Consider the following 60948-nt stretch of genomic DNA (forward strand, 5'->3'; position numbering starts at 1 on the left):
TAGGATAGACTTTGGATTTAGGCAAACCCTGCTAAACAGACCTGTAACAAATTGTATTGAAGAAAATATGGCAGACAAAAGCCTTGATGTGCTCTATCAACTTGTCTAATCTAGCGACTAGATGTGGTAAATACTAAAAAGGAGCGTTTGCCAAACCAGAGGAACCCCGTGGGGAATGAGTCCTCTTCCACGCATGACAGTCCCCTTCCTACTCCTTATGGGATGTAATAGTGAATATTTAATATGCTTCATTAATCAGGCAAAAGAACGGAATATTGATTACAAATGTTATTACTAATGACGGTCGCAGATCCGAGTATCTGTCATGCCAATGCCATGTCTACCTTCCCTACAGGGAGAGGAGATGTTGGCACACAGGTGCGTGTCATTACGTGCGTGTGTATGTGAGCAGGTGTGTGTTTTTCTTGGTGGGAGATCTCAATTACTTTCTTACCTCCTGCTCTAAAGGATATTATTAAATCCTGCTGTGTCACCAGCGGACTCATAAATCACGAAGCGTGAGAAAAGTCATCATAAATTCTGATCAATTACAGGCCTGTCAGCAGCTGGTGGGGGGGGGAGCTTTCTTCGCCCATTTGGTTTCATTAGGAAAAAAATATGTAACTGAAATAGGGCTATAAAACTTAAACCCAGATCTATCCCACAGTCACTCCTAACTATTCTAATGTGTTGTTGATTTTTTTTCCCACCTCCGCTATGTTTTGCTGAAAATTAAGGAGGCCTGAAATCTAGTCTTCACAATATTCAAATAACAAAGAAAAGGGAAATCTTAAAGTGGAATTGTTACATTTGAGGTTATCCCGGATCCTAATATATAAATCTGTATAAATATTTATGAATCTCATTTCACTTCGCTTTTCTCACAATATAAAAACTGTCTATTATGTTATTTTCGCGTGTGCGAGCTGCCATCTTGAATTTAGAACTGCACAATTATACACACCCGACATTCTCAGTAATCTTCATTAATAATGATGTAGCTCACAGCCTAATTGTACATCAATCATGCAGGAAACATTTCGGCTGAACAGAAGTCAGAGGTATATAATAATAATGCTCGATTATCATACCTGCATGTGGGAGGTTCATATGATAATTGATTACAAATTGCAAAGAAGATGCTTTCTTGGTACCGCTTTCAATGGGACACCCATGAATATTTGGTGTGTTTTTTATGTTGTTCTGTAAGGTCAAAATGTATCTCCGTGTTTACAACACCTACATCTTCAATACAAATTTCAAAAACGTGTCGGCAAACCCTAGTAGATTTGGACACCCAGCTGTGCGCTCTAATCAGAGACTTCATTTATTATACAAGTTGGGAGTATCTCATTTTGTACAGGTTTGCGATAGATATTTGAGTTTCTTCTTCTAGTGCACAATTGGATTTTGAATCAATCTATTGATTTCTATTTGTCTTTCTGCAGATTATTTTAGAAATAATTGTTAGATATTATCATCTCTTCACCACAAACCTTACTAACGTCGCTAATGTATTGGTGAATAAAAAACATTTTATTTAATAAAGCTACGTAAAATGGATTTTAATTACTGATACGTTACTATGAATTTACTTTACTGAACCAGCAGTTAATAATCTCCAGCAGACTTTGTCCTTCTGGTTCTATGTGGTGACCTTTTGCCTATTGAGAAGGTCTTGCATGCCAACTATATGAGCTAGAACTGGCCCTGGTGTAGCCTCATATGGCTCTCTTTTATGGCGTGTCCACATCTACATCTGCTGTAGCACTGCTTAGTTTATAAGCTGCATGTTCATATATATCCCTGGGGCTCTATTCAGTGACCCAGTCCAAATTCAAATATGTTTGATATTAACAGTGCATGTAAAAGCATGGTTTGAAATTCAACTCCCTGAATAAGCCCCAGATAGTGACTGTGGATTACAAGATCGAAAAAAAAATCTGCTTTGGAATCAATAGAACTTCTACTACGTGTTTCAAAAGGTATGACCTAAATGGTCTTTTACACATACATTCCTGGCCAGAATTTTATTAAATTATGAGTGTATACCCTCACATGCTCTCGCAAACAACTCGCATATCACAGACTATGCAACTTGGTCTACGAGTCAAGTGTGGTCAGTCAGGTTAACTCAACTGACCACTTCTAAGTGAACAGACCCAATGCTTGTGTCAGGTTACGAGGATGGTGTATCTTTCTCTATGAGCAGAGAGGAGAAGGCATACTTAACATACTTGTACCAGAAGCCACACAATGGCCAAAAATTAGGTTATTGAATAAAGATATATTAATGATGGTGTTATCTTCAACAAAGAGTTAAAGCATTTCCTCCTTATTGCTTTAGAGATTTATAATATTGTTTGCTATTTGTGACCCTCTAGAGACGTACTAGACACTATGTTGTCCCTTTCTATCCAGTCTATTGTCCACCTGTAAATAACTACAAATGTTGTGTATTCCAGGTTATAATATATAACCTTGTTTTAAATATTACATTTTTTATTAGCTATTTCTATGTTATTAATGGGCCCTCGTATTTAGCATGCCCTGAGCAAACTTAACGTCCCATGGAAGAAATTATTCTCATTAAAATAGTGTTTTATTTTACAGATAAAGTAAATTTATGAACTACAAAGCAAATACGGCGTGTAATCTTTTTAAAATCCCTTAATTTATTATGAGTAATTTCCATGTAAAAACAACCTTGCAATTAATTATCATATGATACAAAAGGTCTCTTCAAGTACCAAAGTTGTTGTTCCCTTAATTAAATATCTTAAATTCAGCAATTGCTCCAGCTATGGCATCTCCAGAACCTCTCATCGTATAACAACATTGGGGGGGGATACTTTCTGGTTACCGGTCAATAACAATACCACACAGGGAATTAATTAAAATCTTTAAAGGGACAGTTTAATGTCCATGACACCCCCGCAATAGAAGAATGCATTTTAATGTACTATGGGAGTACTTTAATATGCGTGCTTCCAGAATGGAAAAATAAAGCACTTACCTGACACAGACGAGGCTGCCCTGCTGCAACAGCGGCCCTCCTCCTGAATGGTCTGCCTTGAAGCAGTCAATCAGTGGCAGGAAAATACTCCCATTGAAGTCAAAGAGAGCATTTTCACACCTGTGCACATAAACTTCCTCCAGCCAGCCCTGGAGCTAACTAGAGATGAGTATGAGCATATCTAGTAGAGGGCCAAACAAAAGAGAGAAATACATTTGGGGAAATTCTACAGGAAAATACATCTATTATATGCATTAAAGTGCATAAAATGGCTGGAGTGTCCCATAAAACGTTATTTCATAAGCAAAGCAAAGTGGATGAATAGACAATTATTGCATTTCTAGTGATAGGTAAATAAATTATAAAATGCATCAAATCAAAAATATTGCTATGGAGTCCTTGTGCAGAAGCCATGGTAATCTTCTCTGTATTATTACAATTTTAGAACATGTGTTGCTGAAATGAGAATAAGTATTGGCTTTCTTTCACTGGAATGGAAAATGAAAGCCCTTATTAAAGGGGGTCCTGCAACCCTAGGATACTAAATCATAGCAGTGATTGTTAGAAAAAAGCATATTTGCTACTGTTATATGCTTTACCTTCTGTGGCTCTGCTCATTGTTTTGGTGACATGGTTATTTGGCTCTACCCATTTCAAGGTGGTGGCATGTTTGATTGTCTAGTGGGCTAGCAGGACCAGGACCAGAGGGTAATTGTAATCACTGTGCCATGAACCCTAACATTAAACCTAGTGCAGACTGTCAAAAGATGTGCACGTCATAGGATACACTTTTACGTCAACCAGCTACCCTTTCATAGCAGTGGGTGCTATCAGACATGGCAAGATCAGGCTACCTGGAGGCCTCCCTCCTCATGGAGTGGCTTGTCAAAGGCAGGGGTAGTCATGCAAAGAGCGAGAGTACCAAAGTACCACTTGGAGACGGAGCATTGTGCTCAGAGAACTGGAAAAGCACTGGTTTACCCAGAGACTCCTGGAGAGTTCCCAGCCATGGGCATGGCCCCATTGCCTCACTAGACCTGAGAGTGCCATTGACATGGACAGCCGCATAGGTGAGAATTCACTGTGAAAGAATGTAGCCATTATGGCAACAGGCAGCAGCTACAGAAAAACTAAACAAGGGGTGTCTGAACCAAACACTTCTCAAGTCAAAGAGGGATCTGTGAAGAAATAGTGGCCATTACTTACTACATTACTAACAAACACAGCACACGGGCTTGTGTAAATGCAAAGACAAGCCAGGCGAAGAAAACTATACCTTCAAGTGGGTTAGAGCTCAAAAGATTCAATATTCAACAGCAAAGAACTATGTCTTCAAGTAGCTCTTATAATGTATGTTCAATTATAAAAAAAACACACACAAAAAGCACAAAAGACAAGCAAGGTCACGAAACTATAAGCCATACACTATAAACTGCATAGCCTAAATGGTAGTGGGCGACATATTCTCGGGGTTTATCCTGGTCTGCATTCGTCTGTACATATTGTCCTCCATAACCATTATTCACCGTCATAGTATTGCAAATAGATATCCTAAATAAACAATATTTGTTAGACTATCTCCAGTAATACAATGGGAACCTTTCTTGACTCTAAATTCCCAAAAAGAAACAGCTCAATATTTCTCATTCGCATTTCTCATTTCATTTGATTTAGTTTATGTTAGGAACGTATCTTATTGTTGGAACAGCATCATCTATCTGAATTACAATCTTGGATGGATTCTGATACCGCATTTTAAGATTCAGGTTTGTTACTCTTTCATAGAGCTGTGTGCTCTACCCAGTAAACATTCATGAACATACATATAATTCTATATTATAAAGTGTTAGTGCGAATGAATTCAATCAATGCATACCGTGGCATGATGCACCATGATAGCACATTGTATAGCATTTATGCTGTGTTCATAAATCAAATTATTTCACCTCCCAGTTGAGATTCTTTGTAATCCATTTTTTTTTGTACTTGTACTTGTAATATGGTTTAAGGTTTACTGGGATGCTACTCATTTGCTTTCTGCACTTCAATTTGTATCTCATATATGGTTAGATAAAACTAAAACATACCCTCTGTGCCTTAGTATTAAATGGATTCAGTAGCATTTCTACAAATCTAAAGTCATGTTTGATTCTAAAAAATACACAGGGACAAACAAATGAGATTTGTAGGCTCATTTGATGCTGTCTGGGTTTCAGCGTCATAGTACAGAAGGAAGAATACTTTGATTGTGAAAACTTCTCCTTATAAACAAAAGTAAATCCAAAATTTCTTAATAAAATGAAAAAACTACCCTCCTTCCTCTAAGTACACAGGTAGGTGAGGATACCTTTAGGTACCGGGAAGGTGGACACTGAAGGTAATAGATGAAACGCTTGGGGCTGCTGGTGCATGGAGGATATAATAGGATTTAATATATTTGCAGATAATTGCTGTAAGGCACTGAAGTTGTAGGGTGGTTTTGACCGTCCAATCTCCTCAAACCCAAAGGGTGCATTGGATGGACCTTACTTTCATCCCACCTAGGGTATTTGGTGACAGGGCATATATGGTTTTCAATGTTCCTTTATTATTATTTTACATTGAATTTTTTTATATGTGAATCCCTAGGTTCCCGGCTTTGGGGATGGAGGAAGGAGTAGGTGCATGATTGTGCATTATATCACCTAAAAGGGTCAGTCAGTATTTAAACCCAATTTTTGCCCCCATTAGAGTAAATTAGAAGCCACCCACTCTACCATACACAGACCGTGGGAAGAGGGGTCGCCTTTGATTAGTCACACGATCCACTGTCACTAGGAGGACAGACAGCCACCAGGAGTTCTTAACCCAAGACAACTCCTCGAGAACATGTCTCAGGAGTCCTTAAAAACTGCTGAAACCCCGAACCATGGCATGGACAGCGGCACATGTAACTAATCGAAGCAGGAGCTCAACATTTTAGAACAAAGAAACTCATACAGACATTCCTCCCTGGTTTTTGGGGACAGTAGGGACGGCTAATGACTCTAACGTTGCTTTGAGTTACTTTTGTTTTTCAACTTGTGCCAACTAGACTGTGATGTAACCAAGTTGTTATCGGTCAAGTGTAATTGTCCGATGTAATTGTAGATGTTTTATTTTCCTAATTGCCAGTTGGATTCAAAATTGGTGAAAAAAATGATACAAAAGTAGAATGTATGTCTGTTGTTTTAAATAAGATTGACAGCGGAGTCTTTATTGCTCTATGTAGATGATAAATGCCACAGTAGATTTTGATGTTCAGTTTTTGCTGATAGAGCATTTCAGTTTACCCACCTTGTGTGGTCCACAATTAAAACTCCTTGTTCTGCTGTTATTAGTAAATTAGTAGTAAACGCACACAACCTGTGAATATATTCTTGTTTCATAGGGCAAATTGTCCATCAGGGCATTTATTCAAATCCCAGTGGGCTGCATTACTACTAGGCTTGTGTACTAAGCACCGGCACAATATAGGATGAATGAACCGATGGATGCCTCTGAGGTTGTACCTGATGCATTTTACATGCATCCCTATTGCTGCTTGGGTGACAGAACCATCCTTTAGTTTGCAGCTTGATGCCCACCACCATATGCTGCAAAAGTGTATGAGAATGGAGTATCATTCAGGTGGCTGCAGGTAGGTAATTTAACGGCTCTTGGCCTTAAAGTGCCAGGTCCAATTTTAGTCCCCAGTCTGTCCCTGCCTGGGTTGGTCATAATGTAAAACATTATTCATTCCCTCACTCAGTTTTGTGTTATTATGCAGTGCTGTTAGTATAGGGCTAAGTATATGCAAATCCGATTCTAAGAAAACATAGTAACACTCTGGTCATTTACCGCATCTTAAAACCTTATAGAAGCCCAAGGGTTTAACTATGAATACATGATTAAAATTGATATGGCTGCTTTGGAGAGGTGATGGTTTAAAGGACTAGGCACATTCTTGTTCTATGCTCAATTTCAGAAAATCTGCAACACAAGTGCGCCACCTACTGGCATTCATTAGTTTTTCTGCGTAAATATCATCGTAATAAGGAAAAGGGTTTAGTAGATCGCGTTTGGTGGATACAAACGAAATAAACCTGAATACATTTCAGATAAATCACCAAGTTAGATTGAAAGAAATAGATCCATAAAGGCTATTACACAAAGTAAGCTTGAACTATATGTATCTTTTTTTTTTGGCGTGAAGATAACATTGTAGCTATTACTGTACAGTTTATGTGCATTAAATGAGAACACATGAACAGTGTTTGATTGCATACTTAAGGGAAGCCGTAGCTATCCATGAAAATTGATTTTTATTCAATAAAGGAGTAACAAATTAGGTTTGTACAGAGCTGCGGAATATAATTTGTGCTTATTAAATAAAAGGTATATATATATGTATATATATATATATATATATATATATATATATATATAAATATTTCCAATCTGATGTTTCTTATGATCAGAGTGTCCATGGCTGGTTATGTCACATGCCATATAACATGTATGGTTGGGTAGTCAGACATTGACATGGCTAAATTAACCCCCAATGGGCGGTCCCTAAACACATTGAAAGGGGTCATTAAGGGGTTAATGCTTTAATTTACATTTGATGCAGTATTTTTAAAGACTAAGCTACAGCTTGTAGAAATCAGATGTGTCCATTTTAGAAAAATGGTTGATATGGCTTGAGTTTGAGGGCTTTCACTTAGCGCATGAATGACATATATTGTCTGGTTTTGTTTTTGTGAAAGGGGAGTCACATTGATTCACTTGCAGCTGGTGTGGTGTTAAGCGCCAAGTATTTTTATTTTGCTGATATGGCATGCTGATATGGAAGAGAGTAGAAGGAAAATAATACATTTCAGTTCATATGGTTAAAATCTTACTGTCCAACTGAGAAATAGCTCTGTACTTCATCCATCTACGTCTGATGTTCACAATGCGCTGGTGTTAGCGTACTTCATAGTGCGGAACGTCACGTTCTATACTACATGTTTTTATACCCAGTGAATCAGAATGCCACTACATGTGCCCAGCAATGACAATTGTGACGTCCTATTGTAAGCCTCTAAGGTCACATTGACCACATAGTTCAGTTCTGCGGCTGCTGTAGGCCCAAGTCATGGTCTAAAACCTCGTATATTTGCTGAGGTCTGGAGAAACCTCACATATGCGCTAGCACACCGATAAAGCAGCGATGTACTCAATCTTTTTTAACAGAGATATTTAATGTCAAACCTTCACTGTTATGTCCCTTGTAAGAGGTGCTTTAATGTAATACAATCCAGTAGGGACCAAGACAAAATGGCAGCAGTGTTGTGGTCATTCTACACACCTTCTTCAGTCTGATGCGGTTGGCTCCAAAGTATTCAAACCTGACTTGATGAATGTGAAAAGCATTGAAACATGATGGTATATATCTAACAGCTTGTTCCCTGATCAGATTTCTGAGCTCTTGTGATCTCTGTCATTATAATGAAAATTACAGGTACTGATCAGTCAATTCTCTCGTGATCTACCAGCTTTTATAATAAGAATTGGAAATGCGGGAATTGGACAATCAGGGGATGTAATTGCGTTGTAAGGGAAGAATGATCACAAGGGGAACAATATGATTAGTGCTTATATTTTTATTTTAACTAGAGAGACGTCTCAGGTGGAGATTCAGTTTGATTGGGATTCATATCTTTTAGTCTGTGCTGTCTTTTGTGTACATGTTAAATTAAAGTTCTACCTGTGTGATTTATCATTTTGATGGCTTTTGCGAAGTACAGGAGGTTAGTTACTGACAAGGTTGACAGCCTATTGTCTAAAAGAGAAGAGTGTCCCCCTCTGGACCAGTAAAGAAGGGGATATGACTCCTGGCCTAGGTACGTGATTCTAGCCCCATCAGTATGACCCTTCCCTATTGGCAGACTAACCGTTATAGGAATGAGTTCCCACCAGGACAACAGGTGAGCTATTCCCACCTATCTATCCCATATGTTGGTTGTTGCCGATGTTGTATATATACATCACATGTAATCCTATATATAATTTATATTTACAGTTGTAACACAAGTAAGATGGTAATGGGGAAGAAAATTGGCCATCGGTTGCTAAATGACGTATGCTCTTACTTAGACAACGTGCGACCACCCGCTTCCGCACATTAAGCATTGGATCTTCTGAGCCCATTTGCCCAGTTTGCCAGACCTGGTACATTGGGCCTGGTTGGAGGGAGGGTGAAAGCGGAAGGTTCGGTGGAAGTAGGTTCCAGAGGTTTGGGGCAGCCCAAGTGAAATCTTGTAGATGGGTAAAGGAAGAGGTGATAAGTGAGGAGGAGAGCCTTAGCCCATGGGAAGAACGTAAGGATCGAGTAGGAGAGTATTTGCTTATGAGGGCAGAAATGTATGGAGGAGCAGGGTTATGGAGGGCCTTATGAGAGATGTTAGTACCAGGATTTTAAATTTAATTCTAAAGGTAATAGGCAGCCAGTGGAGGGTTTCACGGAGCGGGGAAGCAGAAGAAGGTAGGCCTAGCAGCAGCATTTAGGACGGACTGTAGAGGAGAGTAGGGGCTTTGCTCGACAGATGGAATTTTGGATAAAGACTAATTCCTTCTATTTTCTTTTACATTAAAAGTAAACATTGCATTTTAAAACAATTACATATTATTCATTTTCATTAGTCATTTGACTCCTGTACATGCTTGGCCTTTCCAGTGGAAAAACTGGGCCTATTTTTGAGCTAATAAGATAACTAAAATCTAAATATGTTTAAATATATATAAATATTATATATAATATAAATTCAATATATATAATACATATCTTTACAGTTCTAAATATGTTTTTATTTCTAAAATGTTGTATAAGCACATTCCTTGTCACTTTGGTTTGTGATAATAACATGAAATTTAAGATCCTTTTTGAGCAAGTAAGTTAATAAGAAGAAAAACGGCAATCTGAAGGATCATGCGAGAGTTTAATTAGAATCCTAATATAACTTTCGCTATCTTTCAAGGGCATCTGTGAGCAATTACACCCTCTCCTGAGAGGTCAGTATTTGCATTGACAGTACTAAAAAGTTCCCAATCTCATTTGCTTAGCGGAAATATTTTAAGAAAAACAATAATTATTTTTTAGTAGCCCTATTTATAGAGTGAGAGAAATAAAAAAACACAGCTGCTAAGTGTGTGAACCCTGCAGTATGTTACCAATGTTTAGATACTTTAATATTTTAATGCGTGGAAGTTTAATTAAGAAAGAGTAATGAGAGAGGTCTGTATGGAGGCCCATCCAGCCCATGAGTGGCCCAGACTCCTATGGTTCCTGGGCCATAGGCAGTTGCCTCTGTTGCCTAATAAGTCATTTAGCCCAGGATGGAAATTCCCCAGGTTCTTCTCAAGAAATGTGGCTTTGTTAACATGATTTCAGGTTTAGAGACCAAAATATGTCCCTAATTACACTGATCAAGACCAAACCCGTCTTACGATCATGCCAATTTAGCCCAAAAATAGCAGAAAGTCCCATAACTTCCTAAATTAGAATTATTCCAAGGGAAATACCTATGGCTGCCTAAAATGAATTGGCTGATCCTTGAAATGCAATACGTTCTACGGTACTTTAAATTCAATTCAAGTCAGAATTCAATTCATGCAAGCGTAATAAAACAGTAATATAACGGAATGGTTTTGGAAGCCTGTGTTAAGCCAGAAATCAATATTAGCATTTTGAACACCACCTCCGATCATTTGACTGCTAAATTTTGACCGAATTCCTAATTTGTTTTTCTCTTTGTAACCTGACCTTAGAGCAGGAACCAGACTTTTAATAGAAAAAAATCCAATTTTTATTCATATCAGAACTCAATGGTAGCCTCTTCATAAACCATACCGAATTCTGAATGGTAATTTTATCTGTAATTTAATTGTGAAATAGCATGGAACTTGGGTATGGAATCATATGGCATTATGCCTAATTCTAATCTATATTTTCTACAATACTAGGTTTGAGCACAAAGTGTTCTTCATTAAGTGTCAATGAGAAGACCTGTTAGGGAAGCATGCTATCTACGGAATATGATGGCACTATATAAAACAATAAATAAAAATTCCTAGGTATGTATATGACATTTTCTTAAGAATAGCGAGGCTTTCTTTTTGCTTGAGTAACAAATTGAAACAGGTTTTCAGAACCAGTTCTAGTAGAGAGTAGAAAGTAGGCTGAAGCCCTGGAGCTCTCCCTCTCCTTATAGGATTCAGAAGGCTCCACAGCTGGGATAAGGGGATGGTCCTAGTTATGCGTAGAGGAAAGGGATGTTCTCAAATCGCCTTGAATGAGATAGGATATGGGCAAAACATGGATGGAGAGTGGCTAATATTTCTGTCCAGTTTGGAATATTTCACACTGGTCTGGAGGCCCGGTAACCAGTACTGATTTCTGGAGCCCCTAGGTGAGTGGTCCTTACATTACAAAAGGAATTGGTGTCCTTCAGGATGATTAGAAGATATATCTCCCTCATATCTTCCTTACTGGTCCCTAGACAGTAAAATGGTCAGACTCGATGGGCCAAATGGTTCTTATCTGCTTTCAAATTCTATGTTTCTATGGCATAGTGACTGCACCACGCCAGGCTCTGCTTTCTCTGATCCCATTTCCCCAGGTATGTGACCAATCACTGAGAATAATACGAAAATAAATAAGTAGTAGGGTTCGTAAAATATTATGCATCACCACCTCTGCCAGTTTGGTTTCATTACATACTATTATGCCAAATCAATAACATATGGCTTCATTCAGCATCAACCTGGTATTAAGATATTGATTGAGGCCATCTGACCCATTATGACATTTCTAACTTGAGTAATGATTTATTTGGAACAGCCTAAAGTGATAAGAAATGTTCTGATGGGAAACTATTCTTCTATAAGTTATCTCAGGCTTCCTCCTGGGCTTCTCATTCTCGGCCCCAATGCTAGAATGCCTTTAATTCCAGCAGAGCCAATGTGTGCTTTTTTGTATGCTATAAAATAAGTGCAGGGACAGTGATGGATGGAGCCAGCTTCAGCTAAATTTTTTCGACATCCCTGAGTCCCCATTTAGTAATCCTAACCTCTCGTAAATGTCATTTTAGTATAAAAAAAAAATGAACAGCTCTGTCTGCTCCTTGATAAATGGATTTTGCTCTCCAGATTAATTTAACTCCGGGAAAGATACACTGTTTGTATTGAGTGTGTACGGCTCAAATATATTTCTGAAAGCTTTTCATCTCCTTCCACTTTTTCCTCCTCATTCTCCATTACGGTAATAATAAAATTAAAACTTGCAATTGCTTAAGATGTATTTATGCAGTCGGGTCTGGGATGAAGCTCTGGTGCTGCATGTCTAATGCTCTGTTCTGCATGACGGCACCGTCGAATTTTAAAAAATCCACTTATAAGAAATGCGGTTCCTCTAAAAGAAAAGAAGGAAAAAATTTCAAATATAGCAAGCGATTTTACAGATTGTATTAAGTTGTCCCTGCAAAGCCTTCTCTGACAACAGTTTCAATGCTCCTTGTTTGTTCTTGTTAAATAGAATTATTAATTGAATCTAATTATATTCATAATTATTGGACAAAGTTCAAATTACTAGGGATAGGCAGGTTTTTCCCCAGCGCTTCCTTCCTGAAGAAGCATAACTTTTTGAGGGCAATTCTTGATATTTGAATGTTGTGTATTCTTTCCTATCTTAATATAATGGAATGACCAAAGACTGTATTGGGAAAGATCCTTTTGAAGAATTATCATATTTCAAGGGATTTTTGTATGTATTATGTATGTATGTGAGCATGAATTTGTATGTATAAGTGTTTATGAGCATGAATGTCTACGTATGAATGTGTGTTAACCTGAATGTGTATGTGAAAGTGTTTGTATGCACGAGCATGAACGTGTAAGTATTTGTGTGTGAGCATAGATGTGTAATTGTGTGTGAGCATGTGTGTGAGCAAGTGGTGTGAGATGGAGTTTGTGTTAGCATGAGTGTAAATTTAAGTCTTTGTGTGTTAGCATGGATGTGGATGTGCATGTGTTTGTGTGTGAGCATGAATGTGTGTATATATATATATATATATATACATGGGGTGAGCCAGGGAGTGTGTGTGTTAGAATGCGTGTATAAGTGAGTATGAGTAAGTGTATGTGTAAGCTTGTGTATGTGTATTAGTATGTGTTAATTTGTGTAAATGTGTTTACATACAGTTTGTGTGCCAAAGTGTATGTTGGGGGAGGAGCAAGGGGCAAAGACAAGCCATTTGGGGGCACAGATAAGCTGTTTGGGACACTAAAACACTGAGGGGCAAAGATGGCACAGGCAGGCTGTTTGGGGGTTAGGGATTAGCTGCTTGAGGGCAAAGGTGGCACTCACAAGCTGTCTGGGGGCAAAAATTGCCCTGGAGGTCTGATATTTCTTCAAATGATTTAGGTTTCTAATGTTTAATCCTCCTACCAATAGATGATTATTTTTGATACTCAGCCTAATATTTTGTTCTTCCCTGTTTTACATGTTAAAGTAAAAGTTATGTTTTACTATCTATTATTTTGTGGTGTTTTGTGGTGCTATCTTCCACCATATCCTTAATCCAATTATAAATATATCAATGAATCACATGCCAATGTACGAGTAATGCATTACACGTACACGTCATCCAACATTATCAACATACAAAACATTCCAGTACATACATACCAACAAGTACAAAATACCCAAAGCATCGGACAAGAAGACGGGACCCCCGTGTGATTCCTACTTTCTTACTTGCTTGAAAGTAGCACCAGGAGCCATAGAAATCACTGGTGACTTGCAGTTGCATTAAACCCTCCCCAAAGCCAGATATTCGAGAAAACCCAGAGAAAGTCTACATGAATCTGGCTCTAAGTGCCACGCAAGTTCTGCTCTAGAAAGAGTTAATGTCAGACTACTGAACACATGACTGAATGGTTAATGGATCTTCTGAGGGGGAATTGTCCACTGGGTCCAACCGCATAACATTGCTTTTTTATCTTTCTAATTCAACAGGGCATGATTATCCTTTATACATTCAATGTACATGTTTTTTTTATTGACAAACACATCATTTATGTAATAACATCCTTGCAGTTATCCGGTTTCTCATTACATCCTCCGATGACCAGATTTTTTAATTGATCTCATTAATTTCAGTGTCACGCATTAACTATTGATCTATTTCTTTTGCGTACGTTATATAATACATCTTCTTATTTTAATCTATAACTCCCGTGTTTACAATATATAGTCATTTATAAAATAATAATTAAAAACCCTTATACTTAAAAAATTTATTTGCTTGCCTTATACACGGAATGGATGCGATAACCCCATTTTAGGAAGATTAATGGGACTGCAATTTTACATTCATTTAAAGGGCTTAAATTGTAACTCTTGTTTCCATTTGTATGTGTATTAATAATGTCTGTCTAGTCTAAAGTTATTATTATTTTATTTTTTTGTTATTTTTTTGTTTTATATAGCACCATCATATTCTGTAGTGCTGTACAATGGGTAGTCTGCTGATTCCTTTACCTATGTGTGATGGGATTAGTTATATTGTGTTATTTGTTAATTATGTTAATCTGTTCCTGTTTCTTGTTGTTATGTCAGCCCCCCCCCCCGGTAACATGGCTATATAAAATATGCCTTTTCCCAATAAAATATGTTCCCTTGCATCCAGACCGGTATGTCATGACTAGCGGTATGGTTCTTTGAGATACTTTTTTCCATAGAGGAGCAGTCTGAGAACCGGAGTGGACTGTTGTATTAAACATTTGGTTTAGAAGAGAGAAAGGAGAGGAGAGAGAAAAAAAGAAAAGGGAGAAAAAAGAGGGGAGAGGGGAGTTATGGGGAAGAGGAGTGACTAGAGAAAGGAAATGTAAGAGGGGATACAATAGGTAAATGAGATAAGATAGGGTTAGGGTTAAGAAAGGAGAGAAGAGGAAAAAGGGAGAGAGAGAGGAGAAGAGAGAAAGGAAGGAAATAGGATAGAGGAACAAAAAGCATAGGAGATAAGTGAAAAATGTAAACGGTGAAGGTAGCTAAACATTTAGTAATTTTACTCTTCGATAAAACATGCACATTACCAAAAGGTAATCGGCACAGATGCTTAATGCAAGAATGGCGGGTAGAATTAAGAACACCGCAAATGTAACATTTTATTACTTTTCTGGAGACATGAAAAGTGTTTCATTCCTGGGGTTAAACCAAGCAGTTCATTAAATCTGAAACAAACCAATGCATCTCTTCGTTTTGTTATTAATGATTTCCTTGTTGAAATCATTTCCGGAAACAGAAGCAATTTTCTTGTATCTTGAATGTTCCTATTCTCTCGCATGTCATTACTCTTCTTCATTTATATAGAGAGGAAACCAAGGTTAATTTAGGAGGCTTTAGAGATACATAAAAATACTTTCTGCTTGTTTTTATTCCCATAGTTCTGAACAGGGGTACATCTAAGCCTAGGAGGGGTAGGGAGTCCACAGGTACTAAACCTGAGCCAACTGATGTGAATCTATCATAGGGTGACCAGTTTCAATTTTATATTGTCTAAAAAAAATCCTTTTAATGTAAAGCTCAGCATTATCACATAGGGTAACAACATTCAGTCACAGAGAGCCACAGAGATCTCCCCTCCAATGCTGCATGAATCAATATCCAACTATCCCTCAAGCTCTTCAGTTTCTGGTCCTGTCGTATGAGACCAGCATCGACTATGATGTCATTGTGTACAGAGACCACAATGGAGGTGTTGTGAGAGCTGCCTGTCAGCCACCCCACCTTTCCTTGAACAATGAGCACAATACAGTGGGATACTAAAATATAGTGGATGGGAGGATGATGGTTGGGGGGGCATGAAGTTGATGGGGTCCTTGAGGGAGCATGACAATGATGATCTTATGTCTACGTGGATGATCCTGGGGGCAATAATGGTGGTGGTGGGTATTTAGGAAACTTTTATTTCATTTTTACTTATATGAAGATGATGATGATGGGGCAAAATTGGTGGTGGGACATGAAACTGATGGGGACCATAAATGACCTGAGGCAAATTATAACATTTTTATATAGATTGTTAAAATTCTGGTGAAAGGTTTTTAACGACTAGTGTGTGTCATGTTCAAAATAATGGCACTGAGAAGTATGGCCATCCCTGTCCCTTTTTTTAGGGAGTGCCTTAGTGAGGGGTGTGGCTATCTATGCATAAGGCGGTCCTAGCTGCTCTAGGGGCGTCACTAGCCATGGGAGGGGTGGGAATAGCCCCAAGTACCATTAAATGTGTTGGATTAGAATAGGGCGGGGAGTGGGAGTAACTTCTCAGCGTCATAGAATGAAGAGAGTGACCCGCAGACCCAGGACAGCAGAGCTTCACTCAGAGCCTCGGGGTGAAACCCATAATATGGGGCTGGTCTTCAACTACCGTCAGGCTGTTTTTTCCTAGTCCAGGCCTGCATGGAAACATCACATAAAGCTTCTTAATGCCCACCCACAATGGGGGATAAGTGTAAGAAGTGTTTCTGATGCAAAGCTCCAAAACTGGTGGTCTTATCATCATAGCAACGAATCATTCCTTCGGTTGCTATGGTGATAAGCGTACCCTTTCAAACTTTGCACAAGAAGCACTTTTTCTACAGAACCCAATACTGCAGCTTGGTCATCATGATCATTATACGCTAAGATTTCTATGTAATTAAAATAAATTTAAAAAAAACACAACCCCTTATTTAATGTTCACTGTCTACCAACACTGATTTTGCAAACACAATAGTGAATCGGCGCCTAAGAACGCGTTGAGCTGTCAAACTGTCTCTCTATAAATACATTTGCAGATGTCTCTGTATTGTATCCGTCCGTAATACCTTAGCCTTGCACTTTGCTAAAATAAACCGCTATCACTTTGGAATTAGAAGTTCTAAACAGATGTCGCCGGTTTGAACATGTTTATTCTTCAATGAAGAAGATGATAAAAAAAAGAGCAATTTTACATTTAGCAAATGTGGCAAAACAGATTAATAGATCACATTTTTGTACTTTTCTGTTTTTCTATCTGTAATTATTCGGCTATGAGTAATACCGAGAACTTAAAGGTAAATTTGATTTAGTATGAAGACAAGATGAGAGAAACACATTGTGAATTGATAGATTGTATTTATAGCTTTATTTTGGCTTCGCTGTAAGATACGTTTGTTTCTTATACATTAAAACCATACAGCAATCTATCACGCCGTGCAGGCGCGTAATCTTTATAATCTACATCTTCACAGTGGTTTAAATGCTTGTAGCATTTCTTATTCGTTTTGAAACCGTGATATTATGGAGTGTATTGCAAATTGTCTTACCGACTCGTGCACCTGACCCGCATGATATCTGACTATTACACCATTTATTCACAAAGTAGACTTTTGGCATAGGTGACTAAATGGGCCGAATGGTTCTTATGTAAGTTTCCTTTAGCTTGTAGGATCCGACTCTTCTAAGGAGCAAAGCAATAATGTTAACGCAAGAGGAGTAAACATCTCCACTCCATCACGGGGAGCACTTGTGATGGTGTTGTCTTTGATGTCTACTCAGAGTCTCATCCAAATCTCAATTATGTTTTATTTATTGATCATTCATATCTGCCTCATTTTTACATTTCTCTTAAATCAGTAAGATAAGAAGATAGAATCTCTCTTTTATTCATCTTCTTACCTCTATTTGCACAGTATATATCCGGCCTCTCCCTCTTCCATAGTATAAATTGGCAGGTTGGGGAGATTTCCCTTGTGGCCAGTCCACTGAGCAGTTGCCAACCAAGTTGCCAATAGGACTATCTGCCCCTGGTTTTGCAGCAGAGGGGCTACCTTCCCCCTTAAGCTGCTGCCTAGTCAGCCTAGGCCAGAATACAGCACTGACTCGACCTCCATTCTGTTAAACCACCTTTATAACCTACTTTGTTCCTTCCCAGTCCTACGTGAGTCCTACAGTTCTCTTCAGTCTCCTGAGACGTCATGATAAAGCCATAAAAGCAACCTCCTTCCCGATCAATTATCCCATTTACAATCGTTGCTGCCTTACGTATAGTGCTTGTCTGAGGCCGTCCAATATTGTTCCTCCAAAATGTGATCCTGTTTTCTCCCCTGGTCATCACATTTTAGTCTGTTACACATGATTAGCCGTCTGCTCCATAATCATGTCCCAACACCATTTTAATATGAGACATTGCCCATGTAAGTATAAACATAAGTTACATCTAATGAAGTAATGTTATTCGGGTAATATTGGATCGCTAAGCATCACTTTTCACTTAGCAGACATTAGGATGCACGCGGGTTCCTCTGGTCCATACTAATGATCTGCAGAATGGTTATGCCCTGCCAGCTGTGCCCAGACTTAAAAACCAATTCAGCTTGCCAACTTCATTACCGTCAGTAAGTGAGGAAATGTCACTGCACTAAGGCTTTGTGTTTCTGGGGTGCCCTTTTCATTCCTTTCTGAGACGTTGGCAACGAAATCCTTTTAATCAACAAAGCTAACAATAGAAACTCAGATACACGAGGATGTGCTATGATTTTAAGCTTCTCCTTTGTAATTCTGATATGATGCCAATATTTACTAAGAATACAAACTAAAGCTATGATTCTGTGTTAAGATCTCCACTTAATCGGGCTTTTCCAGGCCTTTACTTGTTTCTTAAAATCAAGTAGTAGCAGTTGCACATTTATTTAACAAAACTAGCATCTACAGAGTTAACGGAGAGGAAACCAAATCAGATGATGGTAAATTACTGGCAGATTACTATGTTAAATTGTATCCAATATAATCAATTGAATGGAAAAAAATAAGTGTCACGCTATCAATCAAAATTAATTGTCTTGTTTAGACCTGGGACCAGGGTGGCGTAATCTATTCTTCATGGTGTGTCGTATCCCCTGCTAATTAATCATGCAGATATTTGGATATATGGACGTTATTAGAACCTTTATTTTATGAAGCATTTGCCCATATTGGCTCCTGTACACGAGGTTTAGATGAGATGGAGGGGTATGGCACTTATCCAAATTCACATTGTAATGGATATAATAATAAAAAGGTTGGCCCTGATGAAATCGAATAGATTCGTGAAACAAGTGCCTAATGAACAAGGGAGGCTTGCTCTGGAGGAGGTAAGATGGCTGCCAGTCAGCTCAGGAGCCAATTGGCAGCCTTCCCTACAGCAGAAAAATGGTTCTTCAGCAAACCAGTGGAGGGGAGACCCTAGAGTGCCACCACATATGAAACCCATGGGGTCTACTTTGCCAACCATGTATCACATACATTGCTGGCACTGAAATATTTAAATTATAACGGCGTAGAAGTGTGTCTCGTAGTATCAACAAATGCCAAAGGAAATCACCTAGAACAGAGGTTTCCAAAAGGTACCTTGTAAGCTACAGCTAGCTCACTGCCTGCCTCTGAGTAGCCTTCAAGAGGGCAATACACTGGGAGAGTGGGTGATGTATTTATTCTACAAAAAAAACACTAAATGGACAAGTACGATTTTTTAATTAATTAACTTTTAATTAATTTAATTAATTTTTAATTAATTTAACATGTTGAATTCCCAAAATAAATGTTTTCATGGTAACTCTCAAGGTTCTTGGTAAGTGGAAGCAGTTCACGCCCACAAGAAGAATACTCAAGATAAGACCCCCCTAATGTCCTTTTAAACACATTTCCATATTCCTTAGTTACTGAGAAAAATGCTGAATGTCGCACTGGACAAGATAATGTTGTAGCTCTAAGAAATCATGTGAAAGTGATAATTTTGTTCCAACATACTTGTGTCTTTATCAGATTTATACAAAAAAGGCCTATTTTGCAGGTAGACACTGATATGTCTTCATGACAAATGTAATTTACTTTCACATTCAAGGGCATTGGATATGAGAAGAAACACTATACATCTATACAGATTATGTAAAGTATAAAATGATGAATGGAGACATGTAAAGATAAGCAAAAAGTTTAATCCGTACAGAAAGAAGTTCTCCATAACATGGATGACATTTGTCACTGGAGTCAACATTAATAGAGCTTGTCATAAATACCAAATCTGATATAGTTTTCTGTGTTTTAGTTGTTTGTCTTTGTTAAACTGGTTAACTATTTCGGTGATAAGTTGTACAGTAGCTGTACAACTCTGAAAAATACCCCTCGTCAAATAGGTCTGACTATGAGACTAAGATCCAGATCCCCCGCAGCGCTGCAGAGGACCTGGATCCTCCTCTCTGGTAACCCCCACCCAAAACTTACCGGTGCTTCTGACTCCCTGGTGTGTAGTCAGGCAGTGGGTAGACGTCTACGCGATTCGCTGCAGCCGGAAGGAGGTGCTGTTAGCAGCGGGGGTTGTCTGCGTCCATCGCACAGACCTTCTCCGGCTGTGAGAGAGAAGAGTTCCCTGCACCGCTGCAGACCAGACTTACCATTGCACCCCTAGACTCCTTGGTGTCTAGTGGGGCCGGCCGGTGGTCGTCTGTGCGATGCGTGTAGACAACCTCCACTGCTGGCGGAAGAGCCAGGTACCCTGCTGCGCCGCGGGGGATCTGGATCCTAACCCTGCTGCTTGCCCGCAGCTAAAAGAAAAACACCGGCCTGATGCGAATTGCGATTAACCCCAAATATCGGCCGCACCCCCACGTTAAAGACTTAAAGTGGGGGGAAACAAGTGCAGCCTATTTTTGGGGCAAATACAGTATATATATACGTACACACTGCAGTTCAAAAGTTTAGGGTCACTTAGAAATGTCCTTGTGTTTGAAAGAAACGTAAATGTCTTCCATTAAAATGACATGAAATGGCTCAAAAATCCAGCGCAGACGGGGTTAATGTTGTAAATGACCGTTGTAACGGGAAGCAGCTGATTTTTAACAAGATGTCTTCATAGGTGTAGAGAGGCCCTTTATCACTCCCATCATTCCTGTGTTCCTATGGCACGTTGTGTTCACTAATCCAAGCTTAACCTCTTAAGGACAATGGGCGGCCCCAAAACCCATTGAAAACAATGCATTTTGAGCCCGTACATGTACGGGCTTTGTCATTGAGTATTATGCCTATGAGGCTAATTATGTCACAGCGAGAAAAGTCCTTGTTTTCCATGAAAATAGCTAAGTGATCGATCGATAGATAGATACATAGATAGATAGATAGCAATAACTCACCCACTCGCCTGTAAAATGACATCATAGGATTTTATTTCAGGTGAAACCAAATTGATAAGGAAGGAAGAAAAAGAAGATGAGAAAAAACAAGGTGGTTGAGTGTGTGACTGTGTGTGTCATCTTTAAATTTAACCAGTATGAGAACATCAAGCATCCCGCTGAGTAAAATGTTTCATCAGTATGAACATATGATTCTTTAGAATAAGAATAGAATAAGACAGAGAAAAACTCACTGCAGGTTGGGCTGAGCATAGAAGAATTTATACAACAAATGAACTACTCATTCCCACGCAAGACTGCCAAAGGGCAAGCTCTTTACGCAGATAGTGTAAGAATTCGATCCAGGGAACTGTGATTCAACTGTCGCAAAAGCAGGTCTCGAAACTGAAATGTCCAGACCAAGGTCCAGACTTTTTGGTAGTTTCATCTATTTTTGGAATAAAACCCAAGCATTATTGAAAATAGTACAGAAATAAATAGTCTTATTTCTTACTATGTATTTTAGAAAAGATTGGCAGGGAAATGGCTGCATGAAGAATGGTGGAATTACTCTTGTAGATTTGGTTGCCTGATTTTAATGGATATATTAAAACCCAGGACAATGCATTTTCCTGGAATGAGAATTCTGAGTGAAGGAGGTCTCAGCCAATCAACTTCTGATTGGCTGAGAGTTCATGAGCCCCTCCTTCGTACCTTCGCTCAGTGTAAGCTGCAGCCAACACCAGGTATGTATGAGTGTGTGTATGTGAGGGGCGGTGTATGTGTATACATGTGTTTATGGGCAAGTGTGTGTAAGGACAGTGTATGTGTATATGTGTGTAAGGGCAATGTGTGTATATGTGTGTTTATGGGCAGTCATGTGTAAGGGCAGTGCAAGTGTATATGTGTGTGTAAGGGCAGTGTATGTGGATATGTGTGTGTAAAGGCATTGTACGTGTATATGTAAACTGAAAACAAGAGACAGCACTTGGATAAATGTAAAAACAATATGTTTAATACAAAGACAAAAAAATATACAATACATTAAATAAAAGGAATACAGAGACAAAAAAAAAATATATATAAAAGACCTCAATAATTTGATACAAATATATAAATAAAACAAGAGCAGTGGAGTGATGTTCAGCCTGCCCCACTAGGGGTTAAAACAATGAATATACAGGGAGAACCAAAAAAGAAATAAATATACTATATATCCAAAAGAAAAACACTTACCACTGGTAATGACTGTGCCTGGCCAGGCTTGCGCCAAAAAAACAAGCAGACGTGTTTCGTTTGCACTTCCTCAGCTGCAATGGGCACACACAGATGTGTGTAAGGGCAGTGTATGTGTGTGTTTATGGGCAGATGTGTGTAAAGGTAGGTGTTTGTAACGGCAGTATACGTGTATATGTGTGTGTGTGTAAGGGCAGTGCACTTGTATATGTGTTTGTGTAAGGGCAGTGTATGTGTATATGTGTCTTTATGGGCAGATGTGTGTGAGGGCAGTGTATGTGTATATGTGTTTTTATGGGCAGGTGTGTGTAAAGGTGCCTTGAAATGTTGGGAGGTATGCTATACACTTACACATACTTACATTTTTTATTATTTACATTTAATTTAAATTTTTTTTTACAGGTATTTGTTAATCTGTGTCTCATTTAATCTACACACACAATGCAAGGTTTGCATGTGTTACTCAGTTGATCTCTGTGCTGCCAAGTGGTTTTTATTTGATCTATACCTACAATGGAGGGTTTGCATTTGTTACAGAGTTGACCTCTGTGTTTCTATGTGGTTCGTATTTGATCTATACCTGCTATTCGGGCTTTGCATTTGTTACTCAGTTGACCTCTGTGTTTCTGTGTGGTTCGTATTTGATCTATACCTGCTATGTGGGCTTTGCATTTGTTACTCAGTTGATCTCTGTGCAGCCATGTGGTTCTTATTTCCTCTACACACACAATGTAGGGCTTTTAATATTTTTTTTAATATTTTGACCTATAAATGTTTTCAAAAATGAAACTAAATCACCAAATTTGCATTAGCTTTGTATAATTTAGAATGAGGAAAACGGCGTCTTGTTTAGTGTGTGCCCCCCCCCCATATTTTTAATGCAAAATCATTTATATATATATATATATATATATATATATATATATATATATATTTATATATAGTCTTGCTGTTGTGAAAATTAACATAGTCGAAATTAACCACAGCAAGGACATAAGCCTGATAATGGGGACTGTAGTGGCAAAGTCAGGACTGTTGGCAGCTATGTACCATGTCACTAATACAGTACCACGCCAACAATGGGGGGACGCGGAATGGATGCAGTTCTAATTCTTTACAAGTGCGTTTGGATTGTCTTTTAATAAATAATTAATTATTAATCATGTTTGTCCCGATTTGATCATTGCAGCGGTTTTTTCATGTGTTGTGCGCGTTAGTTCTGTAACATGTACTGATAAAGTTTATTTAAAAAAAATAAAAAGACGCCGGAAAGTGCATGCGAGATACTTGAGTTGAAGTCAGCGGAAATTACGTCTTTTGCATTTGCAACATGGCAGGCACAGGGGATCCCACATGGAAAGCGGCAGGAGAGGGTGAAGATGAAGGCATGGAGGGCACAGACAGCGAAGAAGGAGACGAGGATGATATTATGGAAGCGAACGAGGAGGAGGAAACGGAAAAAGGTCCGCAAAGGGTATATTTGCCCGGCGTTCAGCCTCTGCAGGAGGGTGAAGAGCTTGTGATGGATCAGGACGCCTATGTTCTGTATCACCAGGCTCAGACAGGTAATGTATTTATTTTTATTCATTTGGATTAACATATTCTGGATTCCAGATGTAGTTGTTTTGGAACTCACATCACTGAGAGGCAGCAGCATATCTAATTGATGGCTTAATGCCCCTGACAGCCCACTAAAGAATGATCATTACAGTAATTTATGAATACTTTAATAAGCGTTCTTCAAAATTTGAAAAAAAGGGCATATACCCCGAGGTAGAAGCTGCAGCTCTGCGGCTGCTCCTCTCATCTGTGGAATGTTGTCACTGATTGGCTGATGGAAGCTGCCAATCAATGGGAGCATTTTCCATGCAGGCGCACAGGTTTCTGAACAGACCCTTGCCCACAGCATTTTCTGAGCTGGCTCAAGAGCTGCTGGTTGGTGTATCATGGACCATCAAAGGGACCATGCAGCAGTCATGAATTACAGTGCGTATAATGACTGAAGTCTCAGCATATTCCGTATCTTTGTCTGTTCGCAGGCGCTCCATGTCTAAGTTTTGATGTAATTTCGGATAACCTCGGAGAAACCCGTTCGGATTACCCAATGACTATGTTTCTTTGTGCTGGGACTCAGGCTGACACCGCTCAAGGCAACAGGTAAGACAACTAATTTGGAGCGATATTTCCATGCAGTGTTATTGGAAAGACATTTATAATTGGATTGGTTTCTAATACGAATTACAGTTGATGGATTTTGATTTATTTTTCTCCTGTAGGATGTTGGTAATGAAGATGCACAATTTGCATCGGACAGGCAAAGAGAAGAAAGACGATTCGGATTCTGAAAGCAGTGACAGCAGTGAGGATGAAGATGAAGAAGAGAAAAAGCCACAGCTGGAGCTGGCGATGGTTCCTCACTATGGTGGTGTAAACAGAGTTCGGGTAAGTGCAGATAGGGTAACTTAAAACTTGGGCGTTTAATATAAATGAACATTTTATTACAAAGATGGAAACTGGCAGATACAAGATAGACAGCAGATAGGAACCATTCAGCCATCTAGTCCGTGTTCCCTGCTGTAAGGTCTCAGACCTTAATAAGCAATTAATGTCGTCTCAGATTCAGGAGCAACATGCTTATCCAATGTGTGTATAAATTCCCTCGCTGTATTAGCCTCTACCACTTCTGCTGTTTGGCTGTTCTATTTATCTGTCACCCTCTCGGTAAAAAAGAAACAACAAAACAAATCAACCACTAAAAAAACATCTAGTGTTATTTGTGTGTTAATAATAATAATAATAATAATAATGAGATTATTCATACGCTTTTCTAGGTATGCCCTACGGCTTATGGTTGTAGATAATTTACAGCCAAGCAGTTCCTCAGTAAAGGAGCTATTTGATTTTTTATATGAATACTAAAGTTAAATAATAAAAAAAAATATTAATATGTGGTTTGAAGAAATGAGATTCCTGAACATCTGGAATCTGTCATACTTGGGAGTGAGATTCCAGATGTTCCAGAATCGCTTTTTTTTTTCTCCATGCCCTGTTGTCAAACCAGAAAAGATCTAGAAAAGATACTTCCAACAAGGGAACGGAAATATTCCTCTTTGTGTGTTGTAGCCCCAGTATGAGCTTTAATATAGTGAGAATAAGAAACGATATCCTGTATAGTTTAATGTATGGAGGAATTTGTTGCTCTAGTTCTGTATCCGGCTGATTTTTCTTTCTCAGGTTTCTACATTCGGTGAAACTCCAGTGGCTGCTCTTTGGTCAGAAAAGGGCCAGGTAGAGATTTATGATCTGCGAAAACAGATCGCAGCTGTGTCAGACTCACAGACGCTGGCTGCTTTTATCAAAGAAGAACAATCCAAGATCAAGCCGGTGTTTTCTTTCTCGGGTCACATGACTGAGGGTTTTGCAATGGATTGGTCACCAAAGACCCCAGGTATGGTTGAATGAGTAAATGCTTCTTATGGGTTTTATGCTTTTTCTGTATTTGCAGTTGAAACATGCTTTATGCTTCTTAAAGGGATTAAAGCAGGGGCTATGTTTTCCACGTCCGTGTTATTCATGTAGATGGTTCCACTGTGCAAAGGCAAATCAGAAACTAAGGTATTGGGACACCTGACCATTACACCAACAGGACTTTTATGACATTGCATTCCAAATACATAGACATTAATAAGTTGGTGGTTCTGTGGGAATTTTTGCCCAATTATCCAGTAAAGCTTTTGTGAGGTCAGGCACTGATGTTGGATGAGAAGGTCTGGCTTGCAATCTCTGTTTCAGCTAAAAGGGACATACCAAGACATTTTGGAGAATGCTATGCTTCCAACATTTTAGGAACACTTTATGGAGGTCCCCGCTATTCCAGTATTGTACCCCAGCGCACAAAGCAAGATCCATAAAGACATGGTTGGGATGAGTTTGATGCAGAAGAACTTGAGTGGCTGCACAGAGCCCTGACCTTAACCACATCGAGCGCCTTTATGATGAACTGGAATGGAGATTGTGAGCTGGACCTTCTCCTCCAACATCAATGCCTGACCTCACAAATGCTCTACTGGATAATTGGACAAATATTCCCACAGAAACTCTCCAAAATCTTATGGAAAGTCTTCCCAGAAGAGCGGCAGCTGCTATAGCTGCATATTACTGTCTGTGTTTAGAATGCAATGTCATCGAAGTCCCTGTTGGTGTAATGGTCAGGTGTCCCGATACTGTGTGTGTGTTTTGTACAGTTATGTGATTTCCTTCAGGATCCTAGCGTTATTACAGTTATAATTTTTTTAACCAAAATTTACAGGACAGTTGGTCACTGGAGACTGCAACAAAAACATTCACTTGTGGAATCCCAGGGAAGGAGGAACGTGGCACGTTGACCAGAGGCCTTTCACAGGTCATACGAAGTCTGTTGAAGATCTGCAGTGGTCTCCCACTGAAGCCACGGTAAATAACATGGCTAAAACTGTGCAGTCAGCATATACCATGTTCCAAACATAGCTAAACTCCTCTGCATAACTTGTTGTGTGCCATTATTAAGCAACCGCATACTAAAAGAATACGTTTTCTATTCAGGTGATTTTTCTAACAGTGGTTAAAACTTAAGGTGAACCCGTTCTCACTTTCTGGATGAGTCTGATTAGTGAATGCAGTCCTGAATCAGAGCAGCTACACATCCCTTCGAGTCTTTAATTAACCAGTATCATACAGCAAGAGATGTTTTAAGTGTCCATGTTTTCCCATCTCTGCTCACACAGGTATTTGCCTCCTGTTCGGTTGATACCTCTATTCGTATTTGGGACACTCGAGCAGCCCCCAATAAGGCATGCATGCTGACGACCAACCAGGCCCACGATAGTGATGTGAATGTTATCAGCTGGAACCGCCACGAACCGTTTATTGTCAGCGGAGGAGATGATGGTCTTCTTAAGATCTGGGATTTGCGACAGTTTCAAGTGAGTGTCATATTTGGTCTTGTTGCTGCACCCAGGTGCGTGTGATACCATCCTCTAAGATCATCACTGGAGTAGTATGAGTAGTTGTGGTAGTGCGGTGACATTGTGACAGTGGCTATGTAATATATCTGCTGAATTAAAGCCTCTGCATATAATAATTCAGGCTTAATGTTTAATGAGCCCGGTACGTTATAAACATTATACTCGTTACTTGCAGGCTGTGAAATAGAAACTCTTGGGCTAATCAATGCTGTAGATAAGCAAAATGCATTTTGTGTATTTGGCCATGGGTTGGGCCTGTTGGGATCTACCACCTGCTTCATGTCCCATTTTCTTTGCAGAAGGGAGTAAGCGTAGCCAAATTCAAGCAGCACACGGCCCCCATCACATCGGTTGAGTGGCACCCTACGGACAGTGGCGTGTTTGCAGCGGCCGGTGCTGATGACCAGATAACACAGTGGGATCTTGCTGTTGAAAGAGATCAAGACCAAGAAGGAGAAACGGATGACCCTACGTTGGCAACTATTCCTCCTCAGCTACTTTTTGTCCATCAAGGAGAAAAAGACATTAAGGAACTGCACTGGCACCCGCAATGCCCAGGAATAGTTATCAGTACGGCATTGTCTGGCTTCAATGTTTTCCGTACTATAAGTGTGTGAGGCTGTGCTGTACGCTTTGTATTTTGTTGCCAAACATCATACTTTGTTGGACTGCTTAAGCTCTGTGTGAGGTCACCTTACTTAAAATATATTAAATCCTACCCTGCCAGTTTTATGGTACTGCTTGGCGGTTGTCATTTTTCTTAAGGCTGTGGAATTCAAGTGTAATTTACTCTACTCTACCACATATTTGCTGTGTAGAAGATACATATATGTGTTCCAGCCCTTTTTGTCCTCCATAGCCATCTGGCCTTAAGCGTCCTTAATTAGAAAAGTCTTATTTGCGAAAAGGCCCTAAAGAAATCGCTACTGGTCTTTTTGATCAATTATAAAGTTGATAAAGAATATTTTTCTATTTTAGTGTAGATAAGTTCAATACCATTTTATCTTTGTGTTGGTGGTTGGAAGGCCCAGGCTATTGAGGTGTTCCACTGGCTGGGCAAGCCATAATTCCTGCACTGATTGTTACATCAGCAGTAAAGACTATTATGGAAGTATTTATAGGCGGTTGGGTAACATCTATGTTTTAAATAAAGGATTTGTATAGCAAAGAGGTTTTATCGTGCTGAATGGATGCATCTCCAAGTGATGGCAGAAAATGAAATCATACTTCTCACTCTGTTCTTGACTTGTAGCTTTAATGATGAACAATCCTGCACAATTTTAAATCTTCAGGATAGAAAACATGATGTCTCACTGCTAATTATTAACATCCATAGGAAGCAGTTGAAAATCGTGCTAAAAAAAGGAAGCTTTCTTTTTACATGATATCTTTGCGTTTGCCGCTACGTTTTAGTCTGCATGGTGCAGGTTCGATATACTCTAGCAGCGACAGGAGCCAAAACATCCTAGAAGCATCTGCACAGATGTTCTGTAATGTAGTCACTGCATCCCTGACCACTGCAAAGATGTATAAGTCACTGTACCCTCTTGATTTGGTGAACAAAGAAGCACTGTCTTCTTCACGTTGGTTCCCAGGCGTCCAGCAGTGATGATGTCACTCATTGGGATCTTTTTATTTTGTGGGAAGCAGAGAGCGATGAAATGTGCATGAAACCGCATCGGATCACCTGTATGAAAAGGAACGAAAAAGGAAATCTAGCATTTCATCGTTTCATTCTTATTCCTCACTATGTTGATGTAGGAAGCCACTCTGTTTATTACCCATACCTTCTTAAAGGAGGAAAACCTCCTCATACTCCCAATGTAGACAACGTATATCTGTTTAATAAAAAGGCAGACTGTTGAATGCTATGGCACTAGTGATAAAAGGCAAATTAAAACATTTAGCGTGTATCTTAAACTGTAGCAGTCCTTCTGTGTCGGTTACTTTATGCATGTTGCTTACAAGTTAGGTTAATTTTTATTTTTAACTCATACAAGACCAGTATACATAGATTGTTTTCAGAATCAGTATGCACCCTGGACCCCCCCCCTTTACCAATTATAAAACAGAGCTAAAATATGGCGCTAAATGATTTCTTAACGGTATAGAAACTATTAACACCACTGGTTTGCTCGGACTAACACAGTCCATGTTTTTCATATTTGAACACCTGTGTTGGGGGTGTGGCCACAGGCAGGAAGGGGAGCGGTCAAGGCAGGACCACCCACCATATCCAAAGGGCCACCATGCAGCACTCAGCTCCAGAGCAATGTGAGGATCTCCCCATTGGCCCAGGATCCTCACTAATCTGAAAATCACTACGGCCATCTGCAAACGGCCCTTGGGACATCTGCTGTCATTTCAACAGTCCCTTTTTCCCCCTTTTTTAGTAGTTCACGTTTGGACCTCTTTGCACAAACTTCAACATAAATGTGCAACGTCAACAAGAATGCGCTGACACGTTAAAATAAACCCAACGGTATCCTATTCTAACCAGGTCCACTAGAATCACGCGCTCCGAAGGAGAACACATGCAAGCCGTCTTAATGCAAGTCTGCAGCACGTGCAACATCATTTCTTGTTTATTGGTTTTTATTCTAAGACTAGCCTTGCTACCTGGTGGAGGTGCCCAATAGATTTAGTGTGTACGAATTCCTGTCATTTACAAATATCCCATTATTCAGAAACATAAAGAGGATCAGGAAATAAAAACGATATAGATTGGAAGATGAACTGGCAATTCCACACTTTTGCAGCCTCCTAAAACAAAACCCCCAATGCATATTAAAGTACTTTGTAAGTACCTTTTAACCCTCCCAAAAAATATCTTTGGGAGAAGCTGCCTCTGCCACTGTCCAAGATTTCAGGAAAGTGCTCCCTTTAAATCATGGAAACCCTCCCTGCTCCCCCAAATAGCTGATGGGAAAGGGAAAGGCAAATGTATATGCATTTGTAATATGGGACCACATGCAACTTTAGCCTTCATATGCACTTTAATGCTTTTAGAGTTCTCTTACCTGGATATACAAGGAAATCTCCTCCAAACTTGTTGCCACTGGTAAGGAAATAGCCCTTCTCCCAAAGGTCCTTAAAAACTTTGTAGCGCGTTTCATGTTCCGACTGTCCACTATATGGCCAGTCTGCAGAGGCTTGGTACAAATCCACGGGCTGCACACTCCCGACAGGGGTTCGAGCTGTAGGAATCTGCACCATCATTGCTTCTCGAGGAAAATTAAAAGTCTTTTCAAGGTTCTGAAGCTCCTTAATTGGCCCTCGAGTGGAGCAGTCCATTTGTGTGCCTATGAACAAAAAGGGAAAGATACACAATAATAGTAGCGTTAGCAGGAGGGAGGAAAAACACTAAACAGAAGTTTTCATAACAATAAGAATGTCTGCACCCATTTGCATGCAGCAAAATGCCTTAACGTCCATGCAATATAAACTCCAATAAGACCATAATAAGATTCCTTACCTTCCTGTTCATCATGTTGCCGCTTTCTCTTGGTCCTTCCTTCAGCGATATGATCTGACAATCTTTCCAATGTGCGCCGTTTCTCTTCCAAAGCCAACTGTCCTTGTTCTTTATAGCTTTCCTCTAAAAACTGCTTGTAAGCATCAACCTCTGGCCGAGACGTTTCCTCGTCATCCGTAGAAGAGTTAGAACCTATACTGTCCTGCAATAAAACAGTTCTATAAAGTGAACAGGCAATCATAACAAATTATATTGCTCCCATCAAGTAGATATCAAGTAGTGCAGTTTTACTCCATACGTTGATGGGACAATAGAGCAGTCATAGATGTTAAACAGGCTGACCTCAAGACTCTGATTCTTCAGCCACCTCTCAAGAACTATTGACAGTTCAAGACTTTGTAATACAGAAATCTTGGACTCTTACTGATCACGAAAGGACAGCTGTCACCATCCAAGATATTAGTATAACTAATTAGAGATACGATGATTGAAGTAATATTAGAAGTTTAAGCTCTAAAGTACCTGAGCTATAAGGAAAAAGGAGTCACTTTAGATTGGAAAGAGTTACTGTAGACGTACCATGGCCAAATCTTCACCCTTGGCGTGTTCCCTTTCACCCGAGCCGCTGCTCACCAGTGTTGCTGCTCCAATTTCCACAAGCAGTCGCGTTTCTTCCGTTGACAGCTGCAGCGGCAGACCAAGCCGGGCGTTCTGTCTTGGCTTCCTCACCAGGGCTCCAACAAGGTTCCCGATCAGTCCATGCTTTTCCCGGATCTCTTGGACATCTTCTGCTTTCCACACGAACGCTTTCCCCTCGTGGAGGTGAATTAGAATCATTGTGGGCCTTTAGAAAAACTAAAAACAGAAAAAACAGAGAGGGTCCCTAGTATATAAGTATAGTAAATAATAGCATTTTTTTTCAAATTAACTAAATGTTGAAGCACATTAAAAACAGAATATCAGTAATACTAAATAAAACCAAAAAAATCAGTTACACATAGAACTGCATTAGAAAAGATCACCAAATTGAATATAAAAAAAAATCTGATCTACTTTTAAGTTGAGATCTATTTTAAAAATGTTTTAATGACACATATGCTTCCGGAATCATTACCAGCAAACGTATAGCGGAAATATGAACGGTATAGATTCCAAAGCAGCCCTAAACATTTTTAAATGATAGAAGGATCTTCACCACACACCAATATATAATGTATATACACCAATCAGCTATCACATCACGACCACTGACAGGTGAAGTAGATGTTATCATGGCAGTGGGTGGGATATATTAGGCAGCAAGTGAACAAGCGTAAGGATCTGAGCAACTTTGACAAGGACCAAATTGCGATGGCTAGACACCTGGGTCAGAACTTCTCCAAAACGGCAGCTCTTGTGGGGTGTTTCCAAGCTGCAGCAGTCAGGACCTGTCAAAAACGGTCCAAGGAAGCAAGAGCGGTGAACCGGTGACGGGGTCATGGACGGCAGAGGCTCACTGATGCACCTGGGGTGTGAAGGCTGGCCCATGTGGATCGCAGCTGACCCCTGCCCACTGCCGAAATCGCCTACAATGAGCACGTGAGCAGAAGAACTGGATCGCGGAGCAATGAAAGAAGGTGGCTGGTCTGATGAATCACGGTTTCTTTTACATCACGTAGATGGCCGGGTGCGCTGCTTAACTGGAGAGCACATGGCACCAGGATGCATCCATGGAGGACTTCTGGAATCTGGTGCTAACGTCTTGGTGCAGATACCACAGCGCACCGTCGGAGGTCTAGTGCAGTCCATGCCTCCACCGGTCAGGGCTGTTTTGGTGGCAAAGGGAGGACCTACACAATATTAGGCAGGTGGTCATGATGTTATGGCTGATCGGTGTGTGTGTGTATATTATATATATATAAATAAATCATATCTTATGTTTATCTATACCCGTTCCCTCTAAACTGTAAATTGTATCGCTCCGTCTTAGTCCGTCAGCTCTAGTTTTGTCAGACCCTTTGAAAGTACGGACTGTACTTAGGAGAAAAATGCTTTTGACTTCCGAAAGTTTATCTTTAGAAAACAATATTTGTCTAATAAAAAAAAGTATCACAAGATTCTGTAACATTCTGACATTCTGTTACCTCGAACGTTTGGACTGTAAGAAGTGCTGCAGAAAATGTTATTGTTAATAATAATAATAATAATAATATACATAGTCACACAGGAATTAATGTTATAATGGGTGAGTTATAGGACATTTTTACCACAAAACTGTACAAACATGTGCTCTACATACATACACACATATCTATCTATATGCCGTATATATATATATATATATATATATATATATATATATATATATATATATATATATATATTTCTCCAACATGGCACTACTACAACTGCATGTTTCCTCACAGACAGAATTAGCCGCTGTCAGTACACCTGGTGTGGACTACAAATCCCATGAGGCTCCGCGACTAATGAGCATCAGGCGACTTATCGTGCCTCCCTGCTTTCTCCTGCGGCGTGTTACATGCGCTCTTACATACGGTATGTTTGTAAATCGAGCGTCCGTTAGTCGGAGCGTCCATGTATTTTCTGTGCGACGCACGCGAAGGGTTACCTCTTTCTTGTATGTTGGGCCCATCTGAGGCGCATAGATTAGACGCCCTTGTGCGGGGTGGGCGTGGCCACATTGCTCATTGCCTGTCAATGGAAGGGGTGGGCGGGGCTTCGGTTTCACGCAGAGCAGGGCGAACGTGACTAATGCTGCGTGAGTGGGAATAGGCGCCGTGCTTTACCTCGGAGTCACGGCGGGTGATTCCAGCTTAATTCGTTATGTTTACCTCAGCGTTTAAACTGCACAGGGGTGAAAAACGTAACTGAATGAAGAAAAGAACGGCAACACGTCTGTGTTTTACTAGCAATGGCCGGATGGCACCATGTGTAGCTTTCGTATGCATAAATATTATGCTAAAATTAACGTAATATGGCAATTCCGGAAATGCGTTCATATTTTCACCGCTGTTTTATAAACATTAAAGCGAAACAGCGAGAGATACAAATATTCTAAACCGCAGAGCATGTCTACAAACAAGCCACAGCTTAATCTCCATGTCCAAGGGGTAGAAAATGGGGTAAAATCAAAAATTCCAATTTTTGCAACAATATCTCCAAATAGGAGATTCTGTTTCTAATCTCACGTTGAATTTATGAACCAAAAATTAAATTGAAGCTGGGAACTCTATCTGTACAGAAATAAGCAGGAGTTTGGGCAATATGGCCGTTATCATGCGTTACTATCACGCAAGTAAATGGCCATGTTAAAGTAGCAGTAATAATTGGACTAGGTTCTCAGTAAAACACACTGCACCGAATGAATCATTACTTTGGCGTACTTGTAGACTGCAGACCTTACAAACATGCGTATAATACCTAAAACGTGCTAAAAAGCGCACACTTACCACAAAAATACAAATCTGCGTTTTTCAGAGCTTGGTGCAGATGACTGCTCGATGACCACTGTTTATTTTAGAGTCTTGACTCTTTTTTGCGCATGTGATAGGTCTGTAGGGGTGTTAAGAAATTACCGCGTTTGCTCGATTATAAGACGACCCCCCAAAAACTGAATATTAATTTAGGGAAAAAAAGTTTTACTGATAAATGTTAATTCATGTAAACTAATTTTTTTATGCACATCTGGGGAACCTTTGAGGTCTGATTATAAGACAACCCCGATTATAAGACGAGAGGTATTTTTCCGAGCATTTGCTCTGAAAAAACCTTGTATTATAATCAAGCAAATACGGTGAAAAAATAGTTTTTTTCCCTTCAAGTGTAGTGATTGGCAAGTACCACATACCAATTGTATGTGGTTTCTTTGGTCATTATATTTTGACTTCAGTTGTCATAGCAACACGCTGGCAATTCCATGCAACAATTAATTGCAAATTTGCAGAAATACACACAGGCGATGGGGGTTGCATTACAAATGTTAGTTGGTTAAAAACATGATTGGCCTCCTCTGTCAATTATTCCAAGTTATATGCAACATTCCCATTAGAAACACAGCTATGGTGTTTATTTTCTGCAAGGACTCCTTATATCATGACTTCAGTAAATAGGTCAGTTGAGAAAATGAATAATATTCATACAGACAATAAATAATCTGTACATGCCATGCTGGGACTTCTTTTCAAGACAAAGCAAGGTATTTTTTTAAAATGTCTGTCCACATGACTGACCTCCTCTGTTTCTGCAATTAGTTTTGCTACCATGTATTAACAAGTTCAGTGACAATACAATATATGCCAAATGTCCCAAGTATCCCTCTTGGGAGAAAGATGGTCCAAATCCCTACATTGCTTTCCTGTAATGTCTCTCCTTTCTAGGCATTCAGAATGTTAAGTGGGCATGAGTCTATCACAGTGTTCTACAGCCTTAAAACTCACCCAAATTTAAAACCTAGGTATTAAAATTTATAATAATCTTAATGACATAATAACTTACAACTACTTGGCGCTATTAGACAGCATGAAAACCCAACTTAGTGAGTGGCAACGCCTAGAAATTTCCTGGCTGGGTAGGTTAAATACACTTAAATCTTATATGATACCCAAGCTAATTTATCTATTTAGAACCATTCCATTCTCAGTGCCCGTTAAGATTCTGAATCAATTTGATAAAATATTTTCATCATTTGTTTGGTCAAAGAGGAAGTCAAGAGTTTCACGTCTTATATTAAGCAAAAGCCAGGCTCAGGCCGGACTAAATTTTCCTAATATTTTAATTTTACATAAAATCTGTGTGTTTAGTCACTTTTTAACACAAAAAGGGAAACCCAAATCACACGTGTAAATGTAAAATAAACAAATGAATACTTCCCACAATGAGAGCAGCTACCAAACAACACTCTTCCTCAAAGTGTATACAGATGCAGACCAGAAAAATTGGAGCGCATATACATGGGGGAAGAAACAAAAAACAACGCCAATAGTGTAATATGTCCAAAAAATAATAAAATAAATATAGTGTAAGTACCACTCACAAAAGGACTGGATAATCGGGCTCGTCAAATATCAAACTTCAAAACTGTTGTCTGTAAAACCAAACATAAACCAGGATGGTGCAGTATCTTCTGTAACCTGATCTTAAAAGATCAAAATGCACTTAAAAGATCTTAAAGTGCGTTTTGATCTTTTAAGATCAGGTTAATCAGGTTACCTGTCCTGCTTCCATGCAATTTATTTTGGATATTTGTAAAAATGTTGCGATGCTAAGCCTATGTATATATAAAAAACAATACTATAACTGATATAAGGGTTTTCTACAAAGGTTTATTTATTTACACTTTCCAAAGCTATGCATATACACATTCTCATTATGACAGCAGGTAAGATATTTAAAATTGCATATATCAGTTTCAAAAAATGTACAATACTGTATTCTTTTGATTCGTATTACACTCAAAGAGTAATCATTAACATAGAAAAAGGGACAGACAGTAGTGGCCAAAATGTCAAGGAATCTAAGACTTCTCCACACCTGGTCTTTATCTGGTAAAGGTATCTCTTGTCATTGTTCTCCGTGGGTTGCCCACATAGTCATTAATGTTGTTGGGATATGATTTGAAATGAGCCTTACTGACCATGTCACAAATATGACCCCCCTTTTAAAAAACACCTGAGATTTTATTTTTTAGATTTGAGATTTAAAAAGATATAAGAGCCACTTGTGAATTACCTATAATTTTCCCTTCTGGCAGTAAGTCTGTTTTTTAATCAACAATTGTTTAAATACGTATGAATACTGATTATGCCAGCTTTTCATCTTACACTAAAAGTAGAAGCTCTGCTTCTCGCATATAACCAACACCTTCAATGCCAGCGTACTCTAGTAATCAACTCAAATATCCCTTTCCTATCCGAAACCAGTGGCCATTATTGGCTTGGTGTTTTTTATTTTACACTGTTCTCACCAAGTAAACATTTGTTCTCCCAAACCTTAACAGGTTGGTTTAATAAAGGCTCAGGGGGACTGTCTGGCAAGTAGAAAGCAACGTAAATCAGGCTGAGAATAATTCATATGTAGTGTAGTCTTATCAAATATTCATAGAGAAGATGAACTGGTAGCCAGGGTAGATAAAATTCATTATCTGCTTCCCACAGGATTCCCACAATTGTCTTGTCTCACACCCGGCCATCGAGCTCTGTTTAACGTGTTATGCTGGAAGAATCATTGCTTCAGTCCAAAAGACGTCACTGCTTGAGGATCTGTAATTTATAGATGGTATCTCCAGGGTTCCATCGAAACTCTCGGTAGATGTATATGGCTCACTGTTTCCATTTCCTGTAATGAAAGAAAATTGTTAAACATTTTATGGGATGTTTATTAAGTATTTTATATAGCTAAAGGGGCTATTTTCTTATAGGTATTTGCTTTGGGGATAACCCCTGAACAGTTAAAAAAAAAAAAAAAAAAAAAAATTGTACATAATTTTAGCTTAACCCCTTAAGGGCCGGGGCTTTTTTACACTACGGGACCAGAGTAGTTTTTGTTTTATGCCTTTCTTCAACCATTATTTATTTTTTCAGGACAAGTATGGCTTTTTTTCTTTTTTTTAAAACCATATTCATATATGTATGAAATTATTTTTTCATGAATAAAATTTAAATATTGGAATTAAACAAAAAAAAAACAGTTCTGCAGGTATATAAATTATACACAGCTAGCATTAAATGACTTTAATCTGAAGTTATGTTTTTTTATTTTATCTCCTACCTATCCTTAACCCAAATTCCTTACTTAAACCCCATACCGGGGTTAACACATTTTACATACTATGCTGGCCATTCTCTTTTCCCCTGATTTACTGATCATCACATTAATCTCCTTAGCATATGTTCTACCAAAGTACTGCTATCGTGACAGGTTACGTTATGTACTATAATCGTTCGTCAAAACACCAGCTTGTGTTCCGTAAACTGGCAAAAGCCACAAATCTCATTCATTGCGTACGTACCGCTGGATACAAAGGTAAAGTCGGATAAATTCCACTGTAGTTACTATACGGAGAAACTGGTTTATCTGCAGAGAAAGAAAATACATTTCATTACACTGGAGCCGACTTCTTCAAAGGCATAGAGTTATATGAGCTGTGAAAACGCCTATTAGATTTTAAGCACCCTCATTTTCAGGCTGTCGTTTTTTTCCCGCTAGCTAACTGTCCCTCAAGTATTGATTTTAAAATCACTAAACGTTAAGACGAGCACAAAATAATTTGTCGACCTACAAACTATTTTTTATACATGGTGTGTTGAAGTCAATGGGAATTAATCAACAGCTTGTGAGCACCCATTGCAGTCAAATAGAGATCAGCTTGTTAGAGAAGTAATGCAATCATGTACTTCCAAAATGTACTTATGGGTGTATTCACTAAACTGTGAACTGTAGGTATGTTACTGTAACGTCATAGGCAGGTTCTTCCGTAATAAATACGGAATAACATGACATCACTGGACACTCTACTTGTAGGCTTCTGTCTTTGCCCTATCATGGCTGCATAGGACTTCAATCAGTCATCCGTGCGCAGGCAGGGATGCTAATAACCATGACATATGTCTGGTTGTTGGGACTTCCCCAGCAAATTTGGAACTGTTGGGTGATTTAAGGGAACTTACCTTGTGTTCTCCGATTTTCTGCTTGTTCATTTGCTTCAAGATTGTCCATTGAGAACGCTCTGTTTTCAACTATAATGGATGGGGGAGATTCTGAAAGTCTTTTCATTACACTTAGGCTGTCTGTTTCGTATTGATATCCAGCTCTCTTCATTTCCACAAGCTCGGGTATAATGTAGAAGAAAATAAACACCCAGCCATTTGTTAATAAAGCAACTGCTAGAAGTACGTCATCCCAAACTTGCTTGTAGCCTAATTTGTCATTGCCGTAGAGGTACATCGTTATCCAGGTCACCCAGATGATAATAGAGGAAAATGCTGTTGCCACAATGTATTTCCCATGACGTTTCCACTGCAGGTAATGTCCACATAGAACCGGGCAAGGAATAAGCAGTGAAGCCAATATAAGGAACATCACGTAGACCAATGCAGTCACAAAGTCTTGGTTGGTAATATTACAAGGGCTGCCAGGCAATTCTGCTGACCAAAGGCTGTGACGCACGTTTGTGATGAGAAGCCATTCCACGTTGATTACAGCTTCTACCATGAATAGACCAATGGCCAGAAGAAACACCAAGCATCCTCCAGGACCGCGGTTTTGCAACACCAGATAGTTAAGCCTTACAGAATGTGCCACCAAGCATGCAAAACACATTGCGAATAGCACCCCAAAAAGAAACCTGCGGCATGCGCAGACGGCAGCATTCGGTGCAATAAGAAAGGCAAAAACCAAAGAGAAAATGCCAAGTACGCCAATTAGAAACATAAAGTTAATGGCTATGGAACCTTTGCGCTCATCTCGAGTAACAGAAGGCGCGAGAGCCAAGAATATCAGAGCTAATACGAGGGTGGTAAAAATTCCTAAGGCTGCTACAGTCTCTATTACGATCCCCCAAGCGGATTTCAAATCACACAGGGCATAGTACATTGATTTGACGTAGGGGCCACATCCATCTGGCAAAGCTGAGATGTTCTGCAAGTTCATAGATGATGTGAGATTCTGAGCGAATGTATTTTCCATGTAGATCGCAGACCATAAGATCAACAGGTAGTATCTGCTAGCCATAGTCTGGTGGATTTCTGAAAGAAACAGATAATAGAAAATAACGACATTAATATTCATCATTGAAAGTGGACAACTTAAGAAAATCAAACCAATACTAATGTATTTTTTTCTTTATTGTAGGACATTTTTGTAAAGAATGTTGCATTTCCCTAAGAGAAACAAATTCACTTATAGATATGTAACAATAGCAGACTCTTCAAATATTAACTCGATAGTCTGATACAGAAATGTTATTTTTCTACTCTTGTGGTGGCAACCATCTGATTTTGAGACTGGTCCTCACAGCTACTATAGCTTCTTAAAATCATATTGTTAAATAATTCATCTGCATTTACATGGGAAGTTCAACTGATTGTATAGCGCTGCAGAAAATGATCGAAATAATAATAACAACCGAGATATACTAGAGGGAGAAGCACCTGCTAGGATTCTTAGATATAATCGAATTAGAGTACGAAATGAAGGAGTCCGCTTCTTCATATGGGATCGTAAGAATTTAACCATTGACTCCGCAACAAGGACAAGAAAACATCCTTGCACATACCCAAGGAGGCAATAAGTGTGTGTGTGTGTGTGTGTGTGTGTGTGTAAAAATTATTAATTAAAAAAAAGATTAAAGAAAAACCTTTCTGTCAAATGGGTATTATGAGACGCCAAAAAGTTTATGCCCTTCTGAGTAATAGTAATAAAATTTGTAAGCGAGCACACAATTATTCTAGAGCCATCTCATCAGATACATTATAAAGTCCAAATTTATTTAAAATTGTGTTTCTAATACAACAGTTTTTGGAAGAAAAAAAGATCTGTATTTAGTTACGCCGCGCATTATTGAGCTCGGAATTCCTCTTGGTCTACTTATCCCATCCCCCAATATTGAACCTTTTATAACCTGAAAGTTCCCGAGCACCAAAAGCCTTTTTTTTTTCTTATTAGGAATTCCTTAGGAGTCCTAAAATATTTTCAAACGCAATGAATTAATTAGCGGGGACAGGTTGTCTGGCATTTTTACTGGGGGGGGGGGGTTAAGCCATATTATAAAGGTTATCAGTGCCCCCTGCACTTTAACATTGTATATCTTACCACAATAGAGGTCTTGTAAACCCTGTAGTCCACTTGCAAAGTAGAGTTTGTCTAATTGATAAACTACAGCTGTTTTTTGCCATGACATCAATTAAAACAGAGCTTTGACTGATTATTATTTTATGTTTTATTACACAGAGCCAAGCGCTTTTAGATTGTAAGCTCAATTGAGCAGGGCCATTCTTGCCTTGTGTTTCAAAAGGCAAAATTGTTATGCAATGCACTACTTATTATGTCCCTATTAGTGTATAACCCTATATAAATCAAGTTATATAGTCAATAACCGATTTAAAGCAGATCTTCTACCTACGTTTAATTCTTTATACAATAAATAACACTATATAATGATTCTTACCAATTACAATAAGCATTGTGTATATATATATTGTATTATCTGCATGATTGTTCCTTCTGATTAAGTTATCTTTCCCGTATTGTTAGGAGGCTGATTTGTTGATTCATGATGGTTCAGGCAGCCTTTGTGAAGTTTTAGGAAATTAAACACAAACATAAGTATAAGCTATAAGGTTTCAATTAATGAAAGTAGATATGGTAAAAGCTGCAATGTGAGAAGAGATATATGGCACGGAGAGCCCTGGTTGTTAGACCTCACAACCTGAGGCCCACTTTACCATACGTGGTGCCATCTCCTACAGACCCTACTCCAGTGCAAAAAATGTATTATATTTATTATTTCACTAGGAGCCAAAATAATTTACAAAACTTAAATTGATAACTTCCAACCTTGTCGCTGCCCGGCCCAAAGTGCCTTTTATACTTATATTTATAATGGTTTAACTCTCCGCAATGACCTGATCTGCACCTCAACGTTACCAAGATAACTGTTGAACCAACTAATACAAAACCGTATTTTTATATTTTTATTCAGCACGCAATATTAGAGATGCCTCTCACTCCAAACCACAATCTGCTGAATTTCACTGGTATGGGAAAGATACACAAAGGTTTCCCTGCATTGCTATAAATCCTCTCCAGACCCATACAATGACTTTTGTTGCTGTTTGTGCAATAAGGCAGTTACTAAACAACTGCTCAAGGAGTCGGTCACTAACACACTGTCAACAACAAGCCCTACTGCATTTTTAATACATTTTCTACTTCTAGATATTTTGTTTATGTTATATACTTGTACCACATCAATGTACTGTTAATCAGACGAAATTACTATCGGCTTCCAGTACTGTTTTACAGAAAGTGAAATAAGTCTCAGTTTTGTAAACCACCCTAACTGCACTGTGATGCTGCGTAAGAGTTAGTTTCAAGTGTGTTTCAAGTGAAGGTGCCGCAGTCAAACAAGCCATTTTAAGCTCCATCAATAAGAGAAAGCATGTGTGAACACATTTATTTCTAATACTCCTCCGTATAACCAAATATCTTATATTATCCCATGACTTGTATGGCTGTGACACTGGAAACGCAAAATTCTAATGGGTACAGATGGAGGTCCTTAGCTAAGTCACTGATTTGCAGGGCACCAGTGTTCAGGTTCCTTAATTTTATTTAAGGTATTACAGTGGCTATACTTTTATTAATCATGTTAAAGAAAGTCTTAATGGTAAGTTATGTCTATTTGCAGGTTATACAAAGTTCTCCAACAGAATACTCCTTAAAGGTGGAACATGTGGAATGGCAAACAATTTAAGTTAATTAGAAGAATGGGCGAGAGTGTGTCAGCTGCAGTTTAATGTTGATAAATGTAAAATAATGCACTTGGGATGTAAAAATGCCAGGGCAGAATATAGGGAACCCTGTTCTGTCAGTGACAACAGAAGAGAGGGACTTAGGAGTAATTATTTCTGATGACTTAAAGGTAAGCAGGCAATGATAAAAAGTGTTGTAGGGTGCCGGGTTGTATAGCAAGAGGCATTAGTAGCAGGAAGAGGGAGGTAGATCTGCCACTTAACAGATCTCTGGTCAGACCTCATCTAGAGTATTGTGTACAGTTCTGGAGACCCATCTCTAGAAGGATAGTGACACATTGGAGGGCTACTAAAATGGTAAGTGGTTTGTAACATTAAAAAGTATCAGAAAAGATTACAGGATCTTAATATGTGCAGCTTGGAGAAAATAAGAGCGAGTGGAGATGTAACAAAAATATTTAAATGCTTTAAGGGATTTCACAAAGTACAGGAGGAGAATGTCAGAAAAGGAGGTCATTGTCTAAAACGAGAAGGACAGAGGCTTAGATATATTCTAATTAAGTTTAACCTTACTGATAGGGTGGTAGGTAAATGGAACAGCCACCTGGCAGAAGTTGTATAGGGAATACAGTGAGGGAATTTAAACATGCATGGGATAGGCATAAAGCTATCCTGAATTGAAGATAAGACTAAAACATTGTAGACTATGCTGGAACTCTACAGTTAAAAAATGTAAAGCCACCCAACAAGTTATCCATGATATACAAGTTATCAATGCATCAGTAACCAACATCATAAATCCAAGTGGAGGACAAGAAGACCCTAAACTAAAAGATGTTCTAAGCCAGAGTTGTCCCCCTTTCATTGCTATTATTGATGTCTTCATAAAAGTACTTACCAAAAGTATATTGGATTTCCACTTGAAATTGGTAGTAAATGAGCACATCAAACTAGCGACCCTGAATGCTTTGTCCTTGTCCGTTTGACTGCTTCAAAAATAAACTGCACTTCTTCTAGCATAAGCCACTTTGAGGAGCTGTCGACGACTGCATTGTTCTGCTCATGAGTGGCCAGGTTAAATTGGGTGGCCCATGCTACAAAGGCTTCCTATTGGCTGACGTAGCTTCAAGTGACCCATCGGGAACTCCCAACTTTTTGTGTGTTCTGCATAAACAATCCAAGCTCAAAATAAGGAGAAACTTTTCCCAAAGAAAAAAACTAAATAGCCCAATGAAAAGATTAAAACTATTTTAGCCTTTTAAAATATTATATATATATATATATATATATATATATATATATATATATAATGGTTAAATATGTATAAGATAAGGGTTGTTTCAAACACCTTTGTTCGGCACTCTATGAAATGAGTGGTGGCACAAGGTGGTGGGGTGCTATGCAAATGTGGGGTGCATTGGCCATAGGTCTGCCTTAATTATATATATATATAGTTCTGGCAGAATGCATATGCAAAATTGTAAACTTTCAACTAACATTGAGTATTTAATGAACATTTGCTTTAAAGATGTTGCTTAGGTACAACATTTCGCCTTTAGAAACTGCCATTTTTTAAGTGACTAAGAACGTGTGGGCAAATTCATCATGAAGGACTCTGATTCCTTAATTCAGACACAAGCGTTTCTCTGTATGACCTTATTCCACCCCATCTACAATGCCCTGACTTAATATTTAATCTCCGAATGCAGTGACTATTATGAGTTATGATAATTCCGTCGCCAGCGGAAATACTAATAGTTGTATTCCAGGAGAAGCGGTATAATATCTGCGGTGAGAAGATACCGGTTTCTCCGCATTTCATACATCACATTTACTGATTCTGTTACCATAGGGGAAAGTGAAAATATTTAACAGAACAGTTAAAATGATAGTAGCATTAACACACATTAGAACATATTAGTACAGACGCTGCTCTTCAAAGCTTACAATCTATTTCATAAGATCGTTTAATGGTAAAGAAATGCAGAATTATCAATTCATATACAAAGTTTTGGCCTAATGGGCCTTTGTCCCAAAAACACAAACTTATACCCTAAAACAAAAGAAAAGATGACAAGTTTCTAACATCATTAAAATGTTTTCACATTCACGCTTTCCTTTGTCTGACCTGACAGCAGATTGATCAGTTTGCGAACTGGTTCCAACGCTAATTGCCTTGTTCTTTTCAAAATCTATTAGGCAAAAAGAAATTGTCATTGAGAGCCTTCTATCCAAACTGAAACTCTCTATAGTATCTACCACCTGAGCTGTGCTTTGAAAGAATGGGGCAATTACTTTTTAATTAGTCTAATAGTCCCATGTATGCCATGTACAGCCGAAGGCCTTCACAGGATGCACAATGCTGAAGAAGGTAAACATGACTTGGAGTTTCTGGTGAAACTGGCCAAAAATTTACATTTCAAAAGAGAACTGATCAAACAGATGATCATTCTGGAATCTCCTGGTATACTGGATTACATCTTTTTACACAGCTACAGAATAATGGTAGAAAAGGACCAATTTTCCAACTAGGCTGTTCCTTTTTAGCTTCCATTTGCCGTCATGGTCAACTAAGGTGGATACTCATCTATTGGGTTTGTTCTCCTTTACGTTCAGGGTCCTACTTGGCACTTTGTGAGTGAAAAATATAATAAGATTTATAATACGATAACGTGTATTTTCCTTGGGGCCACTTTTCTGCCAACGGGGCCACGGGTTCACATAGCATCTGATTGGATAATCAAGCCGTTGAAGAGAACCTTATAATTCAATAACCTGTAGTATAAAAAGGGGCTTTCTCACGTGAGAAACTACTACTAGTTGGTTACACACTGAACATTGGTTTCCAATGTAGATTGGCAAATGCTAGGCGATACATTATTTACTATATAGGACACAGTACAATGGCAGTGCCCCCTACGATCTCACTACCCCAGGCAGCCCCCCAGGTTATAAATGTATATAGTAGGGAAAGCCTGCCTCTGAGCTTGGCACATGTAAATTTGCAACTTTGTCAAACAAGAACAGAGATTCAAATGATAAAAGAATAAAAATTGAAATTAAACAAATGAAAGAGATCTTATTTATAGGTGCACTCAAAGGCTGAATCTTAAATATCTTTCTTTCGTTCTTTCTTTCTTTCTTCAAACATATCTTAATAGTAGCAGGTGTTTTGGCCATTCTGAACCGTTCTTGCGAATACCTGGTTTGACCCAGAGCCTCTCAGTAACACTGTGCTTCCCCTGGTTCTCTGGGTCACTTTCTTCTTTCCCTGGGCAGATAAGCGGCACCTGTCCACTCCCTGCCCACTAAAAGGTATCTTGGGTTAGCCCCCTACCTCTTCACAAAGCTCATGGTAGCCTACCCTGGGAAGTTCTGAAGTATGGTCATTAGGAGTCAATGTGGCAGAGATGTAATTAGCAGGTGAAGATGTAATGTCATATCAGGCTCTACTCACACCATAAAGCAGCTCTGCAACTTGACTTCATGACCTACCCACAATCCACCCATGTACCCTGTTTAGCCGTGAAACAGGCCTGGCCTACACACAGCTGAAGGAATGTGAGTCCGTGGAACAGGCAGCCAGAAGAACATGAATCCAGGTGACCACTTCTACACCCAGTTAATACAGTCAGATCACAACGGCAGATCCTACTGCTCACAGCTTTATAGGTCCTCTATAAACGTATTCTCATGAATATGTGAAGGTAGTAATTGGAAGAATGTGGCATACAGCAGCCACAAGACAATCCCAGATCTGATACCCTCTTGAGTATTACGTGGTGCAAAGCCGTCCACTCAATAAAGATCACAAAATATATCCAAAACAATTAAACAGTCAAAAAAAGTTATTAAATACATTAATCTAGCTTAATATTTGTCTTTAAAAATTTGGAAAGAATCCTTCCCCTTTACGTGAGAGTGGAGTTGAAATTGATACCTTTTATTGGGCCAACATACAAAAAAAATGGAACATTTCATAGGCTCTCTTAACCTCAGAGGTCCTTAAGAAGAAAAAAACACATAAAAGAAACATTGCACATAGAAACATAGAATCTGCTGGCAGATAAGAACCGTTCGGCCCGTCTAGTCGGCCCATTTTTCCTGCTGTAAACACTCAGACCTTAATCAGTCCTCAGTCTCATCTTAGATTCAGGAGAGCTAAACAATATACGGCCATCTAGTGTGATGGAATCCCCAATATTTATGCCTCAGATGCTTTTAAATAGTACTTGTTGGGGGCGCGCTGATCTTTTGCTTTGTTCGGGATAGCTTTATGCTTATCCAATGCATGTTTCCATTCCCTTACAGTATTAACCTCTGCCACCTCTGCTGGTCGGCTAGTTTACTTACCTACTACCCTCTCGGTAAAGTAAAACTTCCTTACATCGCCTCTAAACCTCTGCCCCCTTCCTCCTTTGAAAAAGGCTTCCGTTCTGTACTTTGTTAAAGCATTTCAACATTTCTATCACATCTCCTCTCTCTCTTCTCTCCTCCCAACTATACATTTTCTGATCATTTACCTGTCTGACAGTTGCTTACGCTAAAGAGTAACCAAAGAAAAGCACGCAAGCCTAACCGAGTAACCATGTTTACCAGGACCAAAACAAACGCGCATGCTGAGCGAAACTCCAACGGCTTCTCCGCAGCCCATTGCCCCCCCCCCCCGCTGCCAAATTATGCTAAATTCATCAACTGCGTTATCTCAACCGGCAAGACAAATGGATTACCCAGACCATTCTTCCAAGGCTTATCGCACAAGAACCAATTGTATTGTAATGTCTGATGATCGCTCACACAGTAACAGTTTAATTTGACACATTTTTTATTTATTTTAAATAAACAATATTCTATTTATTTAAAAAAATAAAACAAGATCCATGAAAACCGTTTGTAAGCACAGCAGTCTTTCTGCTAATTACTTAAATGTCTTTAAATGGCCGATCACTTGGTATTTCTGCGATGTGGGCTTCTAATACATTTTACAAATGATTATTATGTTTTTTAAATTATTTTTTATTTAATTTTAATTTGTAAAAATAATTTCTATTTATTTATTAAGCTGAACTAAAAGTTATAATATTGACTGTGGGCTGGTGTCCATCATTTTGATAAATGTGCTACAGACAGACAGATGAGACGTCGTTTACTGCAACCTCTTTTATTGAGGTGTAGGGAGAATGCTATCCGACTGTCTGCAAATATCTACAGTCTTATTGAGAGCAGGAAATCCAAAAACGAGCAAATGTGGACATTTTTATTTGCTGTCCATGCTTCTTCTTCGAGAAAAAAAGATCTTTTTGTCTTTTCCTATTCATTAAATAAAAGAGATATAAAATAAACAATATATTTAATCAAAAGTCAAAATAGAAAAAAATTCTAGTGAAAAGCGGCAAAAGGGGAGCAATCACCATGGAAACCGATAGACAGTTCCTGATAATCAATCCACTTTTTTGCCATTTTGCATCTGAATTGTTCTTTATAGGTAAACCTCAAAAGGAAAATGAGTTGCCTCTGGGAGTTGAATCTTGTCTTGGATTCAGGATACCATAGCTTTATGGCTATCCCATGCATGTTTAAATTCCGTCGATGTATTAGCCTCTACCACGTCTACTGGGAGGCTGTTCCACTTATCTACCGCCCGCTCAGTAAAGCATATAAGTATAAGAATTGGGAATAATCTTAAATTGCTCTTTTAGTGGAGTGTGTCAATTAAATGCAATCGGATTCCAGGATCAAGCAGCCATACACTGACGAAACAGGATTAATTTGCGAGGGAACTTCCCAGGTACGTGGGCGATCTTCCCATCCCTGCAGTATATGAGCTAACATGGGGAACTGGTCAGGAAGAGCAGAGCGAGGTTAACAGGAAGCGAGAGGAAGAAATAGATCCAGTGGATCTAAAGAAGATCCCCACCACCCCAGAAACCTAATGGCTGCCCTAAGGCCTGACCATCAGATGTTATGTGTGAAGCCTCTGGGGCAGATCCACAGGGTTTCTCAGGGATGATGAATAAGCAACTGTGCTGCCCCGGGGCATTGGTCAGAGAGTGAACGCTCCATCTATTCTTACCATACCTGGGAACTGTCCGGGTTTGACCCAGAGATTGCTGGGTGAGCGCTGCTCCTCCGGGTCAAGACCTGAATCCTCCGGGTCGCGGGGTCTTGACACGCCCCGCTCCCCGCCCATTTTTCCTTTAAATGGGGGTGTTTCAGCCGGAACTCCCCCGACGTCAGCAGGAATGCCCACCGACGTCAGCGGGACTGCCCACCGACGTCAGCGGGACTGCCGCCGATGTGAGTGGGCAGTCCTGGCCGCGTCCCGCAAGGGAAGGCCCCGGGTAGCCGGAGCCCAGAAGTCCCCAGATATGATTCTTACTCTATATAACTTACTGACCCAAATAATAATATACTGTCCGACCCATGAGGGTTAGACGATCTCTGCGTACTACAATCCCTATCATGTTTAGGTTGAGGTGAGTTGGCTAAGTATGGTTGGAGTTGGAGTCTGCAGTGGGTTCTCACTGTTGACAATGTCTATCGAGGTGTTTTAAGTGTAAAAAGAATAATAGAAGAAGAATAATAATAAAAACTCCGGTGCCCGCTGGGAACTGTAGAAATGAAGAGATGCCATCCTCAACTAGGCTAAATCCTGCGCCACCTTTTATCTATAAAACTAATGAAAGAGCTGCTAATACCTTCTGTGCCTCTGAGGCCTGCGGCTAATTACTCTATTTAGCGGTGTTGGCTTTTCTGGCATCGAATGAATAAAACTACATTATAAATGCAGCCGCAAACAACTGAAGCCTCCCATAGTACACACTAAGAATTACCAGTTACATAACGATGAAGTAGAGCTATCATGTTGGGGATCATCATACCTAGAAACATTTTGAATTTGCTCAATCGTACCTCCCAACCCAATTTTCAGGGTACAGTCCCTCTGACCAGCCTACTGGGCTGTGAAATCTATTGAAGTCAGTGCTTTTGTAATACAGACCTCATCACAGCTCTGACGTGGCCACCTTATGATAATTGTCCAGCCTTGTCCTCGGTGTGACACAAGGTGGTAAGTACACGGCCCTGGCCCGTCCCATCTCTAAGCATGCCCCAACAACTTGTCCTGCTTTGGGCACCTGAAAAACTTGGGGTTTGCCATAGAGATGCCAGCTGATTACAGGGCCTCTTGGCTGGTCCTGTCGTTTTACTTCCAACTGAGGGCCAACCCTGACCCTTTGAGCAGATAGCACTACCTCTTGTAAATCATATGCAGCAGGAATGGAAACCCAGTTATGGTAAATACCAACTTTTATTACATTATTTCTCTATCACCGTAATTTATAATTATAGCCTGCTTCTTGCTGCAATATGGGGGGTGAGACACTTGTCAATGCCCATTGCAGGGCAGCCACTATGTCTACACTATAAAGATAGGAGAACCAGTGTGGACTCGAGCCGACCATCTGTCTCGTCAGAGGAGAAGAGGCATAAGCCCAAAAGTATAATAAGTTAAAGCATTTCCATAATTGCGTCCTTGTTTAAATCCAGAAGTACAAGGACCTATGTATTTACAGGGCAGTTGGTTAGGATTGTGTGCAGAACCCGGCCACCATGTCAGCAGAACCTGGCCACCATGTCAGCAGAACCTGGCCACCATGTCAGCTCATCTACCTACACCCAGCTATATTTTTTTCTTAACCATCACTCCAATATAGCTAGGTACCTGAAGCCTGTAATATAGATTCCGAATCCACAGCATGTTAATGATATCATGCAAACTTTTTTCCTAGAAAATCCCTGACTCATCTGATGCTCTTAACCTGCCATCTATTCTAATCTCTACCGCTCATTCTCGTACACCGGCCTTCACAAGGGCTGCCCTCATCCTGACTTATGTGACCCTTTCTGTTCACTCCTCGTCTCGTGCCACCTTTTGTATAATATACCTCACCTCCTTCTAGATTGTAAGCTCATTGGAGCAGGCCCCTCCTCAGAAAGTCCAAATGGTTGTGTGATGTACTACTTGTTAGGTTACGTTTCCTCACCGCACAGCACTGTGTAATATGGTGCTAAATAAAACAATAAATAATCATAATTGGTGGCTGGAATGTATGAAAGCAATGGTTTGCATGAATGGCGACTTGCTTCATGGGCCACCTCTTGAAATAGTTAGAATCTATTCCGATGTACAAAACATCTCATTGGCAACAGCTACCCTGTCACAACAAACCATCTCTCATGGTTTAAAGGCCAACCAACCAACCTTGACAATGCATTTTGCTGTGTAGCCCTCTTACCCTTTTCAGTAGACCTTTACCCCTCCCCAGGAACAGTACTCGAGCGTCATAAACAACCAGATCTGGTCCTTTTGTTTTGAACCAGCCAAGCCTTTTCAAACAATTAAGAAGATAAACCATCTAGTCTTCTTAACACTGCTGATCCTAAATCAAACATACGTTTTTTTGAAGTTATTTTAGTTCTGCTTCTCCGCAGGTTTCCATTTAATCAGCCATACTTACATTTAATCAATTAATTTGTTCTTTTAATTAATAAAAATTAATAAAAGAACATCTATCAATGTGCCGTCAAAGCAGAAACCCCTTCTGTTGTTGAAGGCAGATGTCACTATTTACTTATTAGTCTGTTATTGATGTGATATCACATGTGCCAGGTACAGAAATCCAAGTCTTTATTTCAGCTCAGCCGTCACATGATCATTTTGGTTAATCTCGCTTTCCTGCACCAGCGATTCAATCTGCGTCACATTCCATTGTTTCCTCTGTCTTTATCATCGAGACCGATTTCACTTTACCCTTCTGGTATCATTGACATAACACATGAATGTTATTTTTTCCTTGCTTGTTTTTTTTTTTTTTTCTAGGAATATGCAAGTATTTGATTAACTAAGCACATAAAAATGAGCCGAGAGGTTTTCAACCATTTATTTTTAAAAGGTTATAAGAATCCTTGAACCTCTAGCGTCTTGCAAGAACATAAAAGAACTGCAGACTTCCCAAGTCATAAATCACGACTTGGTTGGAATCCTTAGATGTTCCAATAAAGCATCTTAGAGTCGGTACTCCCACTTAGCAAATATTCTGCAGAAAGAGTAAAACTGGGAATAAATGGGAAATGTTGGGATGTTTCTATTGCTGCGGAAAGGGTCAACCCGGAGAAAATGTGTCCACAGCCAAGCCAGACATCCATGGAGGTGGCATGTAAGCACAACGACACCTGCTTGGCAATTCCCGAGGGTTCTGGATCATACTCCACCCCTACCAGTCATACTTATCCATTAACAGTACTCCACAAAAAGGTAGATAAAGTCGGTAAAATAAACAAAATATTAATATTTCATAATAAAAAATACTGAAAAAAAAGTTGAGGCTTCCTTTATGGATTAGACGAAGTCACAAGGTTTAAAACCTTGGGTTGGATCCAAAACTGATTCAATTTCCCATCAAAATATTACGCAACTTTTCTCCTACGCGTTTCACTTGCTGATTATGCAGGTTTTGGTCATATAGTTGGGGAGCGTAGCCTAGCACTGGAGCGTACAAGCTCTTATCAAAGACTGATAGTACACGTTAAATTTCATCATTTGCTGTTAGAACATATTTTAAGCTAATCATTATAATAATAACCCTTTCTACCCACACAATGAAATCATGGATTTATTGCTACCTGAAATCTAATTAATCATGATTTATTACTTGAAGAACGCCCTCCGTCATAGACCAAGGCACCTGTATTCTCCATCTCCCACCAGTTCCGCGGCTTTGTCAAATACCCTGAGGATGTTTAGCCACAAGGCACCTGTCCTTTTTTCACTACAGACGATTTTCCATCGCTCTATCGAGAATTAATGGTCAGAAGGACAGGAGCGACCTCACCCATAATAAGAACACGTTGGGAAAGAGCATTCTCTTGGAAGAAGTCACCTCTTGGTGAATCAGAAGTTTGAGCAGAGATTGCGTCATATGAGAAAAGATCTCCCACTTTCCCAGAAGATGCCTTTGCAAATCCTGCCGCGTTCAGAGGAACGGGATCTCGTGCCACATGGATGAGCAATGCACATTCCACAGGCACTGAATGGGTTAAAAAGCCGTTTGCCTCCCAAGGAACAATCCACAACATCTCTCGCTGCTTTGTTAATATCGATCGCGAATCCTCGTCATAAAAACAAATGGTTCTACAACATGATGGCATGATTTGCCATCATGCTGTGAAAAGCTGGGTAGTTGGTGCATGAAACTGTCGTCCAACAGAGGTGGTACAGACAAACATACTTTTATAGGATACATGGAATGAAAAGATGAAAACTAAGAGTTTTTCTAATTTTGCTCCATATGAACTTTGCAACCTGATAATCCAACTTTAGTTAATCGCTTTTGTAAACAGGACATTTTTAAATGATATTTTATGCCTATTTTATTAATTTTACTCCAAACATTTCAAAGAAGCATAAAAAATGAAAAATTACATCACATCACAATTATTATTTTTTTCTGTTTTTAAATACCCAAAATATATGGGTTGTCTCAGGTTTTCGAGTAGAAGCGGAATGAGCTTACAACAAGAACTTTACTGCTTTTTGCCCCGTGTTATTGTTTGGCAAGGCATGGGTTAACAAGGTAGCGATAACACAGATTCTCAGACATCAGTGGCAGTAATTCCCCTATTACGCAATACACTTTATAAACCGTGGAATATTTTATCGGAGTAACAAAGACCTTATTTAGAGACCATCAAGAAATCAAAACGTAGAATTAAATATTGTGATTATATTTGTTTTAAAACCACACAATAAAGAAGTCAGAACACAAAGAGGAATCTAAATAAGGATTAGACATGATGTATCCGTAGTAATACCGGCCATATGGTACCCTAACACACACTTCCCATGGGCATGTATCGCTTTCAGATGTTCTAGATCTTCGTCCCAAGAACGTCAACTGCCTAGAGAACCCGTAACATTGTTACAAATACTACTTACTGCCCCGCCGGTTTGTGTTCTCACCCTATGGTCTGGAAGTCGGATATCAAGGGTTTGGATGAAGAACAGACAAAAGTATCTGGAGTCCCCCCTCCCCTTCATACCTCCTGAGACCAAGCCCCCAGCAAGTGGATGGAGGGAGAGCAAGAACCTCCTACACAAAGAGAGAACGAGCTGGCTGGGAAGGGGCTGATAGGTGGAATTTTTTTACATTCATTTTAATAGCAGTACCTAGGCTGGCAGCCTCTCATTTAACTTTAACTGGATTACAACTCCCATAACCCTCTGCCAAGGTATCCATTACACATTTTGTAAATGATCAACTCTATAACTTGTCTAAGTCTCGTGTGCCTGTTAAATCAGTGGCTTTTCAGTATATCAGAGTATGTTTGCTGTTCCCTCGCTTTTATTTTAACAGGTTCTGTCCCTTTTATATTTGTACTCTCATTTCTTTATTCAAGTATCTATATATATATATATATATATATATATATGTGTGTTTTTTTAATTGTTTACCCCTCATGACAATGGCTGTTCTGCAGCGTTTGTGTTTAGCATTAATTTTGTTCTCATTTACTGAACCCACACAAATTATATATTGGTTTTTTTTCCAGGACAAGAAGGGCTTTCTTTAAGTATATATTTTTTTATTTGTATCTAATTTACTGTATAAAAAGATAACAACATAATGGTGAAGTATAAAAAAAAACACCTTTGCTGACTTTTTTATTTGAACCCAAAATGTGTTACTCATCTACAAAAGCTAATGAAAAAATCTGCTTAATAGAGTTTAGAACATTTTTTTTCACATCATCCTACGCCCATGTCCCTCAAATATGTGTCACCTGAGTACAGCGATACCACCCATACATAGATTTGTCGGGTTGTCTGGGGGCTAAATGGGAGGTGCACATTTCAGTTTTTTTAAAAACCTTGGGGTGTCTAGTTGTCAAAAATACATGGTTTGATGGGGTAAATTGAATGGGCTGGTTTCAAAGATGTCCACAATAAGACATGGTAGCAGGATGACCAGATGCCAAAATTCCAGGTTGGTGTTGCTGAACATATATTAGGGTGTTTGAGAGTGACATATACCAAGAGCTGTAAATTCATACCTGAAGTACAATGTGTGTGAAAAAACACAAAGTTATTGCCTTACATGCAGCCGTGCCATATTTAAAATGGACACAGGCATTCAATGTTGAATTGTTGATGCAAAATGTGAATTTTCCCATCTGATGGTCATACCTACGCTTGCCATAGTGTATCCTGTCCTAGAGCATTTATTTCTATTGGTCCTGTGTTTGACCTCGTTTGACCTTGACTATTCTGCTGTCTGGCTCCCTGATCTCTGCTCTCATATATTGGTAAACCTGACAATGGCACATCTTCACTCTCCTGCTCCTGCACTCTTAGAGTTTGTTCCAGGTTCTTGAGGATCATTAAAAATCTTACGGCCGCTCAATTCCAAAAGGCTCAATCCGAGGGGGAACTGGTTGGATAGCGAAGAACTCTTCCGAGACTGCCAAGCTTTCTCTTGGGGTCTCATTTGGTACGCTGAGCATGATAATTGATCCCTTCCTATGGTCTTTGCAGCAGCAGCTCGACGCCATATTTGAAAGACTTGCCGCCTTTCAATAGGACAAATGTAATTGAATTGCTCCAGACAGTGATCACACGGCACCCCTACGTATTTTTTGTTTGTTGCTGAATGCCTCGATATTGAGGCATTGCAGCAACACAATCTGAGTGAAGAAAGCAATCATTGATCACTTTCTAAGCTCATTTAACCCCATGATGTACCAGACACGTCAGTTAGCACTAACTGACTGATTTTCCGTGACGTGCTTGGCATGTCATTCGTCATTATGGAGTTAACACACATTTTGCTATAAAGAAAAATCGATTATGGTAATATGAGTTTATGAGTAACCTATTTTACACCTGTATAGGCCTCCCTTCATACCTTAAGGGCCCCATTATATTATTGGTATGTATTGATATCAGTCTATGAGTCTGTGCACAGATACCAGGTTTCCATTTTTTTTGCAGGACAGTCTCAATTTTCTTGCAGTGTTTCAAGTAGCTGCCCCACTGCGCCACTTTTGCTGGGGATCCTCTGATCTCCCTTTGACTGACCTATTGACTCCCATGTGGACATCTAATGATACTCTGTAGCTGAGAGAAGCAAAGGTGGATTTTCAGGTATGGTGGGTAGACCCACCTCTGACCTTCACCACACCCCATCCCAGGTCTGGCCATGTCCCTCTTGGCTTCTCTCCCTTCTCTGGTGGCTTTCATGAAACCTTGTTATTGACCATGCATTATACAGGGCCAAGCATGCTCTAGTTGCAGGGGAAACTCGCTGGGGCTGGCCTTCCATAATACATAAATTCAAACTTTGGCTTTAGTGAATAAAACCCAGAGGGGGGCTTTCCTGTTCCAGATTTTCATGATAATTAACCTGTTACTTAAGATGTCCGTCTTCAACAAAGGGGTTCAAAACCTGGAATCTGGAATCCAACAATGGAGAAATACATTTGTCAAACAATATGCTTTCTGTGTTCTCAGTGAGATAACGCTGTGTTTTATTTATACAGCGCCAACTGAGTATGCAGAACTTTACAAGATTACAGCACAATTAAGATAAAGTACAGTGATTTACGGTCACAAGTATGTACGCGATCCAGTACTGAATGCGCGAGGGATATTATACCGCATGGAGGAATGTGTCTCCCGCGCACGTGCACACGACAAGAGCAGGGCAAAAAGTATTTTTTCATTTACTTTTGTGACCTTTCAGCATTGCTATCATAATTATTATATTTTATTTAAACATATACTGAAATTGAAGGAGAAATACTCTTAGAAGCTGTTAAGAGGTTGAAAGAGCATACGAAGGTGAGCGACATGCAAACAACAGCAGGTTAATGGGGGGCAAATTGTGCAAATGTCTGTTGGATTGGTTCCCAATGGAGCCACTCACCTTTATCGCCACTCGTGCTGTAGATCCAGTCCTTCGAAGGTGCGACTGATAGCTGATGGTGTGTGGCCCTTGTGGCACACATAATTAATTGGCCACTAGCCTTATAGTGCCAGAGTCGATTTTAGAACTCAGGTCGGCCCTGTGTTTAAGCATGAAATTAGTTGGTTTGGGAATCAATCACAGATGCAATAAGGATGTAAGTAACAAAAAACATGGTGAATGCATGAAACGAGGGGTTCAAGACAGGATCACAGTTGAAAAGGGAAAATACCTGGGAAGAGGGAGACATGATGAGAAATCGCCAGGCGATGTGTTTATCAAACTGGCGTAAAAGCATGATAACTAGGAATGGATGTCTTGATAATTAATTCTAGAAAAGTCCAGTATAATTCCATCTGTTCGCTTATGATAAGTTCACTTTGGATACGGGAACTTTCTTGTGGAAACACAGAAGCCTACTGAGAAAGCTCCAAACATCTGCTTGCTAATGTCACGACGCACAAGATAACTATTATTTCCTGAATCCTGGTGTTCGTCCTGATAAATATTCTATCCTGTGACTCAAAGGCCTAACTAGCCATAGAAACTCTGGGCAGAAGCACAGTTTGTTCTTGGAAAGTGACATTTTCCAGAATTTAGAATATGGGCAAAAGTTTCCACCCATAGCCACAGAGGATACAACTGGAGGGATGTTATTCCTCTCTCATGTGGCCTTCATATGAGCAGAGGTTTCAGAGCCATCACATTCAAGGTTATCCATAATTATTACACCTATGTACAACAGATTGATTATGGCTATTTTTTGCATATAAGGGCTACATGAAATCCAGAGTTAGAGATTAAACTATGTTAAAGACTAGGACAATAATGCAGCAGCTGGACTGCAGTCACAAAGTCATCAGTCAAATAGAAGAACATTCTCATCAAAAATCATTAGAGGAACATGGGCTTAGATGTAACGTAAAGAGGATTTACTTTACTAAGAGGCTGGTAGATCAGCTTCTCAGCAGAAGTGGTAGATGTTAATACACTGAGGGAACTTAAACATGCATGGAATAAGCACAAAGCTATTCGAATCTAAGATGCGACCAAGGACCGGAAGGGCTGAGTCTTTATACCAAGAAAAATTGGCCGACTAGACAGCCAAATGGGTTTTATCTGCCGTCAAATTCCGTGCCAAGATTTTGATGAAATATGTGGGGTGTGAATAGGTTATCAGACAGAGAAACCAAAATATCACCCATTTTTGTTTCTTCAAGATAGATGGTTCTGTTATCCTTTTAATTTGATTAATTGCGGTTTTCCATGAGTCAACACAACAAACAATCCATTGATATGTAAATATTAAACAGCTTGTATAACCATTCATTACATCACTTTATTTCCCTGCCGGCTCACACCTATCTAGTTAATTAAGGCAGCACCATAATTCCTGAATTCCATAACAGTCAAGACTTCAATTTGCATATAAAACATATTTTGCTGTTGTTTTCCTTTTGAACGTATTATGACTGCCAGTCATTTAAACATATGGTTTTTCACTATACAGTAGCTGCCATATGATGTCATACATATTGTTTTTTTTTTAAATGTTGTGATCTGAGAGAATATATGATTAAAGAAATGCTGAGCAAATTCACACATACATACTGTCAACCGGCACGATTTGATTCATTTAGCATCAGTTCTGTCTATAAAATTGCAACATATAACATATTGCATTTAACCCTTTCTTGTGACCACACTGGCTCTTTATTATTTCACTATTTTTACAAATCCTACCAAGTTGTTTTTCTTGATTGCTAATGCACAGAAATTAAATATAGTGTATCTAACAAAAAATGAATTTTTGAGCAAAAACAAAATATTTCTTTCCACGGGAATTCCAAGGGAAATATCCAAATTCTGATGCATTTTAATACAAGCTAAAAAAAAGAATACCGGTCAGATAAAAACTATTCTGGGGCAGCTTTTAGATTTTTTATGTTGTCCTACTTTAATAATTAAAAAAAGAATGCTGTCTCCCAGCAGTCAAAACAATCAACGGGGCAGGTTTTTTTTCGTTAGCTACATTTTTAAGTGGAATTTTTGTCAACAATGATTCCTAGAAGTCCCTACTAACTGGGAGCTGGTTGGTTATGTAGAAGGCGCTGTGGGGTTTAGCTACTAAAGTCTGATTGATCAGTGGAGTTGAAGACGTAACTCTCGTAAACTTAACCCCTTAAGGACAATGGGCGGGGTTAAAAACAACTTGATCAGCTACTCATTTAATGATGAAAAGTGAGGTTGAGTCAAATGCAATCAAGGTGGACATTGCCAGCCTTCTCTAGAGTTCCCATAGAGTGGCGCTGAATATCTGTGAAGCTTAGCTCAACACCTGTTGAGTAGGTTGTAAAGTCTGTCGGCTGAGTTGGTCACGTAAGTCTTTCAATTAAGTCAGAGGTAAAGTTAGTGGTCAAGTCCTTCAGTACTACTTAAGTTGATCTAACATCTCTGCATGTAACCAGACTTAACTCAGCTGTACCGCAGTATGATTTCTTTTGTAGAAAGAAACTCGACTGCCGAGTTGTCAGAATTCCAAGAAATTTACTTAGTCCCAACTGTGGGAAATATTTTGAACTGTTCCAAACTGGATCTAGATCAATATAATCATGAATATCTTGGGAAGATTGACATGGATGGAGTTTTTCAAATTTACTAAGTTATTGAGTTTGTGACCATGACTCAAGAAGTCCTAAAAACAACAGAATTCAGTTTTCCTCCGAGGTTCTAAGGGAAACTTATAAACTAAACCTCTTAACCATCACCTTGGCTGAAGTCGAATCCTTGAACCATAAGAACCATTTGGCCATCTAGTCTGCCTGTTTTTTTCCTGATGTAAGCCACATCAAAGGATGCAAGGTCCCCAGTCCCTGTAAGTGGTAAACGGGTCAGGCAATGACCTTCCTTGATCTAATATACTTTTTGCAATGATAGGAGTAGATGTTTGTATTGTCTTCTCCAACAACTTTAGTTATATTATAATTTATTCATTTTTCACATCATTCACATAAAAGGTATTGAAACCCTCCCAGGTCCCTTGTGCCCTTCATACCCTATTCCTTTTATTGCGGTGGCACATTAGCCTTCCAAGTAGGTACAGAGGGGTAATGACTGGGTTTTGTTCTGAATGAAGGAGGGATTGCTTTGGGGGCATGTCAATATGTGCCCCGATCCCTGTAGCTGACTGAAAAGATGCCCAACATGTCTACGGAAGCACCGCGTTAATGGTTTAGTGGAAAGACAGGAATCAGTCTTTGTTATGCCACTTATCCCTGAACTCTTACATACATTAACCTTGTTTGGTTTTTCATTCACGCTATGATAACATTTTTGTGTGAAACGAAACCAAACTGGTAAAAGCGAGGTAAGTCACTTCTGGGGTTAGCTATTTATCGATCCAGAAATGTGTGTCTGCTCAAAATAAAATCTGAAGAAAGAGCAATGATTTGCTTGAATGATGTGTTTGGTCTTTAAAAAGTAAAATAGTCCACATGGTGTTCAGCCTTAAACAAATAAGTATGAGAATATGAAGAAAATATGAAGAAAATAGCCACTAGTAATGTTGTGTTTTATATCGTTAGATTTTGCTGATTATCCAAATCCCTTCTGATGTCTTTCTAATTAAATAGTAAATCCCTTCTGAGGTCTCTCTGATTTGTAATCTCTAGTAGTCTTCACAGAGCTATTCGAATGGCCTATTTTGTTAAAGACAAAACTCCCCAAACCTTTTTTTGTGTAATTGCTATAACTTTGGGAAATTCCTGCAAATCTTTTCCAGTCGAGTCTCCAAGGGGTTATGTTTGGGGTGGGCACTCAGAGGCGCCATATGAAATTTGATGGAACATAAATGATGAGTTAAAGCAGTAGGCCGCCAAGTGGCAGATGAGTTTTAATGTTAACAAATGCAGAGTTATGTATTTTGGGAAAAGAAATAAGTATGGGAATTATACCTTAAATGGGGTTTTGTTGGAGAAATCAAAACGAGAAGGACTTGGGAATAATTGTAGACAATACATTTAGCAACAGTGTTCAATGTCAGGCATTGTAGAAGTCAATGATAAGAACCCACCTTGACTATACAGTGCAGAATACTCTTTAAAATGAGATTGTACAGAGGGGGGGGGTTACAAAACTAATACGAGGGATGGAACACCTTAGTTATGAAGAAAGGTTAGAGAAGTTAAATTTGTATAAGAAAAGGATATGGTATCATTATACAAACACATACGGGACAATACCAGCTGCTCTGTAATGACTTTCTCATTAATAGGAATATACAAAGAACAAACTTTCTATATTCAGACTTGAAAAAAGGCATTTCCCTCCAAACCAGTGAAAAGATGGTGATGCCTTAAAATATGGGCTATATGGACAGAATTACCTACGACTCTTTGAGGCACAACTGGAAATCACTTTAATGTAGAACTTCAACACGTCAATATTGAACACATCAAAGTTGAACTTGATGGACTTGTCCCCCCCACCTAAATCATTATGTAACAATGTTAAATATAAA

At 39.2% G+C, this 60948-nt stretch overlaps 3 protein-coding genes and 1 non-coding gene across 6 annotated transcripts; 1 reads left to right on the forward strand and 3 right to left on the reverse strand.

Annotated features, from left to right (window-relative positions):
* Positions 1–3378: 3378 nt before the first annotated feature.
* Positions 3379–3487, reverse strand: LOC128470802 (U6 spliceosomal RNA). The gene has a single exon (XR_008346069.1). It is a non-coding gene; the product is annotated as a U6 spliceosomal RNA (small nuclear RNA).
* A 20279-nt stretch (positions 3488–23766) lies between these two features.
* Positions 23767–28630, forward strand: GRWD1 (glutamate rich WD repeat containing 1). Its single transcript, XM_053451878.1, has 7 exons — positions 23767–24024; positions 24499–24616; positions 24736–24901; positions 25694–25907; positions 26769–26911; positions 27223–27420; positions 27762–28630. Exons 1-7 carry the CDS (start codon positions 23790–23792, stop codon positions 28077–28079), a joined length of 1392 nt encoding a protein of 463 aa, XP_053307853.1. The 5' UTR covers positions 23767–23789; the 3' UTR covers positions 28080–28630.
* A 68-nt stretch (positions 28631–28698) lies between these two features.
* On the reverse strand, positions 28699–33618 carry TSEN34 (tRNA splicing endonuclease subunit 34). Of its 3 annotated transcripts, none has more exons than XM_053451882.1 (5): positions 33549–33618; positions 31571–31792; positions 30938–31139; positions 30483–30764; positions 28699–29149 (listed from the first exon to the last, which is right to left on the reverse strand). In XM_053451882.1, exons 2-5 carry the CDS (start codon positions 31772–31774, stop codon positions 28962–28964), a joined length of 876 nt encoding a protein of 291 aa, XP_053307857.1. In that variant the 5' UTR covers positions 31775–31792; positions 33549–33618; the 3' UTR covers positions 28699–28961. The 3 variants fall into 3 exon arrangements, with proteins under 3 accessions (XP_053307857.1, XP_053307855.1, XP_053307856.1); XM_053451880.1 differs by having other exon boundaries at positions 31517–31792; XM_053451881.1 differs by lacking the exon at positions 33549–33618 and adding an exon at positions 33475–33528 and having other exon boundaries at positions 31517–31792.
* A 2623-nt stretch (positions 33619–36241) lies between these two features.
* On the reverse strand, positions 36242–53465 carry LOC128470055 (G-protein coupled receptor family C group 5 member C-like). Its single transcript, XM_053451879.1, has 4 exons — positions 53405–53465; positions 38605–39681; positions 37947–38011; positions 36242–37273 (listed from the first exon to the last, which is right to left on the reverse strand). Exons 2-4 carry the CDS (start codon positions 39665–39667, stop codon positions 37205–37207), a joined length of 1197 nt encoding a protein of 398 aa, XP_053307854.1. The 5' UTR covers positions 39668–39681; positions 53405–53465; the 3' UTR covers positions 36242–37204.
* Between the last annotated feature and the right edge of the window lie 7483 nt (positions 53466–60948).

This window comes from Spea bombifrons, chromosome 12 (assembly GCF_027358695.1).
Source record: "Spea bombifrons isolate aSpeBom1 chromosome 12, aSpeBom1.2.pri, whole genome shotgun sequence".
Taxonomy (NCBI): Eukaryota; Metazoa; Chordata; class Amphibia; order Anura; family Pelobatidae; genus Spea; species Spea bombifrons.

Bases quoted from the DNA above. Each gene is read 5' to 3' on its own strand.
- TSEN34 (XM_053451880.1), bottom strand. From the start codon at position 31,774: ATGATTCTAATTCACCTCCACGAGGGGAAAGCGTTCGTGTGGAAAGCA. The intron at 31,140-31,516 runs GTACGTCTACAG...GTTTTATTGCAG, and splicing joins AGGGTGAAGATTTGGCCATG to GACAGTATAGGTTCTAACTC. The intron at 29,150-30,482 runs GTAAGAGAACTC...CTTTTCATACAG, and splicing joins AGATTTCCTTGTATATCCAG to GTGATCCGATGCGGTTTCAT.
- LOC128470055 (XM_053451879.1), bottom strand. From the start codon at position 39,667: ATGGCTAGCAGATACTACCTGTTGATCTTATGGTCTGCGATCTACATG. The intron at 38,012-38,604 runs GTAAGTTCCCTT...CTTTCTCTGCAG, and splicing joins AGAAAATCGGAGAACACAAG to ATAAACCAGTTTCTCCGTAT. The intron at 37,274-37,946 runs GTACGTACGCAA...CTTTCATTACAG, and splicing joins CTTTACCTTTGTATCCAGCG to GAAATGGAAACAGTGAGCCA.
- GRWD1 (XM_053451878.1), top strand. From the start codon at position 23,790: ATGGCAGGCACAGGGGATCCCACATGGAAAGCGGCAGGAGAGGGTGAA. The intron at 24,617-24,735 runs GTAAGACAACTA...TTTCTCCTGTAG, and splicing joins GACACCGCTCAAGGCAACAG to GATGTTGGTAATGAAGATGC. The intron at 26,912-27,222 runs GTAAATAACATG...CTGCTCACACAG, and splicing joins GGTCTCCCACTGAAGCCACG to GTATTTGCCTCCTGTTCGGT.